The 72,089-nt window shown below is 41.6% G+C and overlaps 3 protein-coding genes across 8 annotated transcripts; all 3 read right to left on the minus strand.

Annotated features, from left to right (window-relative positions):
• Positions 1-10,191: 10,191 nt before the first annotated feature.
• Positions 10,192-24,948, minus strand: DAXX (death domain associated protein). 4 transcript variants are annotated; one of them, XM_075186448.1, is made up of 8 exons: positions 24,850-24,948; positions 22,442-22,707; positions 19,999-20,809; positions 17,041-17,222; positions 16,548-16,695; positions 14,998-16,210; positions 11,079-11,202; positions 10,192-10,686 (listed from the first exon to the last, which is right to left on the minus strand). In XM_075186448.1, exons 2-8 carry the CDS (start codon positions 22,625-22,627, stop codon positions 10,633-10,635), a joined length of 2,718 nt encoding a protein of 905 aa, XP_075042549.1. In that variant the 5' UTR covers positions 22,628-22,707; positions 24,850-24,948; the 3' UTR covers positions 10,192-10,632. The 4 variants fall into 4 exon arrangements, with proteins under 4 accessions (XP_075042549.1, XP_075042550.1, XP_075042551.1 ...); XM_075186449.1 differs by having other exon boundaries at positions 11,079-11,199; positions 14,998-16,213; XM_075186450.1 differs by having other exon boundaries at positions 10,192-10,668; positions 14,998-16,213.
• An 8,414-nt stretch (positions 24,949-33,362) lies between these two features.
• On the minus strand, positions 33,363-41,923 carry KIFC1 (kinesin family member C1). Of its 3 annotated transcripts, none has more exons than XM_075186454.1 (17): positions 41,841-41,923; positions 39,803-39,926; positions 39,514-39,634; positions 38,994-39,044; positions 38,275-38,307; positions 37,365-37,563; positions 36,972-37,149; positions 36,573-36,740; positions 36,357-36,479; positions 36,159-36,275; positions 35,901-36,074; positions 35,613-35,780; positions 35,318-35,456; positions 34,812-34,951; positions 34,580-34,653; positions 34,383-34,458; positions 33,363-33,780 (listed from the first exon to the last, which is right to left on the minus strand). In XM_075186454.1, the coding sequence occupies exons 2-17, from the start codon at positions 39,914-39,916 to the stop codon at positions 33,736-33,738; spliced, it is 1,920 nt and encodes a 639-aa protein (XP_075042555.1). In that variant the 5' UTR covers positions 39,917-39,926; positions 41,841-41,923; the 3' UTR covers positions 33,363-33,735. The 3 variants fall into 3 exon arrangements, with proteins under 3 accessions (XP_075042555.1, XP_075042553.1, XP_075042554.1); XM_075186452.1 differs by having other exon boundaries at positions 39,785-39,926; XM_075186453.1 differs by lacking the exon at positions 41,841-41,923 and adding an exon at positions 41,463-41,807 and having other exon boundaries at positions 39,785-39,926.
• A 5,476-nt stretch (positions 41,924-47,399) lies between these two features.
• On the minus strand, positions 47,400-57,238 carry LOC142101971 (uncharacterized). Its single transcript, XM_075186455.1, has 9 exons — positions 57,110-57,238; positions 55,013-55,123; positions 54,414-54,659; positions 52,657-52,776; positions 52,288-52,377; positions 51,952-52,086; positions 51,118-51,264; positions 50,195-50,319; positions 47,400-48,436 (listed from the first exon to the last, which is right to left on the minus strand). Exons 2-8 carry the CDS (start codon positions 55,115-55,117, stop codon positions 50,230-50,232), a joined length of 933 nt encoding a protein of 310 aa, XP_075042556.1. The 5' UTR covers positions 55,118-55,123; positions 57,110-57,238; the 3' UTR covers positions 47,400-48,436; positions 50,195-50,229.
• Between the last annotated feature and the right edge of the window lie 14,851 nt (positions 57,239-72,089).

The following is a 72,089-nucleotide window of genomic DNA, read 5'->3' on the forward strand; positions in this document are numbered from 1 at the left end:
GGCCTGATCAACCACTAGGCTGACCAGGCTGCAGCCTGGGGCGCTGGGTCCCGGGGGGCGCTGCACTGTGGGTATTTTTTCTTTTTTTTTAAATTTTTTTTTTTTAATTTTTTTTTTTTTTTTTTCTTCATTCATTTTTTTTTTCGGGGTGGGGGAGGCGGGGGGTCGCCGCGGGGGGGGGGGGGGGGGGGGGGGTCGCTGCGGGGGGGGGGGGGGGTGGAGGGCTCGATGATCAAAAGCATTGGTGGTCAGTGGTTAGCAACACACAGCCAATCGCCAGGCTGCCTGTTGCTGTGCAGCAGACAGGAAGCAGGACGTCTTCACTTCCTATCTGCTGATCTGAGGAGAGGAGCGACGCTGGCACAACTACAGGTAAGTGAAGGGGGGAACTGCCCTGCATATCTATAGGGAGGGGGGGGGACTACCCTGCATATCTATAGGGAGGGGGGGGGGAACTGCTCTGCATATCTATAGGGAGGGGGGGAACTGCCCTGCATATCTATAGGGGGGGGGGGGGGGACTACCCTGCATATCTATAGGGAGGGAGAGGGGGGACTGTCATGCATATGTATAGGGAGGGAGAGGGGGACTGTCATACAAATCTATAGGGTGGGAGGGGGGGGGCTGCCATGAAAATCTATAGGGAGGTAGAGAGGTTGATATGTATGAAGGAGGGCAGAGGAGGGGGGCTGATATATGTGACTGGGGGAGTTTTGATGTGACGGGGGGGATAGCTAGCTAGCAGAGTGGAGGTAAGGAAAATAGCTGCAAGGGGGATGGATGCAGGGTGGGAGGTAAAGAAAATGGCTGTGGGGGGGGTTGTGGTTAAGGAAAATGGCTGCAGGGTGTATTTAAAAAATAGAGCAGCTTTGGGGGGCAGAATCTCATGATTGTGTGGTGGTCACATGGGTGGTCTCAGCAATCACTAGAATACTAAATATTAGTGAGATGGGGCTGGTAGAGGTTTGTATTTGATTGACAACAAATATTCAGATATTGCTTATATATGCCTGTCCAATGGGGTACTTTTAGCTGGCCATAATGGAGTGTTTTGTTTTAACTAAAGGGCCTAATCATTCAGGGTTTGCATTATAATACATTTTTGCATTTTCAAAAAAGGACGCCAACTTTCCAGAAGCCAGCGAGAGGATAACAAAGTTGCAAGAGAGAAGAGCAAGAACAGGTAAGAGACAAAGGCACAATCTGTCTAAATTTGAATGCTGGAGAATACACCTGAACATTCATATTCAGGAGTGCTCCTATACACCTATATATTCGGGGGGGGGGGGGGGGGGGGGCGCTGCGGCCGTATTAGCCTAGGGCGGCCTGAACCCTTAATCAGGCCCTGTGGATCAACATTTATATTATATTCATAAATTTCATCAAGGAGCTCCTCTAAAATTGGAATGGAGATTTTCATTTTTATCACATAAAATAGAAACTAGAGAAGAATGATTCTAGTTTTTTTCAAGGTTTTGATGCAAGATAGCATTTCCTACAAGGTGCTCTTATAGATCTATTTAATTCAACAAATAACTCAAACATGTTCGGTTGAGAAGGTGCAAATTGTAGCTCTTTAGCTAATAAAGATTTATGTGCCTAAATCAGTTCTTTTGAACGGAGATGGAAAATACTTGTTATTGCTGCCTCTAGTCGTTCTCATATTATAAGACGTCTCTCTGCCTCCTCTGTACCTGGGTCTCGCTACCTCATTGGGGTGTCCAACTGTCCCTCCACTTGGATGTCCTAATGCTAGTTAAAACTTAACATGTCATTTTCCCTCCTCCTAGTGTTACTACCTTCCACTCGTCTCCCATACCACTGACATCATCACACTCTCCCTAGATCCCCAAAGCCCACTCCCCTGGTGTCATCCGACTCTACCCTCAGCTTCACCCCCATTTATCTGGTCCATTGCACAGTTTTGTCACCTCCTTCGTCGAAACATAGCCACAATATGTCCTTTTTTTCACTCAGGACATTACCAAAACCATTATCAAATACGAGATGTAAAGATCACCAGTAGAAACATCAAATCAGCAAACAGTGACTGACGCATTTCGCCTGTTTTAATCAGACGTTTTCAAAGATGGAATGTCTGTATATGTATGTTTCTACTTGTGATCTATACATCTCTTATTGGGAATCAGTTTTAACCACCTTAGAATGTATGAGGATCCATCGTGATTGATCAGCATCACTACAATCACTAACCTTTGTATCGTATCTGCAGACCCATTGAGATTTGATAGCAGTGCCGTCAGTAACAACGAGGAGACATGATATTGTGCTTCTGGGTAGAGTTCCCAGACAGGGTGTTCATAGAACCCGGATGGAGACTCATAAAGGGAGCTTCAACAGTGATACTGAGGAGTACTTCACAGTCTGTGCAGCCATTTACTTCTCTATGAAAATTCTTTGTCTGATGAGTGAGAGCATTTGGACGTGGATTTTTATGAAAATCAACAGCACCATCTTGATAAGTATATGCTATCCAGCCTGCTTATCTCATATACCTGGGAGGATTATATTGTGATCATCCGTATATACAAACTGTCCAATTAGTGATAGATCAATACGGACAAAGATATCAAGTTTCATTCACTATAAAACATTTGTTTTTTCCCTTTAGACAACCTATGTTCCAGCAAATTAATTTATCTGCATGTTTATTATTGTTTTTGCAAATTGTGCAATTGCAATCCTATTTTATATATATATATATATATATATATATATATATATATATATATATATATATAATTGAGAATTAAACTCAATGTAAATTTTTTTCCTTGACATACACCATGGCAGCCCTTACAATGTGTTAATACCCTGATCAGCTTAGTGTAGACAGGAATATTCGCCCCACCTGAACCCTAGGTCCTCCTCTTCCTCAGTGTCTTTTGTAACTTCCCAAGCCATCCTATAACGTAACTATTAGAACAAGGATGGGAAAATATAGGACTGCCATGGAGTATGTCAAGGAAAGAAAATCAACGGTGAGTATAGTGGTCAATTTTCCTTTCCCAACTCCATGGCAGCCCTTACAATGGGATATACCAAAGCAGTACAATATTCGGGAAGACAATAAAAACAAACACCTTAATAAAAGTCAAACAAAAAAATTATTTAGACCATTTGCTGGACAATCTTTTTCCCATCCTGTGTCTCCGTAGAGGCTGAAACGTCAAGCAGATAATGCTTAGAAAAAGTGAGCATCGACGACCATCCGGCTGCCTTACAGATGTCTGTTGCCGATGCATGGGTTCTATGTGCCCAGGAGGTCTCTACTGCCCAAGTTGAATGCGCCTTCAGTATCTTAGGTGCCTCACGCCCTTTTCCCCTGTAGGCCTGTGCAATCACTTCCCTAATCCACTTTCCCAATGTGGGTTTGGATGGGGCAAGCACTTTGCGAGGACCTTCAGGAAGTACAAATAGTTGTTTTGTCTTCCTAAGCTTTTCAGTTTCGACAATGTAGGTAGATATGGCTCTCACCACAAATAAAGTATGGAGTTGTCTCTCCTCACTATTCGTGGGATCAGGGTAGAGAGACAGTAGTACCAATTCTTGATTGATGTGGAAGGAAGAGACAACATTGGGTAGATACTCCAGGTTCATCCTCAAAATCACTTTATTTTCATAAATGTTCAGGAAGGCTTCTTCACACCATATCGCATGTATGTCCCCTATCAGACGAGCCAAAGTGATTGCCACTAGAAAGAGCACTTTCCGAGTGAGCCATTTGAGAGAAATATCCTGCAATGGTTCGAAGGAGTCAGCGGTTAAGGCATCCAGGACAATATTAAGGTCCCAAGGGGCTAAGAATGGTTTTACTCTTAGTCGTAACCTCTTCAGTGCCTGAAAGAATTGGAAGACGATATACTGAGATGACAGCTTGGTATCAAGAAGGATGCTAAGAGCAGATATTTGCACCTTTAATGTAGATAGTGCTAGTCCTTTATCAAAACCATCCTTAAGAAACTCTAACACATCTTGAACACTGGCGGACATGGAATCCTTCGCCATGTTTCCAGCCCAACAAATTAATTTTCTTCAAATTCTGTAATAAATTATAGAGGAATTTTTTTTTCCTTGCCTGAATTAGAATGTTTATTACCTTGTCTGAAACACCCTTGGATTTCAATAGTCGCCGCTAAGTCTCCACGCCATCAAACCAAGGGAGTCCGGATTTGGATGTAGAACCGGACCCTTACGTATGAGATCTTGTCTGAACGGCAATGGCCATGGATGTTTCCAGGAGCATCCTCCATGCTACCGCGAACAAAGAGCAACACAGCCACGCCGGGAGGACTGCTATCGCCTCCACCTTTTCCTTCCTTATTTTCCAGAGTACCCGAGGGATAACTGGATAGGGAGGAAACACGTACCACAGCTTGAAGTTCCACTGCATTGTCAGGGCATCTATCCCTAGGGCCCTGTTGTTTCTGTGACTGGAGTAGAATAGGGGTACCTTGGTATCGTTCCCTGTGGCCATCAGGTCTATTTCTGGTGTTCCAAACCTGTGTCGTATGAGCTGAAAAGTCTCTTCGTGCAAGTCCCACTCTCCTGGATGGACTTGGTGTCTGCTTAAATAGTCCGCCACCACATTGTCTTTGCCTGCTACGTGTAGGGCCGAGAGAGAATTCAGGTTAGTCTCTGCCTTTGCCATCAGTGTGGTTATTTCGGCCAGAATTGCTCTGCTCTTGGTACCACCCTGTTTATAAAGGCTACTACAGTCCTGTTGTCAGGAGAATACTCGCAGATGTTTGGCTCGCAGATGGGATTGGAAGTTCTGGACTGCACGCCAGACCATTTTCATCTCCAAGATGTTCCCCTGGAGAAGTCTCTCTTCGGCTTGCCAGGTGCCCTGCGTGACCATACCTTGCATGTGAGCATCCCAGACTATTGAACTGGCGTCTGTAGTAAGGACACACCAGTCTGGTATCGAGAGAGACACCTTGCTTTCTCAAGCCTCGGAGCTGCCACCAATCCAGGGACTGTCTTGCCAACCTTGAGAGGTTGATTTTGGAATCTAGAGACCCCACTGTACAATCTTGCCCATGGAAGGATTCCTATTGTTGAGGAAAACATTCCTAGAAGACGAAGACACGTTTGTGCTGAAATTCGATGTTAAACCTGGGCTTGATGCGCCAGCGACTGGATTTTGTCCAACCTTTCCTGAGACAGACCTTGTCCGTTCTTGTATTTATTTGCACTCCTAGAAACACTAGCTGTTGTGAGGGTATCAGATGGCTTTTTGATACACTGATTAACCAACCGTGCTGCTGCATGAACCAGATTACATGGGATTTAACCTGTAAGGCCGCTTCCTCTGACCCCACAACGCTACTGCTCTCTCCCCGAGTGCCGGTATGAGAACTATAAGGACTTTGGCTTTTCCATGTCTCCAAGAACATTTACCAAACGGAAGACAAGTAAATTGGAAGTGGCGTCCTTGAATGCAGAACCTCAGGAATTGCTGGTGAAGGATCGGGATATGAAAATATGCATCCTATAAGTCTATCGCCATCAGAAAATCTCCTGTTTCTACTGCCTTGAGGATCGAGCTGATAGACTCAGTTCAAAAGTGTTTTGCTTGCACATAGCAATCGAGAGCTCGTAAATCTAGTTCCGTTCTGAAGGCACCTGATGCTTTCTGGACGAGGAACAGCTTGGAATAGAACCCCGTGTTTTCCTGATTTGTCTGCACCGCCACAATAGCCTTTGTTTCCAACATGCCTTTTAGGCTTTCCTCCAATGCTTGCCGTTCTAAGACAGACGTGGGACTTCTTGACTGAACAAATCTGTTTCCTTTTGACCAGGTATGAAATTCTATGGCAGATCCCCTGGTGACAATCTCCTGGACCTATTTGTCTTATTCAAAATGTCTGCAAAGCTTGATATCCTGCCGCCAACTGGAGTTAGTGGAGACTGGATCTGCAGATAGTCATTGGGTTCTTTGCTGTCCTTGTTTCCCCCTCTTTGACCTGAAGGGCCGAAAGGACTGTCTTGCCATATTATCTTGGTGTCTGGAATACTGTCTCCCAGGCCTATAGGCACAGGCTTTTTTAAACTGTTGCTTTGGAGAATAAGCGAGGAACAGTCTCCCCCTTCTGTCTTGTGGTAGACGATTAGCACTACCACTTGCTAGCCTCTGCGTCAGATTATCCAGTTTCTCTCCAAACAAGAAACTACCTTCATATGGAAACGTTGTCAGACGGCTTTTGAATTGGTGATCTGCTGCCCATGGACGTAGCCAAAGCGCCCTTCTTGCTATAACTGCAGAGGCCATGTTCTTGGAAGAGAACACAATCGTATCCAACGAGGCTTTACACAAGAAATCAATGCTTTTCTGCATAACTTCTGAAGACTTGGCAGGACGGTGGCTAAGTGGTTAGCACTTCTGCCTCACAGCACTGGGGTCATGAGTTCAATTCCCAACCATGGCCTTATCTGTGTAGAGTTTGTATGTTCTCCCCGTGTTTGCGTGGGTTTCCTCCCACACGCCAAAAACATACTGGTAGGTTAATTGGCCGCTACAAATTAACCCTAGTCTGTGTGTCGTTCTGTCTCTGTGTGTGTGTTAGGGATTTTAGACTGTAAGCCCCAATGGGGCAGGGACTGATATGAGTGAGTTCTCTGTACGGCGCTGCGGAATCAGTGGCGCTGTATAAATAAATGGTAATAATAAAAAAAAAAAAGACTTTAGAAGGTACTATCTATTTATTCTATCTTCGATATCTGTATGCAGAGTGCTGGCTCACAACCTAAGGGCTCTAGTTACTGAAGCCATGGCTATCCCAGACTTTAGGGTTATTCCCGAGATGTGTAATTGCCTGAAGGAAGTCACCATCCTTCTATCCATGCCGTCTTTCAATAATCCCCCATAATCCCATGGGAGAGTGGTCGTTGAGGATAAGTCGGCTATGGCTGAATCCACCTTGGGTACAGAACAACATCTCAGCATATCTACATCCTGGAAAGGGTACATGCTGTTCAGTCTCCCCATGTTAGGATGACTCTTGTCTAAGGCTTGCTACTCCTTAGATATCAAGTCTTTTATCACCTTATGGGTATGGAACACTCTAGATTTCACTTGGTGTTCCAAAAACAGTGCATCCTGTGGTTTGACTGGAACTGTCGGATCCTCAATGACTAGAGATTTGTTAATATGCTTGAGTATAACATTCACGGTACCCAAATTAAACATTCTGGGATCCTCTTTCACCTCAGCCTCACTATCCAACTCGGAATCCTACTCCTGAAAGGAACCGAGTGTTTCAGAGGATGGCCCTAGCCTCACGTCCTCCATCTATTGTGCTATTGGAGTCCTGCCCCTCTTTGCTCCCTGCTCTGGGGCCTGAAAATCCTGCATCGCTCTCACCATCCACGAAAAGAACTGTTTGAACGGTTCTGGGGGGCCAGGTGCTTCTATCGTTTCATGGGTACATGACACACAACGGATCAATGCAGTTTTTCGGCAATCGGCCATCACAAGCTGCAGACACCAGATTCTTAACTTTACATTTTCTTTTATCCCTGCACAAGTACTGTAAACAATAGAACAAGAAGGTACTAAGTAAGCTATTCTGAAGCACACAAACACCCCCTCTAAGGGCTTACCTTGGGGTGTCCTTCAGCTTTTTTGGGGCAGGCTCCTGGTCCATAGTGCACTGTATCCAGATAGCTGCTAGGTCCTGAATTATACATCCATCTATAGAAAACAATGAGCCTCATATAATGGGCCTTAAGAAAGGTGCCTGCCCTGACATCATCAAAGTGTGTCCATAGCAGGGTAACAATTTCCACCCATCTTCCTCCTGACAGGTGGTATGGTAAACAGGAGTCAGCGCTGGCCGGCGATCCGTCCGGCGTACTGCGCGCGTGTCCTCTATCCTTGTGCGCACACCCATAGGCAGTACCTTCAGACTCCAAACAGCTCACGCCGAAGGGAACGAACCGGTCCTAGCACAGACCCGCTGAACTGTACACACAGCTAGCCTGAGGAGGAAAGCCTAAAAACTCAGGCAAGTCCTCTAGAATAAAATAACACAAAAAAAAGCGCTACTCTGCACTAGCCTGTCATACACACGCTGAGACAGGAAGAAGAGACACTGAGGAAGAGGAGGAGCTGCCTTATATGGAGTTCAGGTGGGCCGAATTTTCCTGTCTACACTAAGCTGATCAGGGTATTAACCCATTGTAAGGGCTGCCATGGAGTTGGGAAAGGAAATATATATTCTGGTTTGACCACATTATATGCATTTTGCAATGGATTAAAGTGATTTTTGCACTTTGGTTACCTGCTTATTGATCACTTTTTGTGTATTTTCTTAGTTTTGAGCAGGGATTAGCAATAAACTCCGCTTTTGCGGCTGCGCTACATAAAAGTTATAGTGTAGCGCAGCCCAGTGCAGGAGTTTTTCCTTTTAACACAGTGTAGTTAGTAATTAAAACCAATACACGTACCAGAAGTTTCACTTAATAGCCATGAGAATTGGGTGGTTCAGTAGCACAAGATAAGGGCTTATCAAGATGTTCAGTCTCAAAACTCATCCCCAATCTCAGGTACAAGATCATCAACCCTGGAAATGATGTCAATCAGTTGACCTCAAGTATATAAAGGGATATATACAAAGGAAAATAGACTTTAATTAAGGAAGGTAGATTAAAGTCACAAGTTTTCTTAATGAACTCTGAAGCACTGATAGCAGAACTCACTGTTTGTAAAGATATTTATAGGAGTGTATAAATATATTAACATTACTTTAATTATATCATAATTATATTAAAACTTGTAAAACAGCACTATAAGGCTATACAGGAAACTTCGTAGGACAATAATAAAGTTGGACAATACACAAATCACATTTACCTCTGGATGACGGTTAGAAGCAGGTGCACAATAGCTGGAGGTAGAATCAGTCTCATTTGCATTGAGCCACTGTGTTTAACCTAAATATCACACTACAGACAGTTATTACCGACAGTATCATTTTCTATCCAGAGTATATTCAATCTGCTCCAGTCTCTCCAACCAGCTGGACCAGTCTTCCCAGTTACAATGTTACTATTAAACTTAAAAACAGATGACACCTTCAGTGCATTAACATGTGAGCGTTTAAATAGAACCTTCAGGTGCGCAATGTTCAACATAGTGTAAGCGCTCTACGCAGTCCTGTTAGTACTACAGCAACCAGCATGCCCTGCTTCTTTTCATAGTCACTGGCCACTTAATAATTACCTACAACACCTGACTTTGAATATTCAGCACTATTGAGTGCCGATATGGAAGATTACCAACAACTAACGATAGTCCAGTAAATATAAGCATCCCTAACTTGGAGGGTTACCTAGAAAGAGTGCTCATCGGCTGCTTGAGGTTGGACGGAGGATCTACCTGCTCCTGTGCTGTTTGCAGTACTTTCCTCGGAATACTGTTGATCCTGTGCCTCATCCTCCATATTAGCATCCTTTACCCCTGGACACAACACACACATGCGCCGGGCAGATGTGTTGGTGTGCGTGCATCGTTTTATCTAAATACCTATTTCTTCTACCACATTTGCTACCAAAAGGTAGCAACAAGCTATCCATGGGTAGCCAGCCCTTCTCCTCGCCTTGCACCACCAACGGTGTGTTGCCGGGAAACTTCAATGGAAGCAACCCACAAAACACCGGTCCTCTCTCACATCAGATAGACAAGAAAAGACACAGGAAGTAGAGTCGCTGCATGTATAGTGTGCGTTTATAATTTCCTGTTTCTACATAAAGCTAGAAGGGACCAACCCGTTGTGAGGGCTGCCATGGAGAGGAAATATTATTTATACGACTGTATAAAATTCTGTTTTCCATAAAAATGTGGCCAAAGAGAACACTGTTCCAATAGATTTCATGTCTGGCATTTCATACCAGCAGATTAAGTTGTACAGCAATTCCCACTCATTAATAAAAGCAAACATTTAGATTTTGGGGGGTATTTTTAGAGCAGGTTTACACATCCATGACCTTTACTACATGAAAACAAACCCTAATAGGGAAAAAAATATATTTTAAAAGCAATATTTGGAATCATTTTGAAAGAAACAATTTTCTCACGGCTAATTTTAATCTCAGATTGTTAGTTAGAAACGATAACATTTGCATCTGTACTTTTAATTTCTAGAGCACAAAACACAGGAGTCAGACTTAATAAAACAAAGATTTATTCTCAAAGGTTTTTTCTCTTTTTTTTTTACAAAACAAAAGTAAAGAAGGTATGTGTGGGAGAAGATATCCAAAATTCCCCAGGGAGATAATTAAGATATCCCAAGGTGATATCCACTCGGACAGAAGCAAAATATCCCTAAAGACTCGCTCATTCCTGAGAGCCTTCTACTGACATTCACAAAGGAGCGGACATTGCCAGGACATACCCTGAGGTCCTAGACCTAATGACTACTTACGAAGTAGAGTCCTGTGAACTCCCTCCTCTTATCACCCCTATCTCCCAATACCTTCTCTTTCCATATTGGTAACACTTGGCAGCTATTCTCTTAATATCCAGACAACACCACTCAAGTACACCCCCCCCCCCCCCTTCCCAATGGTCCCAGACACCTTCTCCTCAAATTTATTGTACAAAAGGAGTCAGTCGGAGAGAACAATCACTTCGTCCGGGTCACACTGTGTAGAGGCATGAGACTAAACAAGGGAAGACAAGAGGAAAAAGAGAAAGGGAGGAGAGAAGAGAGAAAGGGCAGGGAGTGGATGAGAAGGCAAGAGGGAAAAGGGTGGGAGATAGGCAAGTGGGGAAAGGGGTAAGGAGAGGTCACACGGAAAATGGTAGTGGAAAGGGAAGGGGAGAAGGAAAAGGGAGTGTAAGCAAGAGGAAAAAAAAGTCAGGGGAGGGAATGAATAAGGGAATACACAAGAGGGAATGGGAGAGAGAGCAGGATGGAAGTGAAATACAAACAAAACAGAGAAAGAGGGGAGGAGAGAAAATAAGCAACATTAGTTATTAGATACGGTTATTGTATTTTATAGTTATTTCAGCTACTAACCTTCTATATAAAGACAGCTATGCTGTTCCTCACCTTGTTAGCCTGTTCAGATGGTCTTGTTGGTGTTCCTGGTGGGCTACAGGTTCCTACCAGGTCCAGAGTTAGATTGTTATCACTGTCGGGATCAGAAGAGCTAGATAGAGATGTGTGTGAACTGCTGGAAGAGGGTAAAGACAATGTAAACATTAATACACCTGACACAAAGAAAAATGACGCTGAATAATTACTTAAAGAGTCAATGGATAATAAATATTTCCTTTAACTTTAGTAGAACAAACAAAGGCAGCTTCTATGCATTTATATGTAACCCTATTGTTTCCAAGCAGGGAAGAAAATCACGTGAGCCGACAGTACGGCCTATCCATTCACCAGCAACAGTCATTGTGTGGGCTCAGCCAATATTCATGAAGTTACCCATTCACTGGGAACCAGAGACATCGAGGTAGAAAGTTCTGAGTGAATGGAAAAGCTGTATGATTATTGGTTCAGCCTATAAAGGTGCCTCCACTGTGTGCAGTGTAACACTAACCCTGCAGATCCACCACTTGCACATAACAATTACATGTGTTACTGATTTAAAGAGCAATAGAGGGAGCATAAAAACCTTACTTAGCAACAGGGTCTATTATCCCGACAAAACATTGTTGTTATTGTGGGGTTTTTGTCCTTTTCATCTGTGTTTGACATCATTTCTACATAAGCGTTAGTACAATATTGACTGGGTGGGCTGCATACATCATAGAGGCCTTGATCACCTTCTCCTTAGGTCTCAAAATTTGGACCAAATAACATCTGGATGGGAATTTTATGATAAAGGGAATAAAGTGTATCCAATCCTGGCGAGGGAACTGAACCAGCGAATAAAGATGATTTCCAGGTACTTAACACCCTCCTCCCTGAGAGAAGCATGTACTCAGGACAAGATGACAGACACTACTAATTACACTTTGTTGAAGACCTCCGAGAAAAGAAAGAATGTTCTTCGAATCTCAATCCTGGCCACATTCTGGATGACTACGATAAGCACCATACTTAGATAACAGAACTACCGCTGACTTATCACTGATACTGGAGAACAATTAAATGCTTCTCTTCTGAACTACCTCCTACATAAATTGCCGATCGTAATTTAGTAACCAATAACAAGTGATGATAGTCAAAATACTAAGGTCTTGGGTCTGGAGGGAAACACTGTACATTATTTAAAAACAATTCATTATCCTCCAAATGATTTATAATGCAGTTTTCGAAGGGAAAGGTGAATTCCCATCAGATATACTTCAAACACAAATTATACATAGCTATTCCCCAAACCAGATAACAATTAAACCCAAAGTTTGTGTTGCAGACTGACGTCTCCTATTAATTCATCTATCAAGTGAGTTGCCAACATGTTGTCTTGCAGATTTCATTTGATATTATCACATTTCATCCAATTGAACCAAATGGGTTCTGTGCCAGGGAGGCAGAAAACTAACATTAGGCATTTATTAAACTTTCTTCATTATTTCAAAGCTCACAGGGTGCCCCTAGTCACCCTGTTTCCGGATGCTGAACAGGCATTTGAGAGGTTTGACTAGAGGCTGAAGATGTTTCACGAATGGGATAAGGAGCCCATATACAAGTGTGTTAAGATATACAATATGGATTATATTTGGATGGCGCTCCCTGGCAGGTATTGGCTGTGCCTTGAGGCTTTAGCTGTGCTGGATAGATCATGCCCCAGTAATCAAGGTAATTGGATTAATTTTATAGAATAGAGGGTAGCACTCTCTGAGGGTGACCTTGTCTTGTCCTTTGACTTCACTACCCAGAGCTCTCAGCAGCACTGATCCATTGCGAACATTTCTGTATCTGAATTTTTAATTCAAGTGGTCTTGAGTCAGTGTGAAAATAGCTGGGAGTATACCTCAGCGGTGGTACAAGAGAATTGCATAGTTTGAATTAAACCTATACGACTAAAGTGATAAAGGTCTAACTTAGACTTTGGTCTTCTTACCGAATGTTACTATATTATATTACCAGGCAGAATATGGTAAGATAATAGTACTTCCCAAGATACTGTGTCTATTGAGAGCACAATATATAGAGGTCTCTCTTGATGACCGACACTTGAGTTGAACGGCCGGATTAGACATGACAACATCACAGGCAGATAAAGTTATCGTCAGGCTACATCTGCTATCCGTCCTGAGATGTCAGATCTTGGAATTTTGTATGTGTTTTACACTCTACATATATATGTGGTGAGAAGAAAAAACCCAGAAAACAATGGATTTCCAGGGTTGTACTGGCAATATAACTTTTCTTTGCTCTCACTTAATATAAAAGCTTTTTGGTTGGCACAACCTACCCTATAGTTGGGTAAAAATGGACGACTATATGGTGAAACCAATTTGTTAGAAGCAGTCTGTGGTTACCAGATAAGGATCAGGCCCAAAAGGCCTTAATCCCCTTCCTTACTACAATATCAAACTATAGGACTCTTTAAGGAACAGACAACTTCATTAGCCCTCCCACCACTAATACCTATTCTAGTCAGCCCCAGCTTTCTTCCAGGACAGGATCCCAATTCTTGGTCCTTAGGTTTGTCCCAAGGTGATACAAAGGAGAGTAGTTTTTAGCAGAATGGGACTATAATTATTTGGGCAATAAATAGTCATGATTTCATCAAGTCTCTCAATTTGTGCAAGGTTTACTGCAAGCTAAGGGAACAATACTCTGCCCTAGTTTGTAATGTGTCTCATGTTCCAGGCTAGATTGTGAACATTTTTTCATACATTGACATGTCAGACAAGTCAAGTGATGTAAGATCATGGAGAAGTAGGAGGAAAGGTTAAGCTGCTCTCTTGCGGAAGAGAAACAGATTGCAATGTAAGAAAACATGTATAAATGTTCTGTGATCATTATAATTATAAAACGTTTCAAACTCCTCCATAGTTAGCACATTTCTCCTATAAAGCTTAACTACCTATTTCAAACACACTGTTATTGGCGATGTGGGAGGGACTGGTAAACATGTTTCAAGAGAAAAAAAAATACCATCTGGTACATAACATTAGAAAAATCAAAGTGTTCTGGGCTCCCATGAATTCTAAAGGTGGGATATTCTATCTGTCTCCGATCCATCTTATGACTGGAGAATCGTTCTATTTAACCATAAGCCAACACTTACAAAATATTCTACCGGGGAGTTATGACAACTATGGAGTCCTTAATTGAAGTCAGAAGGCTGATTCTCCATCTGGTACATAGGTCTTGCCTACATATGTACATCCATATACTTGGATTGTTTTGTCTAAGCTATAGGGGAAGTGATTAAACCAGTGGATCCCAAACTCTTTTCAGTTCAAGGCACCCTTAGGCTCTCCATAATATTTTCAAGGCATCGGTAAGGCAAAATAGTTACTAAGTGGTCCGCCACCTTGCTTACCACTGGCCCTGGTCGAGGCACCCCTGTGCAATCGCCGAGGCACCCCAGGGAGCTTAGGCGCACAGTTGGGGAACCACTGGATTAACCCGTTTCTTTCCCCACTACTATAGGCACAGAAAAACATCCATAAGAGTCTCCAGGTGGATCCAGCAGCCTGGATGGAATGTTTGTTGCAAGTTACTAAACTTTGATATATAGTCTATTTTCCTTTACAGTTTCAGCTCATGTTTGCTTTCATCGGACTGCTTGTAATGCACACAAAGTAACGGTTATGTTTTATGAGACCCATAAAATGAAAAGTACATACACTAACAATTCTGTTGCAATGTCTGTTGCAGTGTTGCAATGGGCATTGTCATTTTTTTTACATATACATTCATGAATGATGCAAGACGATATTTCAAGTTGAATCAGTTAGAAACAATGTTGACATATCCCAGATTTCCCTTACAAACCATTCACCAACTTCACCCGTCCCTCGTCCAAATTGCCAAATACAAGAACTGTCCTCTATCTTACCAGTCTGTCTTCGCTCTCTTCGCCTGACCTTCAACCTGGTCACTCCCGTTGCACTTTGTAACCCCGTTCTCAGTCCATGAAGATGAGGGGATCTTTTTCCTCTTCCTGCACGGAGAACGCTCTTGCTTGATCAATCTAGGCTTGATGGAGTCTCTGTGTGCTGTCTTATGTTTGTTAAGTTTTGGGCTACTCTTTTGCATTTCTGTTGCCACGTCTACTCCATTGCTGTTGCCCAAAGGAGACCTGTCAGAGTCTGTGTTATTTTCACAAATGTTCTCGTCTAACGCGTCTATGCTGGTTTGCGTAATCTCGTCAGAGTGTTCCGTATCACTGCTGGAGGGTTCTTGATTTTTTGTGAATGAAGAATCAACTACAAGATCATCAATTACAGAAGTATCTACACAGACCGGCTCCTCACCAGTGGTAGTGCAACCTTCGCTTCTATGCACCTCTGTGTCTATACTTGTCCTACTATCTACACAAGGCTCTTCAGGATATACCCCTTCTAAACATTCTTTCCTGCTGACCTCTGAAGGCGAGGACTCCTCAATTTCAGCTACTGTCCTCGCATCACCACTTCCACCCTGTGAAGTATCGTCTGCTAAGTCTTCCCCGAATGGCTCAACGTCACCATCGTTTTTCTCTATTGATGAACAAATAGCTGGTAATAAATTGTTCTGCACATCTGCATGCTCCCCAGTGAGCTCTATCTTGCCAGCAGGCGATTTACACTCCAAAAGCACATTTCCATTCTCTATTGCGTTCTTCTCACTTCTCTCTGCCGTAACTTGTGCTAACCCACCACTTTCGTGCTCCACCTCCGTGTACTCCTCAACGCTTGTCTCACCAGAGGTGATGCTCTGATTCACACAGTCTTCCTGTTCGACACTGTGCTCATTCTCTATCTCGGCTGTAGTTGGGGTGTCATCACAATGCACCAGGAGACCAGGAGAGTCGGAAGGTAGGGCTTCCCCTTCCGACTCAATGGACGTATTCTGGGATTCTTTATCATGGGACAGAAGCGTAGAAGCTGGAGAGGATTCCTGTTCCATTGCTTCTTCTTCTACCTCCTGAATAATGTCTTCTTCTCCATAATCTATATCATCTTCCTCTTCTTTATCGCTGTCTTCCTCTCCAGCTGAAGAAAAGACCTGTGGATCAGACGCTATGTCCATGTTTTGATCGGCCTCGTTTTCTTGGTCACCGGGACTTTCTTCTGGATAGAAGAGGGAAGAACACAATATATGTGTTACATGTCTAAAAAATGATTTATGGTTTTACATCACTAGTAAACTACGTTCCATTTGGCAGGTCCTGGGACTTGGACTGTTTATACGCCAATTTGATTTTGCTCAGCTAAAGACTGTAAACCATGTACAAACTTTTGAAATGGTAAAAGAGACAGATCACTGCCTTCCTGTATAAATGGACTATGACAGCAAATTTATAGACACAGATATATGGCAAGGTTGTGACATTTTGAATGGAACACAATGTACTCATTGGCTTCCTCAAAGTTTTGTGGTGTACCAATCCGTTTCCCTCCTCACCTTCCTCGTCTTCTCCCCCCTCACCATCTTCAATTTGCTGCGACTGCTTCAGTTCCTCCTCAATATCGGTGTCTGAGTCGTCTGACTCTTCCTCCTCTTCCTCTGATACCTGTTCTGGAGATGGCGTCTGTCTACTTCTTTGGGACACCTGCGATGGTTAAGAGGAGACATTGCTGCAACTGGGACTAAACAGGACTAAGCACCTGTAACCATCATGTGATACAAAAAGGATGAAACACCATAGAAAATATTTTGTATATAACTGTATGTTAATGTTTAACATATAATGAAAAATAGTTTGAACATAAGTCGCTATTGTAGGAGCTTTTGTTGTAGCCGAAGCAAAGAAGAAAAATGTCAGATATAGCTGAACAATACAAAAAGAAGCCAGGATTATAAAGAAATGTATTTAATTAACTTGCAGGCTGTCGTGTACCAGTCAATAAGTTAAAGCTGCCTTAAGAAATCAATTTAAATAAAAGGGTTGAGGCACCTTGTCGTCCTTGGAGGTGCTGGGCATCTCACTTTCCTTTTTCCTCTTTGTCTCCTCCACCTCCCCGTCATCCTGTAGCTCTGCATATTTTTTGATGATGTCATCTAGACGAGCAGTCGCCACTTTTCGATTGTCACGCAGATTACGTGCTAGAGATGAGTCCTGAAGAGCAGGGTCGTTCACTGAAAGATTAAACGTGTGCTACAAGTTAATCCGACAGCTAAAAGTCATTGCTGAATCAATTCACTTTATCCTAATTACACAATTCATCAGAAGGTTACTGAATACAGTGGATACATCAGCAACTTCATTCCACAACACAACAATTGTGTATACAGCTTTCCCAGAAGTGGCATAAGAGAGGCCTGGAAAAAACACATTCACAGCTGTATAATAGTAATGGAGTATATATGTAAGATTGATGCACTCGAATGGAAGAATACTACCCTCAAAACGTTCTAAAAGAAACATTTCACTATTTACAGGAGAACAAGCTCACACCGTTTGTTTCAACTATAGCAGCATTAATATTAAAGTGTACCCATTACCTAGACACAATGACCTTGTGCCTTTGTAATGCCACCAGTTCCTTGTAAACAAAGTTTGTTGACTTCCCATGAATATTAGTTCAACCCATTTATCGTCTGCCACCATGGTGCGTGGTGGCAATAGGTACGCTTTAAAAGAGAAATACTTTTAAAATGCAAAAAGAAACAGGGTCTTTTCAAAACCAGGCTTTAGAGAAGTTCTGATCCTAGGGATTCAACAGGGAAGCATTTTTACTCAGTCTCCCTGTTACACTAGCACGCACAATTTCCCAGTGTTTTGATATAATAAATTAATATTATTGTTGCTCATGCGACACATTCGGATCAATATTAACTTTCCGTTTCTTTACTCTCAAAACAGGTGATGGTGTGGCATCCCATTTTCCACATTGTAATAGTTCTGCAGCTGTGAGTTTCAAGAGTCATTTTAACTTTTTTTTTTTTTCCAATGTATATACTTGTGGCTGGATCACGTAAAAATATTGCAGATATTTATTTCAATCACGTAATGTATATCAATGCAAATGTACTGAGTTTTGATATTGTGTTGTATTTTTATCTTGGAAATGTAGCGATATTCCATGTTAGAAGAAATTTGTTTTCTGTAATTTTTCTAAAGGAAGTCCCCCATGCTAATTAGGCCTTTTTATTGTGACCAGTTTAGTCTGAATGCACAGCAGAATGTTGTTACCTTTATCCTGTCTTGCTACAAAGATAGGCAAACTACATAAATAACGCAAGCAGCAAGTAATTTAGAAAATCACAGTGATATAAATATTGTTAAAGTTTAAATTGCATTATCTCAAGTCTAGAGAACATTGCATCCTGATGCTAAATATCTGATGCAAAATCTCCGACTTGTGGTGCCAGGTAGGAAGGGGGCTTGGTTACCCCCTGCCAACATGTGTTGGCAGGGGGTAACCAAGCCCACACTCCTTCACACTCCTGCCCGCTCCCTGCGATCGGTCAACGATCGACGCCTCTCCTCAACTCTTATCACCTCTTCCCACTCCAGAATCCAAGACTTTTCCCGCGCTGCCCCCCTTCACTGGAATGAACTCCCTCGTTCCATTCGTCTCTCTCCTACTCTGTGCTCCTTCAAACGTGCGCTGAAAACCCACCTCTTCCTCAAAGTATACCAACCATCCACATAACCCCACCACTCGCTCTCAACTCGCTCTCCCCCTGTGCCTGTTCTGTTCTCCCTCCCTTAGAATGTAAGCTCACTTGAGCAGGGCCCTCTTCCCTCATGTCTCCCTACCTGTTCTTCTGCTCCGTTTTTTTGCATCAGCCTGCCTGGAGTTTCTGAAGTATTGGTATTTTTGTTTATTGTTTTGTACTGTTTCACCCTGTATAGTCGACTGTTTTGTACTGTGTACAGCGCCGCGGAAACCTTGTGGCGCCTAACAAATAAAGGATAATAATAAGAATACTAATGTGTGTCAGAATCTGTGTAAAAAGAGCCCTGTTTGACCATGTTATGTTATTATACCTTCTGGAGATCGCTAGTACCTCAAACTAGCGTGTAACTGTCCTCATCAGTACTAAGTAAGAAAACATCACTACTTGAAGATTCTGCCTGAGACTATCAGCTGATGTATCCTGTGACCAACAGATAACAGCTTACACTCTAACCCTTTCCCCGGCTGTCCTGTGTTGAACCCAGCGTCTCTGTGTCAACGCTCTGGCCGCTACTGAGCAGTCCTGATCCATAGTAAACTGTCAGGAGGTACGAGTCAGCCCACAGCAAAGAGGCACTGCAGCAGCTATACCAGCTACCCAGAAGTAAGCGGTTCTAGGTGCCGATGAAGGAGCCTAGTGGTGGCAGGGAGATTCTCCTACAACTATTGCGCAGTTGGCATTCGCAGTCGGCGAGTGTCTGGAGGCAAGGTGACACCAGTAGGAGTGGTCAGTAACAGTTGGTTACTAACAGCGAAATAGATAATTGGTGCAGGAAGGACATCCCTTCATTCTTCCTCCCCCTACAGACCGGGGGAAGGGGGGGGCGAGGTAAGCCCCTGGGTCACAATATATTTCTTGTTAAAGTTAGCCATTTAACTCACAAAGCAAGCCGTAGGATTACCAGGACAAAACACCAAATTACTATGAAAAGTCACAGTACTTTAGTATTTTATTTGATAATTCAATGTCTTTTTTAAACATACTTTTATAAATACTAAAACTCCATTCCGTAAATAAGTTTTTGCTTATTTTTCACCTGCCAAAATATACTACATTGTTCGTTCCTTACAGATAGAATAGCACACAAAGCCAATATCATTAGAATGTGAGTGGAGGAGTACATAGAAAGAAATGGAACTTCAAATCCTTCAAAAGAGGTGAGATTACATTTGTTGGCAAGATGGCAAGCAAACAGTTACACCTCATTAAACTTCAAGTATCCACTCACCATTCTTAAAGGAATCCGTAAGATGACTCCCAAAGTTATACACCATATCCAAATGTCTCCTGTCCTGTAGCTTGTTCCCAAGTTCACGGAAAGCATCCTGGGCCAAGCCTTGCATCAGCTTGCGTGATAGTCCTAGGTTGTGTTTCTCATTTGCTCTCTCGACCTCCCGAAGCACATCCCCATAATCGGGAAAGATATCTCGGGAGATATTGATGAACTTTTCCAAACGGCGGTTAACCTCTGGATAACGAGTGCCCCGATATTGTATTCTTTGTTCTATAACCCGACCTGTAAGGCTGGGGCAGTCTTTAAGTTCACATAGTTTATCAAATATGCGCAACAGTTTGCGCTTAAGTCTAGATTCCTGGATGTAGGAAGAGTCTTCGTCTTCTAAATCCTCCACGGACATCTCTTTTTCTTGCAACTTCTGGATCTCTTGAGAGTATATTCGCAGAAGATTCTCAAGGTAGCGAATTTGACGTTTTGAACCTCTTTTCCTTTCTGGTTTCTCTTTGATTTCCTCTTCTTTATCATTCACACATTGAGCTTCTTCCAAAGCAGGCTGCGCAGGGGCTGGAATATGCAGGCTGACCTTTCGCTTTTGGGAATTTGCTTTAAGTGCTGTACACAGTTCGTTGATGTAAACAAAGACTTTTGTACGCTTGTTTTGCACCCGGGTTAGACATCGGCCCAGGGTGTTGCGGAACTCAACAGAAGAAAGATATGAAGGATTGGCCTTGGTGTATCGTGTCTGAAGAAAGGTGATAACCTCTGGATTGTCCGAAGTTAGTTTTGAGCAGTATTCCCCAAACTGAAAGAGAATGCAAGTGTCGATGGGTTAGGTCAGAATTAGAAACGTCATACCAATCGTTTCCAAAAAATGGTTTAAATAGAACAAATGAACAGATGGTAAAGATGCAAAAAGTACAACTAAAGATACAAGGGGAAAAAGTTATCAAGGTAATATAGAGGTAAATGGTGTCCAAATTACAGTCTAAACAGCAGATATATATATATATTTATTATAAAAAAGGAAGGGAGTGAAAATATATTCAGGATGATAGGCAGGAGAAGAAAAGCAAACTACAGCTGACACTTAGGAATATGACATTTTTGTTAAATCTCATTGTCTGTAAGTTTATGTTTCACCCATAGGACTGAAGTCTCCAGCAATCCCTAAAAAGTCAAAAGGCAATACTACTGTACATCATGAGAGGAAGCTCAGAAAAGGGTACCTGGTTTCACCACATGATGACACAGGGAACCCATTGGTGAGACACGGAGCATGACCAGGAGTCGATGAAGAGGAAAGAACGTAGCCCTGGTACTAGAAAGTAATAAGGAGGATTTCTTTCAGAAGTCTTTGTGCTCTACCTTTTGGAAAACCAGATAGGCTTCTTTTTGAGCGGTGGTGCTCTTAAGGGGATGCGAGGATTGTTCTCATGACTGTTTAGTGCCCAAGGAGCGAACAGAGATCTTGGACTGGAAGCTAATGCATTTGGGTTTATTACAAGAAAGGAACTGTTCCTGTTCAGTGTACTTGATTATCTTCTCTAGTTCTGGCCAAAAGATGGTCTACACCAAAAAAGGCAGCATAGAGACTGTCCCTTTAGAAGAATTATGCACTGACCACGATATGAGCCAGAAGATGCTATGTGCCAACACCGAATTGGCTGAGGATCTAGCCGCTAACTTGGAATCAAAGGCCACATTCTCTTTGTAGAGAGATGTGTCCAAGTTATTAGAAGCAAGCTAAATTATCTACTCCCTTATTATTCCATTTTGAAAACTCTTCAAGAAGTTGTTCTGCCCAAGTGTAGGTCCACATGTAGAAGAAAGGCTCTACAAAAGATGATCATATCCTACTAGACAGCCATGACACCAAAGGGTCCAGGAATTTTGGATGCTATAGCGCAGTGTTGGCTAACCTGTGGCACTCAGGTGTTGTGAAACTACAAGTCCCAGCATGCTTTGCCAATATATAGCAGCTTAATGCTGGAAGGGTATGCTGGGACTTGTAGTTTCACAAGGTTAGCCAACACTGCTATAGCGGTAGAGTGCAGTCATGATTCAGATCCCTCTGAAAAATAACCCTGTCACTCTCCTGGGGACAGTTTAGGTCATCTTCAAAAGGTTCAAGAAAAAAAATATAATATACTAAGACAAGTATGGGTAAGAAGACCTGTGCCAGTCCCCTATGTAGGATACCATAAACAAAGATGATGGAAAGCAGCGGCGCAGGAAGGAGAAGTCAGTTACTTTTCCAGTACCCGGATTCCCAGGGGTGAAACTTAACCCACCATCTGTGTCCCTCTTCTGTTGAAGGAAAAACTGTAAGGTAAGCTTTCATAATCACGAACAGAAGAAACAGTGCAGAATATATGTCGCAAAACATGGGTGTGAGTAATAATAGACAGAAATAATGATGACACCAGGTTCTCACCTCCTCAAATAGCTTTTTGTTCTCGGCACTCTGTATAACACCCTTTTTGTTGTTTTTGCTGTCTTCATTCTTCCCATTACTCTGTGGTGGGGTCTTACCAGGACTTGCCTTGGCTTCAGAGGTATGTGGCGGTTCCTCGTCATCATCGTCGTCATCTAACACAATGATCTCATCCGCATCTGCCATCTTTCTCTTACAGGAACTCAAGGTCTGACGTAGGACACAGTCAGCATGGCAGGATGTAGCACATGAAGACCACTACTGACCTGTCAACAGAAAAAGAAAAGTGTTTGTGTATAATGTAATACAGTATTATGTGTGTACAAAAGTTCACTTGTGAAAAAATCACAAAAATCAAACCGTTACCAAGTCTTAAGCCGCACATCAATTCATTTTGTAACTTTAATAGTATGGAAACTTTTTTGCATTAATTTCTGAATGTTATAGATTGCCTTTTCATGAACAACAAATTTGTATTTCAAAGTATTGAGGCCTTTTAAAATGTTTCCAGCTATGTTTTTTAATTCACATGCCGAATTCTAATATGATGATTTTCAAATCGCTGCTAATTTTCTGCTGGAAATATGACACTTAGGCCTTGCTTTTAACACTAGTACAACACATATAAAAGGTTCTGAAATTTTACTAGCAATTGGGTGCCTTGCGGTTTAGCACATCTTGTTTGATTCAGCGCATTCACAAGTAAGATGCACCAGGAAACCCTACAGTTACCTCCAAATGCGCTTTCACTCACATTTTGACACCCTCCCACTTCATATTTTCACGATTTGTAAAGCTGCCTTACATCATCCAATTGTCTATATTAGCTTTCAGACAATCTCTCCATTTCTCTGGGCACCCAGCAAACCATTACATAACACACATAAATAGCATGCACTCCGATTATATAGGACTGCATGTTACATTACGGTTGCAGCTGTTGAGTCAGTCAACCTATCTGATCATGTTATTACTTATGTCTGGTCATTTTGTTATTTTATGTGATAATACCAGTGCACTGGTTATTGTGTTTTTTAATTTGCAATATAAAATCCATTTTTATTTATTTCTATTTTCATTTTTTTTCCATTCCCTTTCTTTTTTTTTCACATTATTTCTATCCTATCTTCTGTCCTCAATCAGGTCATACTTTGCGCCAGTGTTTTCTGTTTACATATAAATAGCATCCACCTCATGAATCATGTCACCTACACATAGTGGAGCCATTTTTTGGGGGACAAACCAGTAAAAATCTGCCCTACCAATATGAACCAATAGCATCACCGATGCGTAATACACAAACATTTTGCTACCAGTTTCTATGATATTGATTAACAGGGGAATAAGCCTCATACCAACTGGATTGTAATGCTAATACAATACATGTAAACAGGTCTAAGAATAAAAGCTGTTGATTTTAATGACTATCCATAACCACTGGCGCTATTTACTAGCATTCAGACGCAATGCATTTTGTTACATCTTGAACGCACCGATGAAGCCAAATGACCTTAAAAATGACAAGCGCATGCAAACACGTGACTTGTATTTGCACTTGCGTATGTAATTACAAGGCCAGTGGTTATGGGACTATCAGCTATTGACACACAAGTGACTCATCAGACGAATCATTTGTTTGCCCAAAACCATCAACTAGAAAGTATATTCCGACCAGAAAAATGGAAAACCCCGTTCCCGGCATATTTATTATTAATGGGAAAAAAAAAAAAAAATGAAAAATAGTAAAAAAAAAACAAACTACTGCTTAGCTAAACTAAATAGCATGCAATGGTGGCAAAAGTATAATTACATACAGTGTAAATTCACTGCTCAAAATCAAAAGAGGAGATTTATTTCCTGTCACCACACAGTGACATAGAATCAGTGCTGTTGTCAACCACCAGAATACGTACTGAGGTGACATTATAAAGAAACACAATAAGATATTGATGATCAGTAAACTACGTAGGTGTTACTTAGGTGTAACATATCCGACAATACACTTATACACTGCACTATTTATGGTGATTTGGGGTGGGTGGAGCCTGGTGGCATCTAATTCCTATATTATGTGTCCATATTCATGTTTTTTTCTGTATTCTCTCACAATGCATAAAACATATCAGTTAAAGAAAATGGAGGGAGAAGGGTTCAGTATTTTTTTTATATAATTAAAACAGAATTGTAATGATTAAGATCTGGGGTGTCCTTATCCCAGGTCACAGTATGTCTGCTGAGGACCAGAAACAGGCAGACAGCACTGACCAGGGCTGATATCAGGTACAGCCCATACAGAGACCCCCCACGGCTGCCACCCCAGGCAGATGCCCCCCATATAAATAACGGCAGAACAGCCCCCACCCCGGCTAAATAACGACACAACACCTCCCTCCCCACCGAAATATTACCGCTCAACGCTTCCTCTCTCCACTTCCGGTCTGTTTTTGGAGTCCGTGACGATAAGATGACAACTTCCGCTTCCGGCAGGGGGACAGCGACGCCATGACGCAGGTACAAAGCGAGGGGAGGGGCGAAGATAGAGGGGGCGGGGCTGTTTACATTCAAACGTACAAAGCGCGGGGAAGGGTGGGACGGTTTGTATTGGCACGCCCACTGGGGGCGTGGCTGGTGGCAGCTGGGGTTGGCTAAGTTACAATGAGAAAGCTGCCTAGGGTGAGACTTGTGGGTCACTAGGGGGCCTTTGCTTGTAGACAGAACATGTATATATATATATATATATATATATATATATATATATATATATATATATATATATATATATATATATATATATATATATATATATATATATATATATATATATATATATATATATATTCATCTCTCTCTCTCTCTCATATATATATATATATATTCATCTCTCTCTCTCTCTCTCATATATATATATATATATATATATAAAATTCAGTACCTCTTAAGCATAAATTAATTTTTCTTAGCTGCCCTCCTACATATCATTATCTCCTTTTCAAAATCTCTTTGGAGTACACACAGTATGACTGCCATTCACACACACTCGCTCACAGCTCTCATCATGTCGTGTGAATCCCCCGTCCCCTCCCCAGCTACAATTTTCCAGCCAGCCCCTGATGGTAATGCATGACTGTGCAGATTTATATTTCTAAAATGTTATTGTGGAACACAGACAAAGAATTTAAATATTATACAATCTTTGTTCCAATGTCTAAATTATTATTTTCTAATGATTACATTTTTGCCTTCTCATGAATATTATATTGTTGTTTGTGATTTCAGTGTAGGCTGTCATTGTACATTCCCGTTATTTATTGCTTCTCCTTTTTTACCATTTAGTTTGTTGTTTGTCCAGTTTATATTTGGTTATGTTTAAATTTAACTGTTCTATTTAAATGGAAGCATGTGTTGGTGTTTGCTTTGTTGCCATAAAATCCTAGAACCTCTTGTTTTCAATAAAAAAAAAATGCAATAAATTTACATTTAGGGGCATATTCAATTGTCGGCGGAAACACAGAAAATCTCGCGCTCCGCACACTATTACCGTTATTACGGTTAGAGTGCGCGGAAAAAACATTACGGTAATTTTCTCGCTGGATTTCAGCTCGCACCTCCCTGAGCCGCGAGTTGAAATCCAGCTAACTACTATCAATTGATCATCTATATAAGAGCAATAAAAATAAATAATAAAAACAGTTGCATTTATAACTAAATAATGCATAAAATTCTGCATATATAATCTAAATATGAAGCCAGTTCGAAATCTATATTTAGACCAGGTGGAAATAAGATTTGTATATCAAAAGCCATGTGGTCTCTTCTTGTGTAATATTTCTCTCATAATTACCACCTCTCTGATGATGTTTCACTTCGCAGACACCAATGCAGGACAGACAACTGCGATATTTATTATGTTATTATGTTGAGTATGGAAATGTACCGATACACCAGGCATTTGGAGTTATTTCTCCATGGGTTTGCACCCGTCATATTTCTTGAAATATGAACAACCATTTTCAAGTTCTATTGTTCTTCTAGTGAATAATTCATATTTGATAGTTTATTCCTTTGCTATATGTGGCTCACCTGTGCAGTAAGTCTTTTCCATTACATTTTTTTATTGTATTTATAATTATGTTCATTATGTTATTGTATTCTTTTATTTGAATATTGTCCTTCTGAAAGAAAGGTCTATTTAAATGTACCCTATAGTGCACCTAAATAAATTTTGAGACCCGTTAATTCCCCAATAGGATTACTGAAGACTTAAACTCTTTGTATTGTACCAAACCCAGGGGGCAGTCTCCTCAAGAACAATACTGCCCACTTGTTACTGCCCAATTCCATTTATAAGGGAGGGAAAGGGGACCTGGACTATTCCTATCATTAAGTCCATTTGTAGGGCGAAACGCGTTTGAAAATTATGACACTTGAGGCATCTTTCCTAACGTCATATGGAAACCTGGAAGTGCCATATATGTGCCACCTGAAATGATATTTTGTCCCCCTTGTGCTGCAGTGTAGATACCAATAGCTTGTTGAGCCTTGCTGGACGTTAAAGTATGCCATGTGATAAGGGTATTCTATTTTCTGACATATCTATAATATAAATGTCTAGTGGCGTGTGTTAGTCTGTGTGTGTGTGTGTGTTTGTGGAAAAAATAAAACCAAGCTGCAGCGCCACCTGCTGGGCGGAGTTATACACTGACCTACTAAATTCTTAGTGTGTGTGGGAAAAAAATTTCAGAAAGGGCTGAAATTTGGTATACGAAGATGTTTTTAATTTGTTAATTTAATTTGTTAATTGTTAAAAGTGTTTATAAAGATTTAAAATATATATATATATATATATATATATATTTCTTGAAGGAGAAGTGACAGTTGGGAGTGGTTGGTGGTTGCCGGGGGTGACAGTGGGGAGTGGTTGGTGGTTGAGGCCTGGGCTATGGCCCAAATGCATGACAAGAACCTTTTTAACACCTTAAGTAGCTTGATTTGACTAGAGTGCATGAGTATCATGCACGGGTTAACTTGTTGAATATATTACAGAAAGTGGTGAAACCAAATTTAGACTTAAAAGTACGACCTGCATTTACATATGAAATGTTGTGAGCCATATCGCATAGTGACTACTTCCTTTAACAGGGCTTGTTTCGCCCACAGACAAGGTTTTAAATTTCATTACACAAGGACATAGCTCCCTTTCTCTTTCACACTCAGTGGAGCACACATCTGAACTTGTTATGGAGACTGGGCAGTTTGTTCCAGTGTATGTGTGAGGCGCCGTCCTCTCCTCTACTGTGGGGACGGGCACGAGGCTGTCCAGGGAAGCAGACAGAGTCCAGGGATCAAGCAGAGATCAGGTTAACAGAATCCAAATAGCCAGGCAGAGATCAGGGTCACAAGCGAATAAGCAAAGTCCAAAAGTCAAGCCAAAGGTCAGGGCAACAGGCAAACAAGCAGGGTCCAGGAATCAAGCCGAGGGTCACAACAGAAGATCAAGCAGCAATGGAGCAAACACAGGAACAGGGGGAAACAGCAGCAGCCAGGAATAATTGGATGAACTGCACAGAGCACAGCTTGAGGCAGGTATTTGAAGCAGTGTGACAGGTGCAATTCTAATTAGGCATCAGGCAAGCATATTAACTCCTTCAGGCATGTTGAAGAGTTCAGGAACAGAACAGCAGCACCTCTGGTGGTATGAGATACTGCTGCCACATACAAAACATAGGCAGAGTCGTAACAATAATTATATGTAATATAGATATACATACATACACCCACACCCAACTGGCACACCTGTGCTTGACTAGATTTTATCTGGTACACCGATAGTAAAAAGTTCCCAACCCCTGAGCTAGATAGTACACCTTCATATACCATTAAAAACGTCTCTCACCAGTCTTGCTTTGAAGTGTTAGGCTCCATATAATTACTGAGGTCTAGGCGATAGTACTACTCTATTCGAAGGAAGTCACCAACAGATATGCTGCCAGTGTTATTAATCCAAATCTGTGTCCATCACTGTACAATCAGTTTATTTCTTTAATGTGTTTTTGTGCTGTTCGTAGCACTTTCAGAAGGATAAGGTGCCTAGTAGTCAGCCCTCTATTTAAACTCGAATTAGCGAATGACGGAATGACCAGAGTCATGTCTATTTAGAAATTGTGTACACATCTGGAGAGTATACAAATTTAGGATAGATTTACAAGCAAGTTACTTTTCTGGGGGACAATACTCTGGTATTTACATAGTGAAAGAAAAATGTAATATCTATTGTACATGAACAATACACAAGAAGATATTGCTGACAAACGTTACTCTTATCATTGCACAATTCTTTATTTTTGGTAATTACACAAGTCTCATATTTCTTGAGTCATAATTTAACCAACTTAAATATAGAGGCCTACTGTCTGTTTTCTACACATATGGTCACATATCTAATTAAGCACAATCACCAGCTCGTTTTGCGAGCTGGGGATTGATCCAGTCTTGTACTGTCCATAACAGTCCCATGATCACCTCTTGGAATGAGATGAAATTCTTCATGGCGTTCTGTGTTTGCTGTATCAGTCAGTAGTGTGCTAGTGCCTCCATTCTCTATCTCAGATATTCCACCATAACTGCCATCATCTTGGTAAAGATCCTCTAGGCTGTGGTAAAGCAATAAAGCAGTGCTGTAAACGGTATGGATGAAGCATCTTCCTGTTACCAACCCAGAGAGATCTGAAGTGCTGATTTGCCTCTAGCTTGCACAAATCTGCCTCTTGTACAGTGATCATAAAATTTCAGTGTATTAAATATTCCTTGGGAATGTGTTTTTTTTCTGACAAATTAAGTCAACGTCTTTCTGTTGTGAGAGAACAGGGATAAGAACTTTTGCTGATTTGAGCAATCTACTCTTTTGAGGGCCTGATTTAACCTACTTGAAAGTCCTTCCTCTTCCTCTGTTTCTCAGATCAACTGTTAATATATTCTATGCTTAGACTAAGGCTGCAAAAAAAACCAAAATAGTTTGTAGGATTATTATTACTTTCCTTTATAAAGTTCTTACACCGCACTGTACATTAAGAAATGTTCTTTCCAAAATTAGGCCACATACCTTCTTCTTGATTGAAACATCTTCACCCCAATGTTTCAGCCACAAAGCTCTTTTGCTTGTTGAAGATCCTGCAGGCATACAAACTTATTTTAGTGATATATATGGATGGTAGTTTTCCAGCCAGCCCCAGCCAGGACTTCATCATACTAACTACACACGGTTTTGAACATTGTGGAGGTGGAAGCCTCAAGCTCTTCTCTGAGCACTGTGTCTATCTTCCCATCAAAGGGATCCCAATGTTTTGTTTTCAATATGAGTGCGTTATTTGGAAGAAAAGAGGTATTAGTCTTTTAGCTTCCTCAGAAACTATGTTCTTCTGGTCTATAACATTCCGTCTGAATGAGGTCTTTCATCAATTTATGAAATGCAAATACTTTATGGATCGTCTTTTGATCATAGAACACCTGGGGGTAAATGTATGAAAGTCCGATTTTTTTCAACTTGCCGGAAATCGGTGACTTTGCAGGTAAAATTTAAAGCGGCGATGGCTTGTAAAGGCAAGTTTGCCTTTCACTGCAAAGTCGCCGATTTCCGTCGAGTTGAAAAAAATCGGACTTTCATACATTTACCCCCTGGGGTTAGATTTACTAATCTGCGGGTTTGAAAAAGTGGAGACATTGACAATAGCAACCAATCAGATTCTAGTTATTTATTTAGTGCATTCTACAAAATGACAGCTAGAATCTGATTGGTTGCTATAGGCAATATCTCCACTTTTTCAAACCTACAGTTTAGTAAATATACCCCCTGGTCCTCATACCTAGGTTTTTCCTGATCCTGATACTTTATCTCTGCCTCCTTTTACCAAAGTTTTGATCGGTAAAGCTAAAGAATCCTCTCTAAAAATCCACCTCTAAGAACTCAACAATTGTATGAAACGCTTTGATGGCTCCCGCAGCTGACAACGTGCCAGCATGTTCCTGGAGAGCCCACGCTTGTAATGTTGCTAAAAGACTATTAAGCTGTGTGGGATTGACATTCTCAAAAACCTGTTAGATAGATATTTTCAGCAACAGCATAAATTTCTTTTAAGGCTGAGACATTTCTCACTGAAGTGTGCCCGACACACTCTTGGAATAGGACCCCGGAAGACATTAATTACAAATGGCACATATGGGTCTTTCAGTGTTGTGTCTATTCTCGGCTGCGCTCTGCTCTTCAGACACCAAGAACATCTGTTCTGTAGGAAAAGAATGATAGATAGCCAGATGATCTAGAGCAGTTTTTTTTTGTTTTGTTTTTAACACATACCTCTTTTTGATGGTATGTTTCATTTCTGTATTTTTAGTGGATACTATCATATTCTGCATATGTTTACGGGTTCTCGACATGGGATGAAGGAGTAGTGAAAAGGAAGCAGAATCTGGCAGGAGGACCCTGGTGTTTTTTATTTTATTCAAGAAGTGTATCTCATTCCAGAGTGGTACTATTTTAAGTCGGTGAACGATACCATCTATAAAAACTTTTAAGGAGCATTTTCTTTGTTTTGAACGTAAATGGAGCGTTTTGAAATGTTAGCTTTGATTGTCACCCACTCCTTAGGACCCAGGATCTCCCCAATTGATATGATGTGTGTCCTTAAATATCTATACCAGTCCCGGCTACGTTGGCCAGCCTCTTGTTGCGGTTAAATACCAGCTCGCTGAACCTGGAGGCAGCGCAGAGGGCCACGACCTGCAAACCCACCAGCATCGACACTCAAACCTTCTTTCTTGGGTCCTTGGTGAAAACCGTATGTTTGTTAAGACTCTGTGCCTTTGTTATTTGCAGCGCTAATTCTGGTTGGAGAAGGAGAATCCACTGTATCTACTCAAATTGTGACAAGAACCAGGATTATATGTCCACACGTGGGAAGTGGAGGTTTCTATTGTGGCAAATCCAACAGGAGAACAATGTAGGGATTAGGCCAAGGGTTGGTTTAGAAACGAAGCTATTTACGCTATTATCCCAGAGAGGGAATGAAAATACCAGAGTGAGTGGGTGTTTCTTTATCAGGGCTGTATTTTTGGGCTTGACCCAATAGAGTTCCAGGTCATTATGTCTGCTTCAGGGTCTCAATCAGGGCAGTAATTTTACCAATTAAAGTTTGTCCTACTTCTGGTCAGTTAGATGCCCAAACCTTTTAGTTTTTGGGGTTGAGTGCAGAATCTGTACTCCACTAATTTATTGTTGGTATTGGGGGAAATTAAGATCCAAGAGTAAGATTTGTAGTGTTTTGTTTGTAATTCAATATGTCACTGTATATCCGAAGGTTTCAGAATACATTGGCGAGTGAAGTGTGGGGTCTGGATATAAAATGTCATCCGCGTAGACGGACATTTTATGCTCTCAAGGGCCACCTCATACTCTGTCTTTCAAGTAAGTTTTATATTTATATTTTTTAATGGCAGCCCTTAGGTCTGAATGAAAAGTTTCTTTGACTTCCTTCATAAGATCCTCATCCTTCATAGGATCTTCAAAGTCTGAGTCTGGCCTAGGAGAGTCACATAGTGCTTCCGAGACAGGGCCCAATGTTTTTTTCTTAAAGGCCTCTGTTTGGGCAGTTTTTTTTTTTGTCTGCCCCTGAAACATTTAAAGTTCTACTGGAGTTTTAAAATATCGGATCTTATTGATGTTGAGCTTTTTGGAGTTGGGCTGCACAGAGCTCTTCATTTGCTTCCATGAGCCATGTGACACCTCAAGTAATGATTTCCAAAACTGATTTCTGGAAGGGATAGTCTCGGAGAAGGAAATGTTACATCTATAGCTTTGAAATTTTTGTTCCTTGATCTTCCCCATGGATTTAAAATGTCTGCATGAAAAAAATCTGGAGGTTTACAAGACGTTAGACGCATAGCAAGAAAAACTATCCTGGGGTCATTGTTGCCGGTTTTATCTGTGACAATCAGTCCTGTCTCCCAATCAAAATGCAAGGTTATAGTCCATGAGATTTCAGGCACGCCTGCCCCCCCCCCCCCCCCCCCCCAAGTAGTGAGTGGAACGCACCGTAACTATGGTAGTATCCAGCAACCTCAGGGGAACCAAGAAGAGGCACTTGCTCTTTGCAGCCACTCCAGACTGTACACCCCACAAACACCCAAAAAGGAAGGAATTCTGCCTAGTGTGAATGTGCTACCCAGGAACATCAGTGAGGTACTAAGTGCCTTTAGTTTCTAGTGACCGGATTTCACACCTTGCCCCAAAGATGTGGATAGTTCCTACATGCTCAGGAATGGACAAAATAGAATCAACCATGTGTAGCTTACAATATATAAAACAACCCTGCGAAAACCTATAGTACAGATCTAAATTGCTTGTTTTACCAGCTATAAGTTGTTTTGACATATTAGCTGTATGTGAATAGCAGACCAGCTATTGTATGCATTCATCACCTCCTGTAGGTTTTCTTGCAAGTAGTCTTAAAAATAGGCGAGGTTAGAACCTGGACATTAACATGTTTACAGGATTGAATGTGCCGACCTCCCAGTCTTATGGAATTCGGTGACCTGTACTCTTGTGACAGTAGCAGTGTCATGTGAGGGGAGAGTGGAAGTAGGGATGGATGCAGGGTACAGGCCAGTGGAGAATTCGGAGGAGGGAGGGGTTTGCGAGGGGTCCCACCTAGCAGCACAAGCGTCTTTAAATTGTGCCCAAGCATCCGATCAGAACAGGGAGGGGGCGGCCAAACTCGAACAAGCTAATCAAAATGGAGGGCGTGATTAGGCATTATCGTACTCCCCTAAAAATAAAGTATAGGTCCGCCCCTAGTACAGGCGCAGAACGATATATGCAAGAAATTATACATACAGTGTAAAGTAAACTGGGAAAAAACCCCAAACAAACTCCACAGATACTTACAAATTTATTTACAATAAAACACTCACATATGTACAAAACACATCTATAAAAAAAAGGCTGGAATACATATAGTGACCATTACAGCCACTGCACAGAATAAAAACATTTTAAAGGATGTATTTGAGAGCCTAAAATGCGCAATAACCGAATAGCTATTTAGCATGTACACATAAAATGGTGTCAGGGTAATGGACCTTTACATGGGTCTGTTACAAGCTGTCTTTTCATTTTTAACTTATTGTTTGGCTTAACAGCCCTTTAATTGGCATTTTCAAACTCATAGCTAGGCTATGATTAGTACTAAAAATATATAATATTTCGAAATTCAGTTTAATTATATTATATTCCGAAGAGAGGATCACTTTCGGTTTGCACGTGCAGTGCCAATCATACATTCGTTTACCTGAAATACAACAAAGGCAAAACATTAACAGGTTTTCAAATACTCTCAAGGCCAGAAATATAATAATGGACCAATATAAAATGCCTTAACTGGTGGGCACGGAGTATTTTAGGAAACATCCCATTAAACTGCATTAATAGGCAATCCTGTGTTACTGGAATGTCCATATACTCCCCAAAAGGGCCAACGTATAAATGCACACCCTGTAGGGTGGAGCAGATTCAAGCAACTAAGTGGACTTTCAATATCTAAATGTAATAGTGTATTGCAGTGGCAGCCATGCAGCTAGGGGCCTTTAACAGCTCAACTCCATCACGCTTCAATCACAAGGGAGTTTAAAGCTTATTCCAGCCAAAAATTTAAAGTTATTAAATTGCTCTTTACATCAGTACATTCTTCAGATAGATCCGCAAACTCAGGTGCAAGTACATGGACTAGGAGGTGGGAAGCATCACAAAATACTCTAGGCAGACAACACAAGCGTGTTGAGGGTCAGCTATAAAGCAGCCTTGACCATGTTCCATTAAATATCTGCCACTGGCAATCACTGGTTGTAGAAAGCACTGAGCGGAAACATCAGCTTGTACCGTTCACGCTCTTACCTTGCTGGCAAACCGCAGGGAATTGAGAGACTCTGCAAAGTTTTCTTCCAAGGGAGAAATGTTAGCAAACATCAACCTAGAATACAGCAAAGTGTAGAGAGAGGATGACACCAGCGTTCACGTACAAGTAGTAACCCATCTATAGACACACACAGGACGTAGAAGCACCAGAGGCGCGTCGGGAACACGTGACTTACACTTTAGAGTTGCCCCCTAGGCTGTTCTGTAGGAGATATGTCAGCTTGCTATTCCTATAAGGTATATGTGCATCCTGTAGGAGGGAAAGAAACAAGTCACATGGACATCCTCCAATCGCACCATTTTGGGACACATTGGGTGATGTGAAGGGTAGTGCGCCCCCCCCCCTCCCCTAAGTATTAAACAAGTGTGGATCAGAAGTGATGACACTCAAGTCCTCCATAAGATTACCTTGTTACACAACGAGGTAATAACCATTCCCAATGTGGAAAGTGAAGTGTTTATGCTTTGCGTTTCCTTTAGCCGATCCCCTGTAGACAATGACCGGTCTAATCGCTCACTCCCAGCCAGGTCTATGAGGCTGAGGACAGCTAGGAACAAAGAATGGAAACCTGTCATATGAAGGTACAATAGAAGAACGTACTGACATGGGTTAGTGGAATCTAAAAGGTTTTAGATTTATAGTCTCCCTCCAGTAGAAAACACACTGCACCCCAAGTATAAATGCAGCAAGTTGTCTGACATTTTATTACAGTTCACCCGCGCCTCTTGAGTAGTAACAGATGGAGGAAAGCACCAGGGAGGGAATATAGCGTGGAAAGAGGTCCGATTCCTGCGTTCAGTGTGCTCTATTCTTCTACTCGCCATTGAAAGAGAGCAGATAAATAATAAAAACAAACCACCAAAACAAAAATACCCAACCCACCACCACAAACAAATAAAACCCCACAACTTACATGATGTCCGAACATCTCTCAGACAGTTCTGGCCCTCAATTTTAAGTTGAAAAACACTGTGGCTGCGAGATGAACGATCATTAAGAGCAGTCTTTGCTACGGAACGATTTGCTTTTGCAGTTCGAAGGAGTTCATGAACCTAAAAATGACCAAAATATGGAAGGGGGAGAAAGTTTTTTTTTTTTTACGTAAAATATATATAAAAAAAAAATACACCCTTAAAATACAGACATGACATTGGACGAACATGCATATTTCCAGTTTAATAAGTCATTGGATATGCTCTACCGCTTACCTCCTCCACGCTAGAAACTTCCACATATCGCAGGTTGGTGACATGCACGTCATTGCCAGACGAACTGACTTTCCGTATCTCGTATTCTTGTTTTTTGTCTGGTCGATTTACCAGCAGGTCCCTCAGGGTTTCATTATAAATCTCCAGGAAACTGGCCGTGAACTTATACTAAACAAATAGAAGGTGCTTATGATGTCAGAAACATTATTGCTGTTGGAATATATTTGGCTTTGTATGGTCAGTCACCAGAACGTGACACATAGTAGACCAACACTTCGGCACACTGACCTGCCATCCTTTAATCTTCAACTCCTCTGCACTGCTGAAGATCTGCCGGATAGCTCTGGGTATCATTCCGATGGTATCGGTGGAGACATTATCTGGACCCTCCATGGTGTAAGTCTTCCCGCTGCCAGTTTGGCCGTATGCAAATATACACACAGGATACCCATCAAGGGCCGACTAGACGGGAGAAAGAATAGAGTAATCAGCTGAGCGAAGTCCTGGCAATGAACATTATATAGGAGATGTGTCCGAGAGACCCACCTGAACCAGTAATGAGATCTCCTCAAATATGGCAGCCTGGCTGGTTGATGGTGGGAAGACACAGTCAAAATTAAAATCATACTTCACAGACAAACTCTTCTCTCGACCAATGTGAGACTGAAAGATAGAAAATAATGAAGTTACAAAGTAATAGAACTCCATGCTGTTATCTCGAGACTGTTAGATTAAATGTTTTACCTCTTCCACCTTTGTTAAAACAATAGCCTTCTCCTCGTCACTGGGAAAGACGATGTGTCCGTTAGGTAGCGTGCCTTCGGACTGTAGGGGTGGTCGGACTCTGCAAAACACACGGATGTTCCCCTTAGATGGAAGAGACAGAAGATCAGTTATACATACAAGTCATTGCCTGGATCAGATTTAAGAAAGGCCCACGTAGTATTTGTGACAGCTCACCTTCAACTCCTGCACGGTGTTGTGTAATCGTCTGCGCTCAGTCTCCAGGGTGTATATTTGGGTCTCTTTTTCTGCCACACAAGACTTTAGGGCGGCAATCTCCTCACACTGTTCTTTTACCAAGGTCTGCAGCTTTGTGCTTTCTCCCTCCAAACAAATCAATTCAAACTGCAAGAAACAAGCATGAGTGTAATCTAAATGTATACTAGTCACCCAAACAGGAGAACAAGCTATTTTTGCAGCATAAAAATATTTGTGAAAATTCACCCGAGGACAACACCAGGGACTAGTGACCTCCTTAAAGATTGAGTCTCAAAAATAGAGATAGAGAAAAGCGACAGAACTAGATGGATCAGTATAATTTATATTAAGAATATAGCAGTGTTAATCTCAACCTACCTCTTTGTCCTTCAGCTGTTGTGTCAGGTTCTGACTGGTCGCCCTAAGCACTTCCACAGCGCTTTTCTCAGTAGCCAATTCAGACGTCTGCCGCTGGCACAAATCAGTGAGCCGCCGTACCTCCATCTTCGATTCCAGCAGCTTCTCCTGCTCAGACTGCAGCTTGGACTCCACAACACTAAACACAGGACACATGGTGAGACAACAGTCCACAGAGAAGCTTCTTTGCCGATGCAGGACGCAAAGTGCAAGCTGATAAATGGGCCCCATCTGTGTCTAAACAGCAATGTTGAAGCATCACAAGCCAGTGTTTATCCATTAAGAGGAATGAGCACGGTTCCTTTGTAGGGAGTGTAAGAAACGGATGGGATACTTCTATAGGCCTCCACTTACCAGAGCCGCTGGTTCTCCCTTGTTAGCGCCTCATTCTGTCTCTGTAGCTGCTCCTTGGTGCTCAGGAGTCGCGCGTTCTCCCCAGACAGATTCTGCACTTTGCCTTTGAAAGTCGAGACTTTGTCCCGCATGTCATTCACCTGACCCTTAAGGTCCCATGGGGCTCGCTTCTTGTTCGCTGCAGCTGCCGTCTGAGCGGCTGTGTGAGGAGGGAATAAAATAATGAAATGAGAGTCTACAAGCAGTTCCAGTCACACACAACCAAGCTGGCCACACACTCTGCTATATCAATATCAAGCAATTGGTACAATATTGCAGGGTGCCTGGCCCAAACATAACAGATGTCAGATAATATGCCTATGGCAATAGAGAGGTCACCTTCATCCAGGCCACATTAAAGCCGGGATTGACCCATTCCATGACCTGAGAACCTAACATCTGCATTATTTTGTCACCCACATGCGAGGCCATGTTAAATAATGATCAGCTCGAGATGCAGGCCTCTGTCTTTTTGTGTGAAAGAAGTTCCATAAGAAAACACTAAACAGATATACGGTACGTCTGATCTTGCCGATTGGTCAGTTAACAAAGTCGCTGTAGTGCAGCAAAACACGATGGAGTCTTCTGCTTCCAAAGAGAATGGACAGGTCCATGAAATCTATTCGGTAAAATGAATATTAAACCTATAGCCTAAGTGTAATAAAATAGACATGGGATCAGTGACTTAAACCATCTTGAAAAAGGTCTGCATCATTGGTAGTCAACTCTAACCTGGAGTACACAAATATGATAAATGTATCCCCAGTGTAAACCATGAATGAGGCTGGCCTGCAAAGGATCAATTCCTCAACATGTTAAATGTTGCAACATCGGGCATGCTAGATTCTATATGACAAATGTATAAGCTTACCTGGAGCAGTCACTTTGAGCTTAGCCGGAGCAGCTGCAAATAGTAGAACATTAAGATGGTTAATAACTGATCCAAAACCAATGTGGCTTATATCTAATGGACTATTACCCCTTGGCATCACTGGTAGAAGCTTACACACACAATAATCATATCAGATGGGTCTAAAGCTGCCTAGTTTTAGACAGCTCACCCAGTAATGCTGACAGGTCAGAGGGGGAGTAGTAGGCAGAGGTGTTAGGGCCATACAATTTAAGATGCTGTGCTTCCCAAAGAGGATTCGTAATGATCAAAATAGGAGATATAAAAGAAATGTCTGGAAGATAAAGGAGGAAGAGAGCAGAGCTGACCCAGAGGTCAAAACAATGTGTTTACAGAACGCTGCCACGTCAGTGCCATTTTTATACAGCCTTACAACATGGGAGGAGGCACTGGGAGCTCTCCCACTCGCTTCCCTAGGGGATCCTCTAAAAATGTAAGAGGTTGAAGGGAATGCTTCTTCTCAGGAGACTTCCATTCAGCCACAATCACGTCACCATAGTGGACGTCTTCAGATATCCACAGCGGTGTGCGCAAGAGGGAACCTGGGATTTCTTACACTGATCTCGGGGGTTGGAGTGTAGCTTACATGAACGCCACAATAAATAAGACTTTTTAATGATCTTTTGTATACTGCATAAAAATCATTTTAACTAACAATGTGGAGTAACATGAAAACTTACCTGCAGTGTTCGGCCTGTTCTTTGACTGTAGGACTTGGAGAGACTGTCGACCTGCGAATCACAAGACCGTGGTGTTAGAAGCTCTACCAACACCAGGAGTAGTTTCAAGCCTATCATCAACCCTTTTCCATATCACCACTCGCTATGGCTCATACATGCACGCGCACACACACACACACACACACCTAGTTTGTTTACATTTCTGCACATGTTAGATGTGTGTATGCAATGCATGAAAATACAGAACAGTATAATCCGTATGTGATCATGTACACGACACATTTCACACTGCCTCCACGTTGCAGATTACGCACTGTCTCCTGCATTGACACCTGGGCATCTGAACAGTAAACAACCGAATAGAAATGTTTACTATGCATTTCAGGATGTTCAATATGTAGATATATTCAGTGAGGTGCAGTTTTGTTTTTTTAAAGTTATTATTGATAAACACAATCTAAAAGGGGAAACCCTTAAGGCTGAAAACCACTGAAGAATATTCCAAAGTCTTATTACATACCGATCACTTGTGGCTTAGGAAGAGCTACTGCAGGGGCCACACGAGGTCTAGAGGTGGCAATACTTGCGGCAACACGGACCTTTGCAGGCCCTGCCTCTGGGGACGAAGCTCTAATGCGTTTCTGAAGGAACAAAAGATGTGTTGTCCACGTGTAAATGTTTCTAGTTTTACACATACACCGCAATATATATTCCCCTGTCCCGGCTTTGTTAACTAAGCTGCCCACACAATTGGTGTATAGGAAAGAAGACATAATAAGCATGAAACACACCCCCAGTACGGACTTTACCCTCGACATCTGCTCCTGGTTCTCATCAGTCAAGGCCCTCTTTCTACTCGGAGGAACAGGTAGACGAGACATCTTGAATGACTGCTGCAGCTTATTTTCTGTCGGATCCTCCATAGTCAGATTTCTACTTCAACGAACGAGGGAGAAGATTTTAGGAACATTATACTGTATATATTCTAGTGGTTGGCAACATTTCATCAAGGATCTCATGACATTTGTAAGGAAACATCAGATCCATCGGACAAAGAATTATGTGAATGGTTAAATAGTCTCTGTAAAGCGTAATACGGAGGCGCTATATAAACAAATACATTTCCACACCCCACTTTTTATTCCTTAACCTAACACTGTCTACATTCTCTAAACCATTATTCACCACCTGTATACACCTAGCACTATTTTATTTATTATTTAAGCCTTACTTCATCACCATAGATTCCCAGAGTTCACATTATTTTTACCCACCTGGTACACATCTCACCATATCATCTTATTATCCAGTCATCATCATTTCTAACATGTATACCAACCACACTACTATACAATACCGTTGTCTACGGCCCCTCACCAGTTCTTCTGCACACTCTTCGTTCTATCATGCCACTCACACCTCTACACCCCCCACCCCCCCATCCACAGGGAGATGACGTTTTGTGTAACGCACACACTAATTTTTATCCAAAGTATAATTCACTCTTGTTTTCTCCATCCAACAACTCAAGCTGCCTTACATCATTCAATTGTCTATATTAGCTTTCAGACAATCTCTCAATTTCTCTGGAAACCCAGCAAACCATTACATAACGCATGTAAATCGCATCCACCTCATGAATCATGTCACCTACACACAGTGGAGCCATTTTTGGGGGACAAACCAGTAAAAATCTGCCTACCAATATGAACCAATAGCATCACCGATGCATAATACAAAAACATTTTGCTACCAGTTTCTATTATATTAACAGGGAATAAGCCTCATGCCAACTGGATTTTAATGCTAATACAATACATGTAAACAGGTCTAAGAATAAAAGCTGTTTTTAATGACTATCCATACCACTGGTGTTATTTACTAGCATTCAGACACAATGCGTTTACATGTGTTTTTTCCCTAATGCATTTTATTACACCTTGAACTCACCGGTGAAGCCTAAAGGACCTTAAAAATGACAAGCGCATGCAAACACGTGACTTATGTTTGCACTTGCGTATGTAACTACAAGGCCAGTGGTTATGAGACTATCAGCTATTGACACACAACTGACTCATCAGACGAATCATTTGTTTGCCCAAAAGCATCAACTAGAAAGTATATTCTAACCAGAAAAATGGAAAAACACATTCCTGGCATATTTATTAATGGAAACATAACGGAAAAAAATTAAACAAATAGTAAAAAAAATGTGTACTGCTTATCTAAACTAAATAGCATGCAATGGTGGCAAAAGCATAATTACATAGTGTTAATTCATTGCCCAAAAACAAAAGAGGAACATTTATTTCCTGTCACCACAGTGACATAGAATCAGTGCGGTTGTCAACCACCAGAATACGTACTGAGGTGACATTATGAAGAAACACAATAAGATATCGATGATCAGTAAACTACGTAGGTGTTACTTAGGTGTAACATATCCGACAATACACTTATACACTGCACCTATTTTTGGTGATTTGGGGTGGGTGGAGCCTGGTGGCATCTAATTCCTATATTATGTGTCCATATTCATGTTTTTTTCTGTATTCTCTCACAATGCATAAAACATATCGGTTAAAAAAAATATGGAGGGAGAAGGGTTCAGTATTTTTTTTATATAATTAAAACAGAATTGTGACGATTAAGATCCCAGCAGCTGGTAGCCCTGGGGTGTCCTTATCCCAGGTCACAGTATGTCTGCTGAGGACCAGATACAGGCAGACAGCACTGACCAGGGCTGATATCAGGTACAGCCCATACAGAGACCCCCCACGGCTGCCACCCCAGGCAGATACCCCGACTACATAACGGCACAAAACCTCCCTCCCACCGAAATATTACCGCTCAACGCTTCCTCTCTCCACCTCCGGTCTGTTTTTGGTGTCCCCGCGCTTTGCAAGTTTGAATGTACACAGCCCCACCCCCTCTATCCTCGCCCCGCCCCTCGCTTTATGCCTGCGTCATGGCGTCGCTGTCCCCCTTGCCGGAAGCGGAAGTTGTCGTGACGATGGGAAGACAACTTCCGCTTCCGGCAGGGGGGGGGGCAGCGACGCCATGACGCAGCAACAAAGCGAAGGGAGGGGCGAGGATAGAGGGGGCGGGGCTGTGTACATTCAAACGTACAAAGCGCGGGGAAGGGAGCGTCAGCTGGGTGGGCGTGGCTGTATTGGTACACACACTGGGGGCGTGGCTGGTGGCAGCTGGGGTTGGCTAAGTTACAAGGAGAAAGCTGCCTAGGGTGAGACTTGTGGGTCACTAGGGGACCTGTATTTGTAGACAGAGCTTATAGATAGATAGAGATATATATATAGATATATATATATATAGATAGATGTCTATAAGTTCAGTACCTCTTAAGTATGAATTACAAACATATCATCATCTCCTACAAATCATTATCTCCTTTTCAAAATCTCTTCAGGGGCGCACACAGGGAGGGATCTCTGGTTCTCCAGAAACCCCTCCCCTTTGCGAACGAACCGGCGATAAACATTGCTCCTACTTATACTGTACAGCAGCCGCGGTGCTGTCAAAGAAGTGTCCGCGGCAGTGCTGTATTGTACTAAAAAAACCACTGCCGATGACGCTTCTTTGACAGCGCCGCAGCTGCTGTACGATTCAGCACGGCCGAAAACGGAGCTGCTGCGCATGCAGCTCTATATATATATATATATATGCTCTATATGCTTGAGGGCATGATTCTTGATTATTAAAGTGGGATACGAAGCTTTGAGTGAAAGATCAATTGGATAGAGGAAATAGTAGCCAAGGCAAGAAATGATAGGTATGTGTATAAGCAATTTTATAGCATCCTTTATTATATGAATGGAGAGGACAGGATCTAGAGATTGGAGGTGGGAAGAATGGTGGTGAAGCTTACAGAAAATTCAGGTAGTGGTAAGAAAAATTATAGTAGGGCACCACCAGTTTTTTATTTATCTATCTATATACCTCTATCTATATATATATATATATATATATATATATATATATATATATATATATATCTATATCTTAGTTTGGAACACCCAACCCCCCTTGAAAATCCTGCGTTTGCCCCTGCTCTTTGGAGTACACAAAGTTTGACTGCCATTCATACACACGCTCACAGCTCTCATCATGTCATGTGAACCTCCCCATCCCCCTCCCCAGCTACAATTTGCCAGCCGGCCCCTGATGGTAATGCATGACTGTGCAGATTTATATTTCTAAAATGTTATTATGGAACACAGACAAAGATTTTAAATATACAATCTTTGTTCCAATGTCTAAATTATTATTTTCTAGGATTACATTTTTGCTTTCTCAAGTATATTATATTGTTTGTGATTTCAGTGTAGGCTGTCATTGTACTTTCCTGTTATTTATTGCTTCTCCATTTTTACCATTTAGTTTGTTGTTTGTCCAGTTTATATTTAGTTATGTTTAAACTCAGCTGTTCTATTTAAATGGAAGCATGTGTTGGTGTTTGCTTTGTTGCCATTAAATCCTAGAACCTCCTGTTTTCAATAAAAAAAATGCAATAAATTTACATTTTGACTGTTTTACATAAAGTGCATGCTATATAGCCTAGTGTTATGATGTCTAAGTGTACGGTAGCATTCATCATCATCATTTGTTTATATAGCGCCAACATATTCCATAGCGCTTTACAATTGGGTACAAACACAATAAACAAACTGGGTAAAACAGACAAAAGAGGTGAGAAGGCCCTGCTCACAAGCTTACAATCTATGGGACATTGGGAGTTTGATAAATGAGGTTAAGTCATGACATTTTGGTCCAGCCAGACTGCAAAGGTAAAAGTGACTCATAAGCTAAATGATCCTGTCACACAACAATGTTGGTCAGGCTGTAGTTGTCTTGTGTGAAATTGTGTAAGGGATGGTAATAGGGTAATGTAGTGAAGTTAAGAGGGTGGTTGAGGAATATTATAAGCTTGTCTGAAGAGGTGGGTTTTTCTTTGGGTTATTACAGTACTGACATCTTTCATAGAGGTGTGAGCAAAAATGAGTGATTTTGGGCAGGACATTGCCGCTGAGCTAAATTGCTCGAGGGTCCAACAATACTGTGCTATTAATTGAATATATTATCTTTTGGCTGAGACAATATAAGTGTAGTAGATTGTCGATAAGACTATTTAAGGTGTAGGCACTATATCGGATATATAAGGTTATTATAAACCACATGGCCTTGGGTGCTACAAATCGCAGGTGGGCTCAATCAGTGACTCCACTTTCCTGAATCACTGTAGTAGGACAAGGCTGTAAGTACACTTTAGTTTCCTGCAAGGTTGGGCAACCTATTGGTATCCTCATTTCAGCACAAAGGGGACAAAATACCATTTAAAGTAGACCCATTACATAAATACGCTAGAGACTATTATAGTCACTTTCAGCTCAGTGATGGCCATGTGTCCACTTCTTAAAAACTGTTCGTTGGCCAATCGGGCACCATTTTTAAATGGCTGCATGTGCCAGCCTCTGGGCTTATAGTTAGGGGGTAATGCAGCTTTCAGATGGACTTGTGGCTTTTAATCATATGCACAAAAGATATAGTAACCTTATATCCACTTACACACAGATTCTGCTATACATTTATACTGTATAAATAGACAATCGTATAAGCTTAGGTATACATAACTCATCACATGGACAATTTTTACATAGCACAGTTCTTTTTCCGACACCAGAGAGTGTATTATGTTGATTTGTAATCTGGAGCTCTGATTCTTCAATCAAGAGGTAAACCTCCTATATTCACTCTTGTTTCTTAAATATTCTAGGAAGTTGTAAAGAGTGAATTGGGTGTATACGCTTTCCTAATGCTTTGTCATGAACCAGCATTCACTCTTTCTATTAATTCCAATATTCTGCCACTGTTTGTTTCAAGAGTTGAACTCTTATTGGAAGACTTTGGTCTCTCCCTGACCTATCTCAAACTATAATCAAAACTTAAGTCACAGTTATTATTAACCAAATAATAAAATAATACCCTGTATTTCAGTTATGTATAAATGACCAAGCTTAACTAGCACATGACTACAAAGAAACAACCAGGTGCTAGAGTAATCACCAGTTAATGGCCACTTGATAGATAATTGCAATTATAAGTTAGGCACAGAAATCCTTACTGCTGCTATTCACAAAGGGAATTGCAAACTCCAACAATAATTTATAGAAAATATATAACATGCGATAAGCGCTGAAATAAAATTCCTCTAAATCATATTCAAATTCAGAGAACTCATTCACATCAGTCCCTGCCCCATTGGAGCTTACAGTCTAAATTCCCTAACAAACACACAGACTAGGGTCAATTTTGATAGCAGCCAATCAACCTACCAGTATGTTTTTGGAGTGTGGGAGGAAACCTGAGCACCCGGAGGAAACCCACGCAAACACAGGGAGAACATACAAACACCTCATCGATAAGGCCATGATCAAGAATCGAACTCATGACCCCAGTGCTGTACGCAGAAGTGCTAACCACTAAGCCACCGTGCTGCCTATAGATAGCAATTATCCCACCACAATTTCTGGCCAGAGCCCCCAATGTGTATAAAACTAGCCCTCTATACCATCACCAGTCACCACACAAAAGGACGTTTCCCCCATCTATAATATAAATGTCTAGTGGCGTGTGTTAGTCTGTCTGTGTGTGGAACAAATAAAACCAAGCTGCAGCGCCACCTGCTGGGCGGAGTTATACACTGACCTACTAAATTCTTAGTGTGTCGAAAAAAAATTCAGAAAGGGCTGAAATTTGGTATACTAAGATGTTTTTAATTTGTTAATTTAATTTGTTAATTGTTAAAAGTGTTTATAAAGATTTTAAAAATATATATATTTCTTGAAGGAGAAGTGACAGTTGGGAGTGGTTGGTGGTTGCCGGGGGTGACAGTGGGGAGTGGTTGGTGGTTGAGGCCTGGGCTATGGCCCAAATGCATGACAAGAACCTTTTTAACACATTAAGTAGCTTGATTTGACTAGAATGCATGAGTATCATGCACGGGTTAACTTGTTTGTTTATAAGTATTTACACAACATAATTTAGCAAAAATTTGGTGTATATCAATTGCAACCAAAGACATCATTTGCTGGGGAATATTGTTCTTTGTTGTTTTTTTTTATACCAAACACCAGCAATCAATATACTAATACAAATGCTGGACATGCTATAACAATATGCAAAAAAAGAAAAAAAAACATCTAAAAAAACATATTGGAAGTGAGTTCTACTCTACTCCTCTTCTCACATACCACTCTCCCTTTTTCAATTTCCTTCTGCTGATATACATTATTTTGTTTCCACTATATTACCACCATAAGATTTTCTTTACTCCCACTAAATATATAACAAATATATTGTTGTTTCATATCTCTTTGTTTTCTAATGTATGAGCTTTCTCCCCTCACCACTTTTCTTGCTCCTCTATCCACCCTTGTTCACTCGTTTATAAGACTGCTTAAAACCAATGTTTTGGTTTTTTTTTAAACAAAAACATTATGCCTGATGTTTGCCATTATTTACATATATGCATAATAAAGCAGCCTCTATAAAAATAACGGTTAATACATTAATTTATGAGTGCAAACAAATAATTTTGTTATTTTGGGGCAGCACGGTGGCTAAGTGGTTAGAACTTCTGCCTCACAGCACTGGGGTCATGAGTTCAATTCCCGACCATGGCCTTATCTGTGTGGAGTTTGTATGTTCTCCCTGTGTTTGCGTGGGTTTCCTCTGGGTGCTCCGGTTTCCTTTCACACTCCAAAAACATACTAGTAGGGTAATTGGCTTCTATCAAAATTGACCCTAGTTTCTCTCTGCCTGTCTGTCTGTCTGTGTGTGTTAGGCAATTTAGACTGTAAGCTCCAATGGGGCAGGGTCTGATGTGAATGAGTTCTCTGTACAGCGCTGAGGAATCAGTGGCGCTATATAAATAAATGATGATTTTGTGTTTTATTAATTTAGTGATAATCATAATTTTTATGTTTGTATGTGTAACATTAGTTTACAGCAATAAGGTCATGTACAATATAATGGGGGGGGGGGGGGAATAAATAAATAAAATAAATAATAATTAAAAAACAAACAAAAAAAAAACGCACATTGCGGTCATTACCGGGTCATGCAGACGAGATTATTGTGATGTAATAGATTTTAGTACATAAATCTATGTTTTTATTGTTATAATATAGTGATGCTGCAGCTTTTTCATAGTGCTGTGAAATAATAGATGTCTGTGTTCTCACTAATTAGCTCGTAGTAGTCTATAGTCTGTATCAGACCCGGTGGATGAGAAAAGCTATGGCCAGGTGAGACTTACCTGTTGGTTTGCGCTTTTATAAACCTAGTCAGCTGCACACAGCAATTTCCAAAATCAATACAAACAGAAAAGAGGACTTGACATTTTATTCTTGTAAAACTGATTACAGGACACTACACTATATTTAAAATGAAGACCAAAAAAAGAAAGGAACATTTTTAGAATATTGAGTGATCATTTACAAATGTAGAAAAAGCATATGTACAGCACATTGTATTACGCACAGATGTCTATTAATCTACCCAGCACACATATATCATCACACCCCCAGCATGCACATATCATCACACCCCCAGCACGCACTTTCTCCAAGCAGTTACGCAGATAAACATTTGGGAGGTACTTGGTCTGTAACCGAAAGAAAATAAAAATCCATCTCAATGTACGGTAATAATATCAAATCAGACCATTACTTTAATTTGTATTATAAAATATGTCTGAGAAGGCCGTGAATGCCCTCGCTATAAGCAGACATTCATAATCTCATACCTGTGTATAAAAATAGGTGCGTTATTGTGTCTGTCCTGTGTTCTATAGTAAAGTCTCCGATCCGTCGTTAATACAACGCAAACAAAACATGTGCTCGACCCTCAATCAATATCTGGCTGCAGAAGACCATGCACAAGTGCAGAAACCAGGCTCTCAACTAAGCATGACATCATAAGGAAGTAACTTGTTTTACGCAGTCCCTCTGTATCTTTCCGGCCCTTAAATTACCCCCAGTGTCTCATTCACAGAACTTAATTCAACATGTACGTTTTTGGAAGCGGAGGCCATTTTTTCACTGGATAAAGAAACATCCTGACTACGTTAAAGATAAACTACGCTAATAGGGAAGAAAAAAAATAAAACAATTCTGCCCCATTGTAATTCACATTTGTTGAAATTATGTTTGCCAGTAAATTACAATAAAGCTTTGTAACAAATAAAAACAAAAAAACATTTCAGGCTGACAAATTTGAACCACACAACTTTAAAAACATCACGGCACACCAAAATGTACATAATTTTACACTGTTCCCCCCTCCTGCTAAAAAATGCCGTCTTGCGGACAAGCCGTTGTCTTCTTGAGTTCACACTGCTGTGTCCTGGTCACCAAATTGATTTCCTGGAAAAAATAAAAGGAGGCGATGATACAAATGCTGAAGGCAAAAGTAGGATTGAATAGTTTGATAGGGAGCAGACAGTAAAAAGATATTTATTAAAGGGGCACTATGGTCAAAATTGTGTAAAAATTGCATTTAACCCCAATAATGAAAAGTGCATATTTGATACGCAGACACATAATGGCCATTTGGCACCAGCTTAGACTGTACTGGCTTCCTCCTTCCAATGGGTAGCCAGTAAAAATGTATATAGTCTCATTCAGCTACCACCTTTACGCTGAAGACACTCAACTATACCTCTCCTCTCCTGATCTCTCTCCCTCCCTCTCTAGGGTGTCCGCCTGCCTCTCGGCCATCTCCTCCTGGATGTCCTCTCGATTTCTCAAACTTAACCTCGCCAAAACTGAGCTCATAGTTTTTCCTCCCTCTCATACCTCATCCCCTTCTGACCTTTCCATCACTGTCGACAACACCTCTATCTCCCCTGTCCCCCAACTTCGCTGCCTTGGTGTCATCCTCGACTCCTCTCTCTCTTTTGGCCCCCACATCCTCTCTCTTGCTAAATCCTGCCGCTTCCAGCTGCGTAACATCGCTCGCATCCGACCCTTCCTCTCCCAAGATGCCACCAAATGCCTTATCCACTCTCTGATCATCTCCCGCCTGGACTACTGCAACCTCCTCCTCACTGGCCTCCCCCACTCTCATCTCGATCCCCTTCGATCTGTTCTTAACGCTGCCGCTAGGCTTATTTTCCATTCTCGCCGCTCCTCTTCTGTCTCCCCCCTCTACCTAGCCCTTCACTGGCTCCCATTCCCCTTCAGAATCCTCTTTAAGCTCCTCACACTCACCTACAAGACCCTCGCCAACTCAAATGCGCCCTACATCTCCACCCTCCTCTCTATTCATGCTCCATCCCGCCCTCTCCGTTCTGCCTCTGACCGTCGCCTCTCTTCCCCCCTTATAACCTCCTCCCACGCGCGCATCCAAGACTTCGCCCGCGCTGGAACAAGCTCCCTCCCTCCATCAGAACTTCCCCTAATCTGTCCAGTTTCAAACGGACCCTAAAAACCCACCTTTTTCTTAAAGCCTTTCTTTCTCCCACTTAACTTCCTACCTTATCTTCTGCCTCCATCCCTCTACTCTCCCTCTCTCCCCTGCGTCTCTGTCCACCCCTCCCCTTAGATTGTACGCTCCTCTGAGCAGGGCCATCTCTCCTCCTGTTTCCACCACTTTTAACTCTGCTCTCCAGCTACTTAGCCCTCCTCCTCGAGGGTCCTCCACCCCACGTCCACTCTTGCTCCCTCCTCCCCCCTGGGGGGGGGGGGGGTCTCCCTGTCTTCCGCGCCCTCCTTCTTGGGCCCCGTCGTTTGCGGATCCTCCTTCCCCCTTCCCTGCCCTCTATAGCTGTGCATTGAGCTTACTGAGTTACTGTGCTTACTGTTTACTGTACTGTGCTGTCTCCCATTGTATTGTAATTTGTTTGTCCCTGTACGGCGCTGCGGATGCCTTGTGGCGCCTTATAAATAAAAATTAATAATAATAATTATGGAAAAGAGAAGCTTAATACAACGACAATCAGGTAGGTGCTTATATTGTGTGTATAATAAATATATATATATATATATATATATATTATATATTAATATAAAAATATAATATTGGGAAAACACAGAAAACAAAGAATGACATCCCTTTTATGGATTATAATAACAGGGCTTTAAGAAATCCAAATATACAAACAAAAGAAAAAAAATCATTACCAGTTCTTTAAAGGTTTAACTTCGCTGCCATCGGTTTACTCCAAATCATCATCAACTTCTTCAGCGTCATTAGCATCATCACCATCATCAGCGTCATCTTGCCTATTGGATGCTGGACTATCTTGCTGCAGGAGACAAACCCAGCACAACTTTTGCCAACAGACATAAATCAGTCGCCACATATACAAATGATGTTTTTATGAATGGAGGAACCAGCTCAGGGTATCTTCAGCAGATTAGTGCTATTCTATTCCCTGTTAATCAACAGAGACATATACATTGCTGCAAACTCACCTTCTTAGAAAATAAAAGTAATTAGGGATTTAAAAATAAATACTGTTATAAGCTGTATCAAATGGCATTTTCCTAGTTAACCCAACAACATCAGAATCAAGGGTGCTTTCTCGTTTGTTTGTTTATCATATCTACTAGCCCTATGAGCTGACATTTTCCTGTATTACTCTGGCAAACATATATTATTACATAGTGATACTTGGCAGACATTGGTGTTGGGCTTACTATGTTTTAATAAGTAATAGAACCAATTTTAGAACTATAGAAATTATAGAATAGTTTATTTTTTTGACCACTGGACTCATTTTCAATAATGTAAATATAGACAGAACTTTGCTAAATCTGGATTTGTTTTAAGGATGTGGTTTAGAGCAGTGAACAGGCGCCCCCCCCCCTCCTCCCCCATCCCGAGCTTACACCTCTGGCCCCCCCAGATCCTTCCTGTTTTGTCAGGGTTGGTATTGCTTGTAACACTTGTCTATCTTACATTAAAATGACTGCTATGTTATTACAGATATGTGTAAAGCGCTACTGAATTTGTTGGCGCTGTATAAATAAATGTTGATGCTGATGATGATGTATTTGATTATTGTTTTGACTTATCACTAAAGGTTCCTTTAATCTCTTACCTCATAACTTGGTTCTGGGCTCCCAGGGCTCTTTGGTCTTTCTTTAGGGCGTTTTTCGACTAAAGGCGTTTCAGCTGTATCATCAGACATAATTTTCTTTGGGCGACCCCTCTTTTTTTCCCCACGGATCGCTGCTGAAAGAGCCAGCTGCAAAATAATTCAGACGTTGGCACAAGTATTCCTCCTGATAAGATGACAGCGGAGAACACTGTCTCATACACGCTTACCTCAGCCTCGCAAATAGCATATTAGTAAAATATATTACATGCCCCTCATTTAACTCACTGATACAGAGCGGCTAGTGTTGGGGTGAGGGTACAAATCACCCACACTGCAAACCACATACAAGCATACCGGATAGGGAACATCTCTATATGTGTACACATAGTGGGAGCTTCCAGATTCCCAATAATGTGATCCAACTAGGAACAACCCAATTAGTATCTGCATTAAATAAAACTATAACGCATTGTCTACAGTGTAAGAATCTTTTTCATGAGTATCTGTCCACTTTAATAAAGAATGGCTTCAACAAAATGGCCACCGTCACCAATATAGTTTTGTCTCTGGTGTATTATTTTTTATTTTACATTCATATATATACATATTTTTTCCATAGACCCAAGGGAGTGAGAGAAAAACATAGGAGAAAGATGGATGTGGGGGGAAGGAGGGAGAAAGAAGAAGAGCGAGAGGGAGGAGAAAGAAGAAGAGCGAGAGGGAGGAGAAAGAAGAAGAGCGAGAGGGAGGAGAAAGAAGAAGAGCGAGAGGGAGGAGAAAGAAAAAAAAAAGAGGGAGAAGAGATAGGAGAGACTGACTATGAACACACCTCACCTTTCTAGCAGAAGGAGTTTTATTTAAACTTCCCTTAGGTCGCCCTCTGCTTCGCTTTGGAGTGCCAGGGTCATCTGTTTTTGGCGTTTTACGCGGTCTCCCTCTGACCATTTTGTGGGCTCCTGGTGTCTGCTTCTGTGGGAACCAGCAATAGGGCGTGATAACATGTGACAAGAAGACCTGTACATGGTTGAGCACTGATCCCTACGTTGCAGTGCGAGAAGTATTATATCAGGAGTAAACACAGCCATGATCGGGGCAATCAGTGCATTAAGAGGCTTTACGGGTGACATATATGTGTTCTCACAAATTGTACATTGTGTCCCTTCCTCTCACCATCAATGTGGCCTTAGATGGTTTCCGGTTCTTGCTTCCCTTCGGCCGTCCTCGCGATCTCTTTGGGACGTTATCACGACTGTGTGTTACCTGGAGAGGTAGACGTACCACAAATTCACAAAATGCCCTCACTGACGTTACATTTTATAACGACGTTGTAAACGGGTACGTCCACGTGTGATAACTTCATCATTTGAGAGGTCAATGTCCATAAAAGTCAGTCAAGAAATCTGCTGATATCTATTACATGATGTGACCTCTTGGGGGCGCTGTTCCAATATAATCTTTAAAGCAGTGGTGCCAAGTTCTGCATCATCTTGACTGCCGATGAATTTTGCACTGTGTCTATATAGTCCCTGTCTTTCTTACCTTTGTGCTTCCCTTTGGTCTCCCTCTGCCCCTGTGTGGAGTGTCTGCTCCATTTTCATCCCCATCTCTTGCTATTCTCTCTGTGTATACCAAAGATTTTCCCTCACGGACCGAGTAGACCTTTGAAGGAACAAGAGAGAGCTTTAGGACCTTCACATCATAAGGAGAACTGGAACTAAACTCTTTATTCTCAGCATATTTTACAGACATCTTCATGGCAGCTCCCAGACAGCAACTTGAGAACAGATGTAAATTAATATATAACCAACATATAAGAACAGAAGCATCTTACTTTCATTTCTAAGGTGCTTCTGACTATCCAGTTAGATTATCAGAATAGCTGCACCGTGTATTTCATTAGACGATTGTGCTGATCATGTGGGAGGAAGTCACCTGTCCACTTGTGTGATTATGTAAGGCTAGACGGAGTTATATAGTGGAAGGAGCAGGGTCCCCCAGCAGCACAGAGTATATTAGGAGATGAGTGATGTGTTAGTGAGGACAGGGCTGCATGTGACAGGGGCAGTGACATGATGTGAGAAGGGGAATGGAGGCAGCAGGAAGCCACAGACTGAGAGTTATATAGTGGGAGGAGCAGGGTCCCCCAGCAGCACAGAGTATATTAGGAGATGGGTGATGTGTTAGTGAGGACAGGGCTGTATGTGACAGGGGCAGTGACATGATGTGAGGAGGGGAATGGAGGCAGCAGGAAGCCACAGACTGAGAGTTATATAGTCGGAGGAGCAGGGTCCCCCAGCAGTACAGCATATTGTGGTGTAAAACATTCCTGAATATGACATGAAATTCATAAATTAAACTTGTTGATCCTGGTTTCTAATAGTCAGTAGATTTACTGACAATAAGTAAAAGACACCATAAAATGACATGAGAGGAACCACATCAACAGTTATGAGGATGAACAGGCAGAGAGAACCCCTTTGTCTTGTACATGATCTACGATTGCTTTCTGACACATATAATAATAACAAAACTAATGCAGGAGTACAAATAGTTGTCTGTAAGAAAATGTTTGCAACGTGGGCAGGAAAAACAGTTACATATACTGGCAACTCTGGTGTAGATGCAGTGGAAAGCAATATTTAGTACACCCTGGTTTTGTCATGACAGAAAATTCTTAGATGTAAGCAATCAAGACAACGGAGATTTTCTCTAGCCTCACCCTAGGATACAGTCAGACCTCTGAAAAGCAATTTCTATCATCCATTGCTAATTACTACAAAGCTACAGCTGTAAATTGGTAAATTCTGAAAGAAACGATCTGTGGACTATCCCTCCCCCCCTTCAGGTTTCAAACCATACATTGGCTTCACAAAAATGGCGTCACGGGAGACGATACCCATATACCCACTGCCTTCACGTTCAAATACTTTCCTATATAAACAGTGGCGGGGCCGTAGTCAGTATATGCACTCTAGTTATTGGGTTTACCTATGGAAAGGAAATACTGTAAATATAATATATATATATATATATATATATATATATATATATATATACACACACATTTATAAATACATATTTCTTATTTAGTCTTTATATTGCAGTCAGTTTTGGTCTCTGATCTGTGTCACACATTCCCTTCATACAACCACCTGTGCCTCAGTCTCACTGTGTCACTACTTTCTAGTGAGTCGGTGGGCAGCATTCTGAGGAATACTGGCCAGCCCCACAAAACGCCTGCCTCCATCACAGGTATACATACAAACTCCATGAGACACAACGTGTAAATCTCTTACCCGAGTTGGGTGTGTGGGGAAAGTCTTGTTTTTGCTGCCTTTCGGTCTCCCTCTGCCTCTTTGTGCGGTACCAGCGTCGCTGGGATATTTTCCGGGCATGTTTTCTTTATTTGACGATGTTTCGGCCATGTTTTTCTTATTCTGCAGGGCTTTGGGCATGTTTTCCTTGTTCTGCAGCGTTTCATCGTGTCCCGACAAGCACTGCTGGTTCTCCTGATCCTCATCATCTTTGGAGATCTGAGGTGACTGAAGTTTACAAAGAGGGAGTAAAAACAAGCAAACAGATATAACTGTCACGCTACACTTTAATATTTAGCTTTTTGTCCCATGTAGTCATCAACGGCCAACTCCGAAATAACAACACACAACCACCCACGTTGACCCAATCAGCAAATGCTAGAACTAATGTTGGTAATTCGTTTTATTTGATAATTTATTTTTTCGTTCACAAATCGATAAGTAAAAGTTGCAAAATCAAATTTTTAAAGTGGATTTTTTCACTTCAGAGAGGAGTATCTTAGATATTTTGAAGCAGTCACCCCAATACCCTTTACATAACCACATGACAATATATATCAATTTTAACCTGCGCTCAGTACCTCTTTCATGTCATTTCTTGAGGCAGCAAATAGTTTTCTGCTTTTCAACTTTTGGGGCTTTGACCTCTTCCTCTTCGAGCTTGTGTCATTCTTACGGGCACTCATAATTACCTGCAGAAAGGCAACATATACAGAGCACAGTTTGGCGATTTAAGGTAATTTCGTTATGAGAAATGGTAGATTAAAGACTAAACTTAGGTGTCGCAGTCATGATTCCCTCCCCTCCCTCGAATTTTTAGTTTGCAACGATTTTTCCAGTAAATAAAAGAAAACTTTCAAGCGTTCTCTGAAAACCCACCTCTTCAGACAAGCTTATAATATTCCTCAACCACCCTCTTAACTTCACTACATTACCCTATTACCACTCGTTACACAATTTCACACAAGACAACTACCCCCTGACCAACAATGTTGTGTGACAGGATCATTTAGCTTAGGAGTCACTTTTACCTTTGCAGTCTTGCTGGGCCGAAATGCAAAATGTAGACTTAACCTCATGTATCAAACTCCCATTGTCCCATAGATTGTAAGCTTGCGATCAGGGCCTTCTCACCTCTTTGTCTGTTTTACCCAGTTTATTAGTTTAATATGTCCCCAATTGTAAAGCGCTACGGAATATGTTGGTGCTATGTAAATAAATTATGATGATGATGACGACATTCAGACGCCTGACAATCGGTCTCTAACTTTCAATGACAACGCTGTTGCTACATCTGTACAGTTCCACCTACAGTTATGAGGAAACAGTGTTTACCACTGAAAGCTAGATATGACTAGCGTAGTGTGTTTCTGGCTGGACCAATCTCAGGCTACGGGCACACAGGGGGCTTTTAATCCATTTTATTTCTCCTTTCTGTATGTCACAGGTTTGTATGGAGCAGAGACTGATAGTCACGTAGAGCTCACTGATCCCTATGGGGAAACACCACTAATAAGTGTAACATGACATGGAGCACTGTTTCGTACGCCTCATTTCGCGATACGCCTGTTACATAAGTATATAGACAGGAATGATTGATCTAGTTTTGTCTGCGCTTGAATAGAACACTTTGCCATACAATGGTGGCCATGTATGAAAACTGGTGCAAATTACTGTAATAAAAATGTAGCGTAATCCATAGCATAAATTCAGACTCTATTGGATTTGTTTATAGAGTGTTACTGCATCTCTTCACAAACTTTCATAAATGACCCCCGGCGAACTTGTTCTTGCATTCAAAACAAAAAACATATTTTATCACAATGAATAAGTAACCTGATTAACCAATCAACAATACAGTTTCATGTGCACTGTAAAAAACACAAATAATCAAGGTGGAGGAACAGCTGTACTACCATACCGGTCCCTGAATGGCTGAAAAATTCTTATTACTAATTCATTCAGAAGTTGCTCACAACACGATGCCAAACTTTTGTAAACATCCCATATCCTGAGTCACTTTGTGGCTCAAACCTCAGTGAAGACACTAATTCTTAGCCAATTGAATATAGGTTCAGCCTATAAACTGGCTTCCTGCCCTGTGTGAAGGCAAAAGGTACAGCAGAATCATTTTTTTTTTAACCGGAAACATAAATATGAAACCAAAGTCTCTTGGTAATAATAATAATCATAAACTTAGTGGCATGTAGTTTGCAGCACTAACTAGTATGATGAACCACTCAGGAGTATATTTACTAAACTGCAAGTTTGAAAAAGTGGAGATGTTGCCTATAGCAACCAATCAGATTCTAGAAGTCAGTTTGTAGAATGCAATAAATAAATGAATCTGCAGTTTGGTAAATATACCCCTTAATCTCCAACTTTTCACCCACTCCTCATAAAGGTCACCACCCTCTCTGCATGGCTCCTTTGCACAGTTTGATCATTGGGATGCTGCTTTTCCCACTTATTTTCTAACTGCAACAGCTTGGTCTGAATGAGTTCAGTGAAGTTAAACATGTCTTTAACTCCAGCTAATTAATCCAGTGCAGGTCAGTGCAATTGCAATCTGCTGGAGAAGGCAGGAATATAATATTGCCAGAAGTCAGGCTGGCTCATTGTATAACACTATTGTGCATCCCCCAGAGACAATGTCTGTGTGTAATGCACCCACTTACCCAAACTGGCTGTGACTATCACCCGGAGGAAGCCTCTTCAGAGATCTGCTGAACGGTGTCTGGACCAGAGCTATGCACAAAGCTTACAAGCTGCTGCCCGCCTCATCCTGTAACCTCTCGTCACTTCCTCCCTCTCCTCCATCCCCTACAGCAGCCTCATCACACACAGGGGAGGGAGGCGGGAGATTGTAAGATCAGTGCAGGGTGTCCTGTTACTGACTGATAGCCTGTGACTGTAGTATATGGACCTAGGCAAATATATATTATACCATGTGTATTCTAGAAAAATATAAAACATTATTATAAATATATATATATGTGTGTGTGTGTGTGTATATATATATATATATATATATATATATATATATAATAATGTTTTATATATATATATATATATATATTATAATGTTTTATATATATATATATTATAATGTTTTATTTATATATATATATATATATATATATATATATATTAAAAATAAACATTTCCATATAAATTATATTAAAAAAATTATAAATTGTCAAGGTGCAAAATATGTCAGTTGCATTCATCATAACAGTGCATGTTTTCCATGTAGACTTGCTGGAGCACAGATGTATTCATTACTGACTAGCACATTGTAGTAGGTGGTATAAGTATTTCACTGGAAATCCTGCTATGTTAGGGGGTCCCGAGGACTGGATTTGAGATACACTGGGCGAGAGGGTAAATAGAGACAATATTATACTATTGGGAACTTACTCATTTGGGGTACCAGAACAATGGCACACTGACACTTGGGGTCACGGAACAATGGCACACTGACACTTGGGGTCACGGAACAATGGCACATTGACACTTGGGGTACCAGAACAATGGCACACTGACACTTAGGGTCATGGAACAATGGCACACTGACACTTGGGGTACCAGAACAATGGCACACTGACACTTGGGGTACCAGAACAATGGCACACTGACACTTGGGGTACCAGAACAATGGCACACTGACACTTGGGGGTAAATGTATCAATGTCCAGATTCTTCAACTCCGGCGAGAGCGGCGTCTTCAGCGCTTAAATTTAAAGCGGCGCTGCCTTGTAAAGGGAAGCAGTGGATTCCAGAGAAGATGACTCGATTTCCACCCATTGTTTTGACCCAAACTGACCAGACATCTCCTTTATTCTGACCAATACTGCTGCATCGTAGTAAGAAGAGAAGTGCGGGAGTTGCAAGCCCCCCCAAGTGTCTACGTCTAAATAGTATCTCATGCTTAAATCTAGGGCGTCTCCCACACCATACAAAATTGTGCACCGTTCGTTGGATGCCCTGAAACCAAGAGTTCGGAACATGAATTGGTAAGGTCTGTATAACATATAAGAGACGGGGAAGGACATTCATTTTGATTATATTGACCCGACCCATCCAAGTAAAGTTCTTACTCTGCCACTCCCTTAAGTCTGTTCGAATCCTGCCCAAAAGTGGTCTGAAATTGAGGTCATAAAGGCATGTGAGGTCCCTAGGAATTATCACCCCTAGATATTTTAATTGAGATGGGTGCCATATGAAGGGGAAGGCGAGTTTCAGCCCCTCTACCACTGTGGCTGGGGTCTTAATGTTCAAAGCCACAGATTTACTGTAGTTGATTTTAAAATTAGATAACACGCCAAACTTTTGAAACTCACTAACCAAATTGGGTAAAGAGACAACTGGATTGGAGATAATGGCAAGAAGATCGTCTGCAAATAACGCAAGTTTATGTTCATATTGGCCTGTTTAACGCGTCGCGTTAAAAAACAATTGAAAAGCTTTTAACGCGGCGGGTGCTCATCCACCCTATACGCTCAATAGACCTTCTACTGGAGCGCGATAGGACTGTTTGAGGGAAAAAAAACGCTGCATTAAAAATGGAATTGCATCGCGGGTACAGTTAACCCGCTCAAAAATGATAAAAATTCAGTTGACCATGAGTTTGCGGTCAACTGAATACCCCCCCTTGGGGTCCCAGAACAATGGCACATTGACTCTTCCGGTCACGGAACAATGACACACTGACACTTGGGGTCCCAGAACAATGGCACAAAAAAAACTAATAAAAAAAAATAAATGGTAATAATTATAACTTAGTGAAGTCAGTTACCTTTTGCCAAATATTAGGTAATTAGGGTTAGTGTCTGGGTGTCAGCCAAGTTTTGCATTTCTATGTAAATTGTGAATTTTGATAATGATGACAATTTCAAAAACTGCGTTACTCAGCTCAGGTTATGAGCGCTGGTGCTTAGTTCACCTTTGGGGAGAAGAGTATGCAGTTTTATTTATTTAAATTATACAGTAAAACGCAGTGTGCCTGATTCACGTTGGGACGTAAGACTGTTTGCGTAATGTATGTAGCCCTGCCCAGAAACAGGCGTTGCGCCAATGAACGCAATTGCCTGCTATTCATGTCCGCACGCAATTGACACTTACGAATGCCTACGACCTGAGAGGCGAAATGTGGATGGGGCGCGAAGGGGCAGATTTATGTAGACCATGTACAGTAAGGACGTTTCCACGCAGATGCGGCCGTTTCAAGTTCTGGATTTCCCCTAAGTACCTTTGTTTTTAGCCGTATCATTTGCGCCCCCTACAGGGCAGTTGTTAGTGTCGACTGACGCGGTATAATCTTACACATATGCGTGTGCATAGAACAAGTGTGTACAACTAAGATAGACTATAAAAACGCATTGTATGTGTTACGGCTAGCGGTTACTATCATGAACTTGTAGAACAAGATGGAGAGGTCTTCACCTATAGCAGCCGCCTTTCCGGTAGAGCTTGTTACGCTCAGAGGTACTCGGATGCCCCCGAGGTCTTATACTCAGAATAGTACAAGTTTATGAATGTACCGCAGCGCAGAGTAGCGGGTGATAGTAAACAAAGCGTGGTCAGAAAACAAGGCAAGTCTAAGGTCAGAAGCAGGTACCGCGGTCAGGAACAAGCGAGATGTCAGGGCTGGCAGCAAACAAGGAAGGTCCAGAAACAAAGCAGAGGTCAGGGCAACAAGCAAAGAATCAAAGTCCAGTAAACAAAGCCAAGGATCATACACAAGTAATCCAATCCAGGGAACAGGGACAAGGCACAGTAGCAAGAGCAGGATAGTAAACAGGAACTGAGAACTATAACCGGCAGGGAGGCTAAGCCCTTCCTGCCTTTTATACACAGATAGGCCAATCACAATAGGGGAACAACTGTACTAATCAGCCCATAAGACTGTTAATTAACTTCCCCAGTGCGTGCGGACGCGCCCAGCTTTCATTTTAGCCGGGCCGCGGTGGTGAAAGAGAGAAGCGACATCCCAGTCGTCATGGTGAGGCAGTCAGAAGCAAGCCGCGGCGGCCAGCAGTGAAGCCGCGTCTCGTGACACTATATACAGTTCGCATTGAAAGCATCTTTATTTCTGCAATCAATATAAAAGAAAATCTTATATTTAAAAATGATTATGTAAATATTTATACTAATAGTTGCTATTTAGTTTATGATCAAATAAAAGTTGTAAGTTCATACGCATGTGCGCATACTGCAGTCTGTTCTGTGTATCTACATCCAGCAGGTAACGTTCAGTCAGAGCGTAGTTACACCCGGATTCAAATCGAAACGCATCATGAGATACACCTGGATTTGAATGCGGTCGGGACTACACACAGGTCTCATGCAAGTTGCGTTAAGATACGCGCAACTCAAAGTAAAAATGTAAGAGATCCATTTTTGAGGCACTCATTTTACGTATACGTCTGAATGACTCACGGCATGAGTACCAGCTACAGGTCCTGGAACCAATGGCTGATGTACGAGGACGAATCCACTTTTGGCAGAGAACATTTGACATTAATATATATAATTGGTTACCACGTTCTATTTTATTAGAATGGAATTCCTGCTATGGAAGCCCTGTGCTTGCTCTGCATTATATATGTCTGAATTGAGAAAGGAGGAGAGATTCCGAACTACAAGCTCTGTGTATGTAGCAGACTTATATTGTGCCCACTTCTGTGCAGTCGCAGTGCAAATTTACATCCACTCCCAGTTATTTTTTAGTGCTTGTTACGTGAACAGTCACGATCAGACAGCCTGAGCTGATAAGAGAGCACAAGAGAGACTGTTGCAATACACTAAATAAAATCCATCCACACTCACATGAATATAATAATAAAGTTGTATATTCATCTAAACCTCCGTCTCTCACCTCACTCTTCTGGTGGCCACTAGAGGGTGCTACTTCATTACAGATATCAGGGGGGCTACTAAAGGTCGATAGGTAGAAATAGTGATAATTATGGCTGTTTCTTGTTGTCATTTACATGTCGATTTCCTGATTACCGATTCTATTAAGGACTTCAAACCTATAAATCCCATTTGTCCTAACTTTCCACAAAAATAATAATTGCTGTCCTTTTCTACGTAATAATTTGATGAAATCACCAAAAAATAAACTCACCAAAAAAAAAAAACACAATTTTTTTTATATACACATTTTAGTGAATGGGGCCATTCATTTAAATGTTCTTTCAACAGGCGTCCTAAAAGAATCAATTGAAATTAATTGTCATATTGAAATTAATTGTGGCATTTTAAATTGAAATTAAATGACAATTTGCCCTCTGTACAGCGCTGCATACCTTATGTGATGCCTTATGAATAAAAGTGAATAATAATAATATTAATAATAATAAAAACGTGAAATGCTCCATCTGATATTTGGACACAATGCTGCAGGAGTCAGATATGTTTCAAATGATCCCTGCACCCCACCCTGCCCCAACACACACATATATAGAGATTCAGAATTCATAATTATTTGGTCACTTCACTTGTTACCAGTTTAATAATGCTCAATACTGAAAGCTTACTATGATTATATTAATATAATTGCAGTGGAATCAATATCTATCATCATTGGCGTAAACACGTTCTGCGTGTGGTTTGCGTGGCTTCCACGGAACCTGGGGCTGGTGTCCTACCTCCTCATCCTCCCTCCTTCCTGTCTCCATCACATGCAGTGCCATAGGCAAACCGAGGGGGGTTTCCTAGTGCCTGGAAACCCCCTCCAAGCCTGGGGAACTGTAAAATTGAGGTGGCTGGACCCTGCCCCGCTTCACACAGCTCTGCTTGAAAAGGGAGAGCTGTGTGCCCCTAACAGTAGTGCACGCAGCATTGCCCATGTATATTATGGGGATAGGAAGAGCTGGAGAGCAGCCAAGTACTGTCTAATATTATAGCCACACCCCCATGCATGATGGCCACGCCCACTGGCGGTGTGGTGTGGAAACCCCCCTCTAAAAATCCTGCGCTTGAGTGCAAGCATATATGCAGTAGCATAAATGCACCAGGTGCCCTGAAATCGCCATTATCAAACATACCCGCACCTGCAAACACGGTTTTGGCCTTTTTATAGGCATCACCGCCAGTAAAATGGCCAGAATCAACATTTTTAAAAGCCACCATTAACAGTTTTAATCAAACTTCCACCCTATCATTACCCTAAGTCCTAAATCTGAACCTTCCCAAAATGTAACATTATCCGTACCCATAATCCAAGCCTATATCCTAATTGGGCAGCACGGTGGCTCAGTGGTTAGCACTTCTGCCTTACAGCGTTGGGGTCATGAGTTCAATTTCCAACCATGGCCTTATCTGTGTGGAGTTTGTATGTCTTCCCCGTGTTTGCGTGGGTTTCCTCTGGGTGCTCTGGTTTCCTCCCACTCTCCAAAAACATTCTAGTCTGTCAATGTGCGTATGTTAGGGAATTTAGACTGTTTTATCCAAAAGGGCAGGGACTGTACAGCGCTGCGGAATTAGTGGCGCTATATAAATATCTGATGATGATGATCTAGCGCCACCAATTCTTCAGAGTGTACAGAGAGAGAACTCACTCACATCAGTCACACACACACACTGATCCTAATCAAAGTAGTATAGGAGGATGAGGCAGGAATAAACATAATTATATAATTGATTCCAACTTGTTCACATAGGATGGAAATATCTTTTGTGAAGTCGAGGGGCAATGGCATTATGATGAGTTGGTCTGTCAGACTAATGAAAGGGGTCTGGTGCCCTCTAGTGGAGACATATGGCGTGTACTAGAGACAAAGCATTATTAGCACATTAAGGGGGGTATTCAATTGTCCGCGGGTTCGAGCGCGGAAAAACTAATACCGTTAATACGGTAATCTGTCGCTGGATTTCAGCACGCAGCTCCCTGAGCTGCGAGCTGAAATCCAGCGAGTAAATTACTGTATTAACGTTTTTTCCGCACAGTATAACGGTAATCCTGCGCGGACCGCGGGATTTTCGGTAATTTTCACTAATTACACATGAAACATATTGTGCACGGTGCCCCCAGTACTGCAGGATTGTACACATTTTAAAACAATGTTTTTACAAAATTGATAAAAATAATAAATAAACATAAAAGTATATAAGTAAGCACAGACACACAAACACTTAAGTAGAATAAAAAAATAAATAAACAGTTATTTCTGTAGAAGCCGAAACAGTGCGAAAAAGTAGAAAATGGTGCGGCGAGCCGAGGAAACAAAGTATTGTCCACTGTCTTCAGGATGCTAAACTTAGACAGAGTTTTATTAAATGTTTCACTTCATGGATTTATTAAACACTGTAAAGTGATAAAACAACCCAATAAGACCACTAGTGAGCGAGAGGAGCGTTCTCTGCCGCAATAATTCAATATTTTAATTTCCTGAAATACATCCACAAACATTCTCTCAGTGTCACGGGGATCTAATTGGCCAGATCGTTTTTCCTTCCTTATCTGATTTATATCAATGACTCATCGCCCTCTGTCCCAGAACCAGAAATCTCTGTGACCTAAATTACAGTCTTAGTTTAATACGTTTGGAGAGTGTGGTCGCAGTTTATAAGCGTCTTGTTAACCCCACTCCCTGTTTTGAATTACTTGATGTAGTTTACACACTAAAGGGAAGTATTTACTAGAGTGCATTTTTTGGGCTGAAAAGTGAAATGTGCGGCAGTTTTAAACCCCCTAAATCCGTGGTTTAGGAGAAAACGCCATTAGTAATGTTAAAAACCCTCCCTCCCCTTTAGTAACGGGCCTCGTTATTCATCCGTCAGAGATGAGAGACCGTTCTCGATTGGATGTCCTTAGCTCTCGAAGACAAGTACAAATTGTTCTTAGCACTGAAGGGGTGAAGAAGGGACGTCAATTGGGCGTTCCTGGATAATAAGGGTTTACAGAGCCTCCTTCCCTCATAAAATAGAATTTATTATATATTTTTTGGAGGGCAGTGGCTGGCGGTGCTGGGGGGGAGGAGGGCATTTCCCCTCCGGGCCGGCCCCATAGTGGGCTACCTTGGATTGGTTCACTGGCCCACCTGCAATTTTGCTTCCTTTAAAATGTTCCTAATAGCATAGTTGCCTACTCTCCCGGAATGTCCGGGAGACTCCCGAATTTCTATGAGTCTTCCCGGACTCCCGGGAGAGCAGGCAATTAAACTAAACGGAGGGGGGACCTAGTGACATCACGGACACGCCATCGTGGTCCCGCCCCCTGTTTTTATTGGTCCATAGTAGTGATGTCCATGTTGGGGGCGGGACTAATGACACAATTATTCAAGCCCCGCCCCCACACACCCACCTGTACCCCGGACCTCCAGGAAATCACCTATATAAATATTTTTTCAATTTGTGTTAGAGAGGAAAGTTTCCTCCCAGACCCCACACTGGCACTCAGACAGTACCCGGGAATGACGATATTTATTGCATTATTATTGGCAGGTGCTCTGTATATTTTGTTAGGTACACGTCCAATCTTTTCTTAAATTTATCCACAGTCTTAACCTTACGTTTCATCTGCATTTAACGTCATCAGACCGGCCCCCTGGTTTAACTAGATCTAGGATTAGGCCTCTTGCATGACCTGTGTTATATTACATAATTTTTTGTCATCTCCAAACACAGAGACAATTTAATTTAACTTTGAATTCCAGCTTCTACATCATCTCCAAGCAAGTTAAGCAGCCCTGGTCCCAAGACAGAACCATTATAGCCTCCATCCAGTTAGAGAATTTACCATCCAGTTACATATTGTATTTTCTAGACTAAGAGAGGTATTCAATTGACCGCGAGTTGTTTTTTTTCCCTGCAGCGTTAAAAAAAAAAAAAATCACACGCGGGATTTTAACTGCTATAGCGACTGTTTTTAGTTAACGCAGCGTTAAAACTTGTGCAATTCAATTGAAAAAGAGAGAACGCTGCCCCCGCGCATTATTCATTTGTGTTTGTGAGTTTTTAGGGGAGTGTTTAACGCGGTCAGGTATAACACAAAAAAAGGACTGCCATACATTTTTTCATACATTGGATTGCATTACACAATTATTATTCTATTAATAATATCTTTATTACAGTACTTTCTTTAGCATATTTTTTTATTTCACTATTTTTTACTTTAGAATCATCTATACCATGTCAAAGCACATTAGTACAAACATATTTGTACCAAAAACATACATAAATATATTTAATTAGTGATTTTTATTTTTATTTTTTTTGTTTTTTTTTTCATTATTTTTTAATAAGAAACAATTGGATAACTTTTAACGCGTCGGGCTCTCAACCACCCTATACTTTCAATAGACCTTCTACTGGAGCGTGAGAGGACTGTTTGATGGGAAAAAAGTAGCGTTAAAAATGGAATTGAATCGTGGGTAAAGTTAACCAGCTCGAAAATGTCAAACAGACGCATTAAAATGGATTAACGCGGTGTTAAAAAAATATCTCCCGCTCAATTGAATTCCCCCCTAATAATCGCTGACGTAGAGTGTATACTCAGTTTGCCAGTCATGCCAGTTTGTGTGGCGCGTATTGTGTGACATCGCTCAGGGATGCGTTATTTTGCCACTTATGCCAGCCAGCGCTTGGAGAGGTGGGATGGGGGAGGGAAGGGGAATTCTAACGAAGGCTGATTACAGGAAGGTCATTTTCACGCAATTGCAAACAGACGCAGACCGGGAAAAAGATGTATATATGCAGGAGAAAGCTGTATTATTAGCTGGTGCCACGTTATTGGGGAACAGGCGGACCCAAGATGCTCTTGCTGTTCAGTATATACTTGCCAGCTTTTCAAAGGAGAGGAGCTGCCAGGAGCAACTGCCGGGAGACTTCGGGGGAGTGGCCAGCACAACCACATCATCATAGCCCCACCCCTGAGGAAGTGGGAGAAATGTTGAAGTCTCCCGGACACTCCAGGAGAGTAGGAAAGAAATAACTACTCTATTTCCATGATCAACTCTGTTACAGCAACTCATCAGTTTTTCTAATGTCCTCCAGTAGGGCAGGTATCACAGAAGAACTGTGCATACATAAAGTAATGTATGTAGCCATGCTGGGACTCCATACCACTGATGCCTGTTGCCCACCGCAGATGTAAAGTTAGTGCCAGGGCACAGAAAACCTATGGATCCCAGGATTGATGGAATATGGTATTAGAACCTCCAAAGCAACCAAAAATTACACAGAATATAATGTATAGACCTATTTTAAATTCATAACCCCCCAAACAATATGGAATGTTCAGGGCCTGATTATCCAATAGGCTGACTAGTCTCCAGCCTAGGGCGAAGATACTTGGGGGTGCAAAATTGTAACAGTGAGAGGCATGAACTGAATTCATTTTAAATATACGAGAATAGTTGTTCTCCAAAGTAAAACTGTCACCCTCAGTAGCGCTTGTACATGCCTTCCGGCTGCTTTCCAGTTATGATTGTAATGAAAAATATTTTAAACGAGTGACAAAGATTGCTGTGACCCAACTAAAATGCCAAGTGGAGCAGAGTTTAGAAAACATGCAAACGTGAACACTGGTGAGGGTGAAGGAAGGATTTTAATTTAAGGACGAGTTCATGTTTGTCTACTGTGTGTGGAATGCAAGGGGAGCTACAAGCATATTAGCCTAGGGCGTCCTGAACCTTTAATCAGGCCCTGGGGATGTCCCCCCTGGAAGATCGGTGATGTCACTTTTACCAGTTTTCCTATTTTGGATGCTGTCCCATTCAGGTCTATGTATATGTTATTCCTAAAATGGAATTATGTAAATACGCAGAGAAATAATGTTTGCTGTATCGAATCAATTACACTCAGGTTCCAATGATTATTTATAGAGAATCAAAGGAAAATAGACACTGCTCATAACAGTATTTATAAACGACTCATATCTAATGACAGTGATCATCTACAATAACTTTAATTGCCCCTTGTTCTTCTTCTGCTTGTGATTTCCTGTAAACTGTGACCTACATCCATGTCTTCTATTTGTTTCTGTCTCTCCTTTGACCTTGAATACAGGATATTTGCAAATCTCTCTTTACATTAAGTTGTTGCAGCAGCCGGTGGTAGACACAACAGAAGACATTAACCTTTTTGACAACTGTGCTCATTAAGTGCGAGACACAAAGGGGCATATTAAATTCCGATCCGATCCGCGGTAACGCGCGTTACCACGGAAGAAAGGCACTACTGCCGGTAATACGGTATCGCAATAACGCGGATTTTCGTACGCAGCCCTACGGGCTGCGAACGAAAATCCACGTTATTGCGGTACCGCGGATTACGTTCGTGGCCGTTCCGGCGCAATCCCGCAAATCGGAATTGAATATGCCCCAAAGGGTCTAATTCATTAAGGAAAGTAAAGCAAAAAAAAATGAGTAACTTTGCACCTTGGCAAAACCTTGTTGCATTGGAGGGGGAGGTAAATTTAAAATGTGGAGACAGATTTATAGTTGAGGTAGGACATGTCCTAGATCAACTTCAAATGTCAGTGTAAAAATAAAGCTAAAAGTATTTGTGTTCTACATGGAAAAGCAGCCAGTATTTATTTTATGTGCAAAATAATAAACTAATTTGCACCCCTTGCATTGTAACATGGTTTTGTCCAGGAGAAAACGTACTACTTTTTTTTGCCTTAGTTTCCGTAATGAATTGGACCTAATAAGTTAGAGGCATGTAATCAAATATCTATATGCTACACGAGTGATACTTGCAAAACGTGAGCCAGACTTACAACCGCAGCATGGATTGGAGTCATTTAAAAAGAAACATGACTGCTGCCACTGTAAATTGTAAGAGGAATTAGAATGTAATTATTAATTATAGATCTATAAAACACACTCTTATTGTGACAAATCCTTATTTGATGAATTTAACCCCTTAATGACCTGAACAGTTATTGTGTTTTTGGGATGTGTCAATCAATAAAGTTTGTTTTATTTTTCATTAAGTTTTTTTTTTGTATGGGCTTTCATTAGGTTTCAGGTTTTGTTTCAAAGTATCTTGAAGGTCCGCACCTATCAGAGTTTTTTGTGTGAGAGCCAGGGGGAGCAGATTGGTGGGCCTGCCCGGTTGGGAAGCAGGAAGTGTGGCAAAGAAGAGGAGCCGCAGGAAGCCGCACTTCCTGCTGTAATAGGTCAGAAAATGTGATGGCTGTTTAGGGGGCGGGGCCAAATGACGCAATCCGCCGGGCCCTGCTCCCGTACGCCCACCTCCCCCCGCTCTTCCGGAGCAGTTCTTGCCAAAATTGGCAAGTATGAAATAACATGATAATATAAGGAGGAGCTGCGTCAAATCCTTCCCCCTGAAATAACTAAGGAGGAGGGGGGCAGTGGCGCACGCAGGGGGGGTTTCTGAGTCTCCAGAAACCCCCCCCTGCGCTAACTAAGTGGCCGCTATAGCTGCACTGTCCTATACAGCAGCCGCGGCGCTGTCAAAGAAGCGTCCGCGGCGGTGCTGTAGTGTATAAAGCACCGCCGCGGACGGTTCTTAGACAGCGCCGCGGCTGCTGTATAGGACAGCACTGAAGAAACGGAGCTGCTGCTCTCGCGGGGGGTGTTTTATTTTTTTTGGGGGGTCAGGGGGGAAACCCTCCCCCCGACAATCCTCCGTTCGCCCCTGGGGGGGATGTGCAGAACACTGATGTCCTTCCATTACAGCAGCAATCTGGGGAGTGTTTTTAAAATATGTACATTTTCTTCAAAATTCAGATACCACATTCCATGATAGAAAAAAATGTTTTTATGTTTACAGCAGCTTGTTTAAATGCCACTAGACACACCTCGTGGTCTGAAGCAATTTCCTGCTCTGCTGACACAGCGTTTACATGTTGCTAAACCTATTTATTTTTTTTTCAAACACTTCTCACTTCACCACAAAGAATAAGTCGTCTTCCTTCAATCAGACAAGCCGCCCAGGACGAGCAGGCTGGCGAGTGTAAACCTGGTGGCAGAAAATATGATGTTTGGGATGTGTTCAAGTAGCCCATTATTTTTCTCATCTGCATTTGCACATAGCAAATAAATGGCAAATTGTAATATTGTGTTGTACAGGGGCAAATGCAGGATTTTTAAGGGGGTTTCCCCCCCCCCAAAAAAAAAAATAAAAAAAAATATATATATATATATATATATATATAGAACTGCTGCGCATGCGGCCGCGCAAGCGCAGAAGCTCCATTTTGGCAATGCTGAATTGTACAGCAGCCGCGGCTTCTTTGACAGCGCCACGGCTGCTGTACAGTACAGTGCTGCTGTGTAGGGGCAATGTTTAGCGCCCGTTCGTTCGCGGAGGGGAGGGGTTTCTGGAGAACCAGAAACCCCCCCTGGGTGCGCCCCTGTTGTATTGTCATCCAGGGAAACTCACATAATGCTGCCACGTTTCCCACCACTTCCCAATATGTTTCCGTTACACTACAAAAAGAAGACAGACAGGTCCGCACCAACATGGGGCTCACCTCAGATATTCATTAAAGTCTGCTATTAGTATTTCTTATTTTATAATCCAACTGAGGGGCTGCTCTTCCAACTTGGTAAACTAATATTTTAGCACAAAACAGAGTTGACACAGAATGCACTCTAGTCCAAAGAGAAAGGAATTTCTTTACAATACTAAAACCACTTTTATTGGCAGTTTAAGATAAAAATCTTTGTTTACATTTCAACTTTTACACAGTGTATTTGTGTCGAAATATTTAAAAATTGTAGACAAGAATATGAAAATAGAAAGGAAAAATGTGTGATTAAAATATGTGTTCACGCCCTCTAGGTGGGGCCGGACTTTGAGATCTAACAAGTTGGGTATAGGTGGATTTCTATAGTACATTTATAAATTATTTTTTTATTTTTGTTACATTAATTGGCATTATTCCTATATTCTTTTGTCATCTGTTGCTTATGGTCTCAATCTCCTGAGACTTTTATTTCTCTACAGAAACATCACAACACCGAGAAGATGTTCAGCTTGAACTAGCACAGCTGGAGATCAGGAAGACAACAGGTTAGTGACACTTGAACCTAGTTGGGGTACAGTCATCAAGCCTTCGGGAAGAACCCACTCGCCCAGCTGTAGAGTCACAGCAGCGGGCACCCTCCATGGATACAGGAAATGTCACGATCACCAGCTACAACAGTCCACGTTTATGGAGACACAAACTAGGCGCATGTCACAAATTGTGGCACATTTGAAGCGTGGCTTTTGCACAGTGAAAGCAACATTGCCTTAAATCGTATTGCTTCAGCTAGTGAACGAACAAAATTGAGCCCTATAAGGATGGCTGGCGTAGTAGAAACATTACACACCAGGGCGGTGGAGGCAGGGGCGGACCTAGATGTAATTTTTAGAGGGGGGCGATTTTGCATAATCACGCCCCCTCCTTCATTCTGATTGGCTGGCCCCGGAAAACCCCGCCCACCACCCGGGGATTGGCCTCGCCCCTCCACCCTTTTTGATCGTCGTCTTGGATTCACATTTAAAGGACTTGTGCTGCTAAGGGGGGGCGATTGCGCCGATCACCCCCCCTGGATTCGCCACTGGGGGGAGGTCAATGCAAACGTGCTAGGGATGAGTTCACAAATTTATGAGGACATAATTTCCAGGTTATCTGCTCCATGTTCCTCTGGAATGACAAGTACGTCTGTTAGTTCTGCACCAAATACTCCGCAAAAGTGGGGGCCTCGCAGCAGGAAAGAAGCCAGCATCTAGCTGTCAAAAGAAAAAAATGAAAACATATATTAATAAAAAATTTCTTATCTTATATTTATTCTATGTGTTGACCGATTTCTTCATATTAGGCTAATATTTATGGTGAATTCTATTTTATTTTCTACTTGATGTTACAGATCAAAAAAATTAAATTATTTTGACAAAAGCGATTGTGTTACCCAAACATCAGTTGTACTGTGGACAAATACAACTGATTGCTCTTTTTTTAAAAAATACATTTCATATTTTAATGTCACTTATTAAACCATCCACAAGGGTGCACACGAAGGGGACGCACTACCCTCTGCTCAAACAATCACTGCTCTGAAATATAAACTCCTATTAGATTGCATTGCTAACACATTACACAGATGACAAATGATTTTGAGTATTATTATTAACAACTTACATGTACAGTAGTTTGCAATTAATCGTTCTCTAATCTGCTTCCGCCCTCAGTAGTCTGCAGATCACCAGATGGTAGACAGACACTTATTTGTTCACTGTCTACAACAATAGTCAATGGGCCGTGCTGTTGTAAAGCTAGATTATACAGTAGACTGCAAACCTTTACAGGGGCGTAGAGAAGCACATCACCATATTTATCAAGGGACCTGAACCTGGTCTTCAATAGTACAAAGGTACGTTCTATCACACCTCTAGTGGCTACGTGTGGCTCATTAGACTTGTGCTGGGCAGGAGTCTGAGGATACAGCAGAGGAGTCATCAACCAAGAGCGACAACCGTATCCTAAATCACCTTAAATTAGACACATATGTTAGCTTACATTGCATGCACAATGCAGGTAGCATTTTAAATACCCAAAAGCCATTCCTCCGGTATTTCTCCACTCTCAAACCTGGCATAGAGGGCCTCAGGATATAGGCGTCATGACATGGCCCAGGATAGCCAGCCAAAACACTCAATATACACCATACTTGCCTACTCTCCCAGAAT

This window comes from Mixophyes fleayi, chromosome 9, assembly GCF_038048845.1.
Source record: "Mixophyes fleayi isolate aMixFle1 chromosome 9, aMixFle1.hap1, whole genome shotgun sequence".
In the NCBI taxonomy this organism is placed as follows: Eukaryota; Metazoa; Chordata; class Amphibia; order Anura; family Limnodynastidae; genus Mixophyes; species Mixophyes fleayi.

Bases quoted from the DNA above. Each gene is read 5' to 3' on its own strand.
- DAXX (XM_075186447.1), bottom strand. From the start codon at position 22,627: ATGGCAGATGCGGATGAGATCATTGTGTTAGATGACGACGATGATGAC. The intron at 16,696-17,040 runs GTGCCTCAACCC...TAACCATCGCAG, and splicing joins GCACCTCCAAGGACGACAAG to GTGTCCCAAAGAAGTAGACA. The intron at 10,687-11,078 runs GTGAGGAACAGC...TCCCTTGTTTAG, and splicing joins CATCTGAACAGGCTAACAAG to TCTCATGCCTCTACACAGTG.
- KIFC1 (XM_075186452.1), bottom strand. From the start codon at position 39,916: ATGGAGGATCCGACAGAAAATAAGCTGCAGCAGTCATTCAAGATGTCT. The intron at 37,564-38,274 runs GTAAGCTTATAC...CTCCTCACACAG, and splicing joins GCTCAAAGTGACTGCTCCAG to CCGCTCAGACGGCAGCTGCA. The intron at 36,480-36,572 runs GTGAGCTGTCAC...CTTCCATCTAAG, and splicing joins ACACCGTGCAGGAGTTGAAG to GGGAACATCCGTGTGTTTTG.
- LOC142101971 (XM_075186455.1), bottom strand. From the start codon at position 55,117: ATGAGTGCCCGTAAGAATGACACAAGCTCGAAGAGGAAGAGGTCAAAG. The intron at 52,378-52,656 runs GTAAGAAAGACA...CTACCTCTCCAG, and splicing joins GACCAAAGGGAAGCACAAAG to GTAACACACAGTCGTGATAA. The intron at 52,087-52,287 runs GTGAGAGGAAGG...TGGTTCCCACAG, and splicing joins CATCTAAGGCCACATTGATG to AAGCAGACACCAGGAGCCCA.